The sequence below is a fragment of the Vitis vinifera genome, chromosome 17 (assembly GCF_030704535.1).
Source record: "Vitis vinifera cultivar Pinot Noir 40024 chromosome 17, ASM3070453v1".
NCBI lineage: Eukaryota > Viridiplantae > Streptophyta > Magnoliopsida > Vitales > Vitaceae > Vitis > Vitis vinifera.
In genome coordinates this window covers 9704323-9765270 of record NC_081821.1, presented here as the reverse complement: position 1 = coordinate 9765270, position 60948 = coordinate 9704323, and the positions used below count along the sequence as shown (strand labels likewise).

General features: G+C 33.9%; 5 protein-coding genes and 1 non-coding gene across 9 annotated transcripts in view; 2 read left to right on the top strand and 4 right to left on the bottom strand.

The window, feature by feature from the left end:
- Positions 1-2600: 2600 nt before the first annotated feature.
- Positions 2601-4675, top strand: LOC100265549 (dof zinc finger protein DOF5.6). Its single transcript, XM_002279586.4, has 2 exons — positions 2601-2951; positions 3452-4675. Exons 1-2 carry the CDS (start codon positions 2901-2903, stop codon positions 4325-4327), a joined length of 927 nt encoding a protein of 308 aa, XP_002279622.1. The 5' UTR covers positions 2601-2900; the 3' UTR covers positions 4328-4675.
- A 5003-nt stretch (positions 4676-9678) lies between these two features.
- On the top strand, positions 9679-14654 carry LOC100260332 (pentatricopeptide repeat-containing protein At4g21300). Of its 2 annotated transcripts, XM_010664881.3 has the most exons (4): positions 9679-9784; positions 9968-12393; positions 12485-12870; positions 14288-14654. In XM_010664881.3, exons 2-3 carry the CDS (start codon positions 10165-10167, stop codon positions 12527-12529), a joined length of 2274 nt encoding a protein of 757 aa, XP_010663183.1. In that variant the 5' UTR covers positions 9679-9784; positions 9968-10164; the 3' UTR covers positions 12530-12870; positions 14288-14654. The 2 variants fall into 2 exon arrangements, with proteins under 2 accessions (XP_010663183.1, XP_002279639.1); XM_002279603.4 differs by having other exon boundaries at positions 9968-12870.
- A 1761-nt stretch (positions 14655-16415) lies between these two features.
- Positions 16416-19993, bottom strand: LOC100255253 (protein KINESIN LIGHT CHAIN-RELATED 3). Of its 2 annotated transcripts, none has more exons than XM_010664882.3 (3): positions 19621-19993; positions 17078-19083; positions 16416-16897 (listed from the first exon to the last, which is right to left on the bottom strand). In XM_010664882.3, the coding sequence occupies exons 1-3, from the start codon at positions 19966-19968 to the stop codon at positions 16687-16689; spliced, it is 2565 nt and encodes an 854-aa protein (XP_010663184.2). In that variant the 5' UTR covers positions 19969-19993; the 3' UTR covers positions 16416-16686. The 2 variants fall into 2 exon arrangements, with proteins under 2 accessions (XP_010663184.2, XP_010663185.1); XM_010664883.3 differs by having other exon boundaries at positions 17078-19129; positions 19621-19922.
- A 31377-nt stretch (positions 19994-51370) lies between these two features.
- On the bottom strand, positions 51371-51450 carry TRNAL-UAG (transfer RNA leucine (anticodon UAG)). The gene has a single exon. It is a non-coding gene; the product is annotated as a tRNA-Leu (tRNA).
- A 181-nt stretch (positions 51451-51631) lies between these two features.
- LOC100244957 (serine/threonine/tyrosine-protein kinase HT1) lies at positions 51632-56752 on the bottom strand. The gene is made up of 3 exons (XM_010664884.3): positions 55644-56752; positions 53847-54302; positions 51632-52140 (listed from the first exon to the last, which is right to left on the bottom strand). Exons 1-3 carry the CDS (start codon positions 56010-56012, stop codon positions 51889-51891), a joined length of 1077 nt encoding a protein of 358 aa, XP_010663186.1. The 5' UTR covers positions 56013-56752; the 3' UTR covers positions 51632-51888.
- A 2459-nt stretch (positions 56753-59211) lies between these two features.
- The window catches only part of LOC100267260 (CASP-like protein 4A3), a 5527-nt gene continuing 3790 nt past the window's right edge, over positions 59212-60948 (bottom strand). For both annotated transcript variants that reach the window (XM_059734030.1, XM_002279677.5), the window contains one exon: positions 59212-59797. In XM_059734030.1, coding sequence (XP_059590013.1) covers positions 59572-59797 — 226 coding nt within the window. In that variant the 3' untranslated portion in view covers positions 59212-59571. The remainder of the gene's footprint in view (positions 59798-60948) is intronic.

The following is a 60948-nucleotide window of genomic DNA, read 5'->3' as shown; positions in this document are numbered from 1 at the left end:
CATTTAAGACGAATTGTGTTTGGGTCGCGGATATCTGGATTACAGTCTTATAGTCACACTTGTACACGTAAGAAAGCTGCGTGGCGGCACAACAACCTCATCTATATCGGGGGTTTCTATGATGTTTAGTTCACACTATGGTACCAGTCTCGATCTTCCCAGCCGCTAGATTTCTTGACAAGATATACCATCCGTCGGATGAGCAGATCGCGGTTCAGAACTTTCCGTGGTCCCATCCCAATATGCTGCGTGAGAGTGCATCATTACCATACATGTGAACCAGATATCGATGCATTCGTGGACCCGCAGGGGGAATCAGGTTGACCGCACGTTTAACGAGGCGGCGTTGTTTGACCAATCATGACGTGGGACCACGTCAGGATTCTTATTTTGCACCGTTCGATCTGATTTCCAAAACCCCGTTAGAAATTGAAATTTAAACCGACTCGCCCCTGGCTCCAAAATGTGGACCTTCTGCACTGGTCCTTCCTCACAGCAAGTGGCGACGTACCTGTTAATTCTTCACCACATTTATTTTTTTCCCTTGTTGTTTCACTTCGTCAATGATTCTTCTGCACATCAATAAAATTTATTGGACAATTTTTTCCCAAAAATATTTTTTTCTTTTTTTCTTTGAAATTTTGAAATCGTCCAAGGACAAGAACAACCCATTATAAATGCTATAAGAAACTATTTTTTAAAAATTGTTATCCAATACGCTTTTAAAGTTTCCTTAAAGTAAAGTTATAGTTTAAATTTTTTATGTTTATCATTTCAATTAAAAGGTAAAAAATGGCAAATCTGAATAAGAATATTCTTCTTTGGATATAGTACACTAAAAATTTTAAGTGTTTAGTAAAATTTAATGATTTAAGATAATTTTAAATTAAATTATACTTAAATCATTTATTCATATTAGATTATAAAATTGGTTTAAAAAGTAACTTTTAATTTAAAATTATTTTATTAAATATATTTAATATACTTAATAATTTAAATTCAGTTATTAAATTGATTTACAAAATTAAATAAAAAATATTAGTTATAACTTGAAAATAATTCTTTAATTTTTTTCTAAGATATTTATATTTGTTATAATATATATTTCAAATAATCTATTATAAAATAAAATGGTGCAAAAGGAATAATCACTTTTATTAATTGATAAAATAATAAAAATTATAGTAAAAAAGATAATAGGATTAATATTTTTTCCTATAAAAATAATTTTTATATTGTACTTCTATATCAAATTTCAATCGCTTAATAGTGTAGAGAAATGGTAATTAGTCAATAATTAATCCAATAAAATAAAACTAATTTAATTTTGTCACGTTTTCTTCTTCAATTACATCTCATATATTTTCAAGTCCAACCCATGACCACCTAATCATCCTGAAGATAAATTACATAAAAAAATATTTAATACTTTAATACATAAAAGCTCCTTTTTTATTTTCAAAAATAAATTTGAGAATGTGATCCTTTGAAGAAAAAGTTTAGAAGTGCAAATTAACATATCTTCAAAGCGGTAATGAGTTGCCAATTATACACCATAAAGCTTTAAAAGGTTGCAGCCAGAGTTTCGATACGTTGAAGTCAATTATCAGCTCTACTCATGAACCATGATAATCGGAGAGGGGGGGAAAAAAAAAAGGAGCTGAGGAAACGAAGATGAGATCCTTATGATTGAAGTGATGATCGTGGCAAGGACTTACAAGAGGGACCTTGTCAGGCGTACGGCCGCTATGTGGGAACACACACTTTATTCACCTTACCCCTCCACACCCCACATTACTCCGCTTCTTGTTCCCCGGCTCGTGTTCCACACACTACCCGTCCCTCCTTTCTCATCTTCTAGCAGTACCCATGGCCCCATATGCGTCATCCCCCACCATGGTCCAAATTCATGTTCAAATTAAAGGGTTGGTAGAGGAATTTCACGGTGGTGAATTCTGCGCCGAAAATTCCACATAGAAGAAGTATCATCATGAGATTTCAAATTTACGATATTATTGGTATTCTTAATTACATAGTCTTGATAACTGATGATATTATTTATACCATATTATATATTTTTATTTATAATAATATATTTTGTTTTTTTTATTAAGATTTGAACGAAGTAAAATATTGAACAATGCTATTGGTACGTAATAAAGAGCAACCTAATTTGTGCTTGGTCTTGTCACGCATTTTTGCCATTTATGGGTGTGGGATAATCCGGGTGGTATAAGGAAGGACCGAATTAGATGGCAAAGTTGATCATGATGGCCATGAAATTCATGGGAGGTTAATTGTCCAGGTGACAGCGGAGGTAAATTGGAGCAGGAAGCACGTGATGTGAGAAGTGGAAGGGGAATCGATCCTTTGCTTGTAGGAGGAGGGCTAGTGGGCCCGGATTGTGGGACCCACAAGTGGAGTGCTCTTTCGGTTTTCCTTTGATCTTTATCGTGGACCCAAATATTCTCGTTGCTGTCACCTCAGACATTACCAGTGACGACAGCGCCGTGATTTCTGACGTGTCATAACCACACCACTAGCATCCGGACATAAACAACAAAGCCACCATAATCAACGGTTGGTACACTCCTAACCCCAAACATATGGTCCACGGTGTTGACATCAGGGCCGTGGAGAATGGGGCCCAGGTGGTGAGACATTTGAGAGACAGTGTAGGGGTCCACGAAAGCTAGCCACCGACGAGTGATGACCGTAGCTGAAGGGTGCAGCCACAGCTATACTTCCACCTTTTTCTTCCTTCAAATTCACTGCCCCATCCATCACCCCCTCATCCACCCGAGTCTCTCTCTCTTTCTCTTTCTCTACGATTCACACTCGGTAGCAGCGGATCAGTGGACATGGAGTGTCTTTGAATCCTTGGGTTTCTTTATTCATTGATGGGTCTAACTTTTCTACCAGTTTGCATGGATTCATCTGAGTGGCTACAGGTATGAATGATAGGTCTCCAGGCCATTACCCTCGTATTTTTCATTCTAGCTAATTTCATTATCATTTGATGACACTGGAATGATTCAATTTCTGGGAATTTCCAAAGGTTGTTCATTGTTAGTTTTCTCATGAGCTGGTTCTTCATTTCCAAACTGGTTAATTTGAAGAGCATGGACAAAAACCCGGTTGAATTTGAGTGTAGTTTCAGTATCTTACATGCTTTGAACCTTGTAGAATTAACGGTACTACTTAGTTTGATGAAAGAGAAGAAATGCAGAGGTCCAAATTGGCCAAAGCTGCTTTTACTAAATTTGGAAGTTATCTAAAGTACTTCCAAAGAATTTCTTGGGCTTTGTGTCAGGTCTACAATTTCTGCCATTTTGGGCTTCCATACCTTCTGAGTGATACATGAAAGGACAGGGAATGTCCAGTGTTTGCAGTATTGTGATGGCAATTCTGAGACACTTTCCTAATTTAATCTTCTCCGTTTTGATGTCAGGGAACGGCTCACGAGGAGAATGGAATGGACTCTTCTTCACCTTCCGGAGACATGCTCACTTGCTCCAGACCTTTGATAGAGAGGAGGCTGAGGCCACAGCATGACCAAGCTCTCAAGTGCCCAAGGTGTGACTCGACACACACCAAGTTTTGCTATTACAACAATTACAGCCTCTCTCAGCCAAGGTACTTCTGCAAGACTTGTAGAAGGTATTGGACTAAAGGGGGCACCCTCAGGAACATCCCTGTGGGTGGTGGGTGCCGAAAGAACAAGAAGGTTGCATCCAAGAAATCAAATGATCATTCAATTAACCAGAACCCGGGACCTTCCTCACATAATCCCACTGATCTTCACCTCTCATTTCCTGAGGTGCAGTTTTCTCACCTCTCCAACTTACTTGGGAGCCATGGGGGCCTTGGAAATCATAGTTTCATGGAGAGCAAGTACAATGGTATGCTTGAAAATGCTAGACCAATTGATTTTATGGAAGGTAAGTTTGAAGCTATAGTCGGAAGTTCCAGGAACCATGATTTTATGGGGAATTGTGAGTTGGGTATGGGTGGACTTGGAGATATGAGTCATGGTGGGTTAGCACCAAATTTTCATGGCCTTTGCTCTCCTTTTGGGGTCACCCTTGATGGAAACGGTGGAAATTTCATGGACACTTGCCAGAGGTTAATGCTACCATATGAGGGAAACGTGGAACAAAATGCAATGGACGTGAAGCCAAATACCAAGCTCCTGTCCCTTGACTGGCAAGATCAAGGTTGTTCTGATGCTGGGAAGGACTCATTTGTGTATCTCAACAGCCTTGGTTCATGGAACGGCATGATGAGCAATGGTTACGGGCCATCAACCACAAACCCACTAGTCTAAACTCAGCTAATTCAAGCAGCAGTACTACTTCTCGATCTGCAATCAACTGTTCTGAATTATCGGCGATAAAACCAATTAGTCTAGGATTATCCCACTACTTCTAAGCATATATGCCTTTGATGGAAAGGCTCTTTTTTATCATGTTTCTTTCTGTTAAGGTGGTCTGGATCAATTTTAATTGACTTTAACAAGCAGGAGTGTGAATGAGGAACTTGATAGTCCACAAATGACTGCCTTATGTTCCTTTGTTGTTAAATTTGGCGTCGTTGTTAAAGATATTCAAAGTTGTAAGATTTTGTTGCCATACCGAGGAAGATATTATAGGGCTTTCTTTTTTACGTCATAAAAGAGTAGTCTTCGTACTACATAGTCTACCTGCTCTCTCTGTATGCTTTCTAGTGTGTGCTTTTGTTTGCTGAATCTTGTGAGGTTGGGAGGGAAAGAAAAGCAGAGTGAAAGAAAAATTCTCTCTCGATTAGCGTGTCATTGCATGTGCCTTTCATTTTCCTACCCAACTACATTCGTTACAAGGAAAATTGAAGAGTAATTTGTCTTTAAGCATTTTTGCCAAATTAGCATGCTTAGAAACATTTAGGCTATGTCGATTCTTGAAAAACTTGAGAAAAAAAAATACACATATGTCTATATATATATATATATAAAATGAAAGAGAAGAAAAAAAAATGAAGGAAAATACTTAAAAAAAAAATCATTTTTTTCTCAATATTTTTAAAGAACCAAACATAAAGTCAAATAATACACCAAGATACTAGTGATTTGGAAGAAAACTATTAATCTATAATTATGTTTCCCTTTAGAATATACAAATGGAAATCTGGGTTTGAACTACGATATGTAAATTTGGGTAGTGTTCTCATTGGAGTGAGACATTGCGCACAGAATATTTGTTTAGCACGAAAGCGATGACTCGAATATCAAAAGACGTCGTTTCCTAAACCAGATTCTTATCTGTTAGTTTGCAGTCAAGCTCGAGATTGCTCTATTCTAGATAAATATTCGCCCGCCAAAATTTTTGGGCTGATTATTTGAGCTTGGGCCCGCAACTTCCAAAATGAAGGAATAAATTAATGCTGGGCGGGTGGGAAAATGCGGCCCATTTTGCCAAAAAGCATGGGAACGGTTTATGAAGAGTTGTCTCACTCACCCGGTTCATCGGTTCAACCGTTGGTTCAGACGGTTCGAGATCGATCCAATGAGTAAAATGGTTCAAGAGGGGAAATCGGATCAGAAAGACCACTAGTCAATGGTTGGATCGGTTGGATTGATCGATCTAGTTCGGTTTTTAAAACATTGATTACAACATGATGGTTAGTCTTCTCCATTTGCATTGTTGATTAAATTTTGATATGGGTTATCGTGACGTGAGAGGATAGCAACCTGCTGATTAGGTTAGCTTTGGAGCCAATTTGATCTATACATCATGTTTGGTTCCGTGGAGTACCGAAAAAAGAAAAAAATAAAATGTTAAAGATAATAATTTTCTCATGTTTATTTTATGATGGAAAATATTAAAAAAAAATCAAATATAATTAAAATTAGTTAATAAATTATGTATTTTTAAATGTGTTAAAAGAAGCTTGAAACATTCTATTGGTTACACATGAGGGCACTTCTTTTGTGAAGTCATCTAAAATTCACATGCTTATTTGAAATCATTCAAATGCAAGAAGATGAGATTTTTCCAAGTTCTATGCTAATTGGAGTGATATGGTCAACTCAACCTTTAATCTTGAGAAAAAGATTATTCAATTTAAGGTAGTTAGAAAAATCCTTACAACTCTTTCTAGGCCTAAGGTAATTGTCATAGAGAAAAACAATGACATTGACTCTATAAGAGTTTATGAACTTCTGAGATTATTGGAAACTTAGGAGATGATAACTCTTCTTAGTTCTTGGAAGCCACAAAGTGCAGCCTTTAAAGCTTATATAAGAATGATATCAATGATTGAAAAATCTAATAATCAAATTTTGACATATGATGAGCTTTTATTCTTGTCAAAAAAGTTTTAAAAGACCACGATAGATCATCAAAGAGGAAAAAGGGTTGACAATAATAAAAAATGAAACAAAAAATGGTTCATTCAAAACTAATAAAGTTAGATGTTTCCATAAGTGAAAATTAAGAAATATGGTTTTGATTATCCTTGTCCAATATTAAAAAAGAAATATAGGCAACTTGAAGTGATTATGATTTAAGTGAAGATGAATCTTTAGACTCTAGAAACAACAAATATGAACAAAATGACAATTATCTTGCTTTTTGTGGCATTTGTAGATTCTCACTTTGACATTAATGATATTGAGTTTGATAATAATTTTAAGTGTGAATTTGAGAATTTGTATGATGCATATAAAGACATGTTTCAAGAAAGTCTGCAAATTAATCCTAAAAGTATAAAAATACATAGCATGCCTTAAAAGTGAATGAATTGAATGACAAACTAAAGTATGGAAATATCAATCTTCATTGAAGTGTCCACTTTGAAAACTAAAAAGGAAAATCTACTTAACAAAGTGAAATTTCTTGAGTGTGAACATGAAAATGTAAGTATAAATAATAAATCCTTCACTCTTAAAATTGAATAAATGAGAAAAGATTTGGCTTCTAAAAATGATATTTTTCATTAGGACTGAAATGTTAAATGAAATAATTAACAAGGGAAAGTCCACTAAATAATTAACGATGAAATAAACAAGGCCTAGGTTATGTGAATAAGAGTAAGACTCCTATTAGCAGAAAAACCGTCTTTGTTGAATCCTAAGAAAGTGCTCCATCTCCACTAGCTTTGCTCCCCATTGCTCTAATTGTAACAAACTTGGACATCAACAAGGTAAGCGTTATAGTAGACTCTTCATAAGTTCCAAGCTCATGTAAATAGGCTAGTGAATGAGTCTAACTTCCTTAGAATCAAGTTTTGCATATAAAGAAAAGTAAGAGGTCTTACTCTAGGTTATAAATAGGAAAAGTCATATAATAACAACTCCTAAGGTCAAGTAAGTCTTAATTAGGAAAGAAGATTTTGTCAAACTTTAGGATAAAAGTTTAGTCATCTCAAAGTCATTCCTCTAAATTCTCTTAAAACCATATTTATAGGAAATCCTTAAGATCTTTTACTTTCACTTCACACATTTTGTTCCATAACCTAATGTCTCATCTTAGTGTATTATCTTTATCCCTAATGTTATGGTGAGAATAAGAGTTTTTAGGATAATTCATGTCATGTTTTATTCTTAGGACTTTATTGTTAGTGCGTTAGAATCTAGGTCATAGGGTTAGAGGGAGTATATTTGTTTTTAGGTTTTGGTTGTGGGATCATTCACTAAGGGAATTCATATTTCTAAAAATTCTATTTCCATTTTATTCTATACTTATGGTTTGATAAATATTATTAATTATTTGATATATTATTATTTTCCTAAATATTTTGAGTAATCTTTCAATTATGTAATTTTGTAAAATGTGTTTCTTCTAATTATTATCCCTATGAACATTTTAATCATTTCTCATAACCTTAGAACAAAGTAAATAGGGAGTTTGATATGATGGGTATATAAAATCCTTTATTGCTTTTAGTTGAAAACAAATCTTCTTAAGTTTGATTTATGTGTGAAATTTCATATTAAGTGAATTATTGAGAAATTTAAATTAGTTTAGAATATCATGTTTGATATAGTCCCTAAATTAAAATTTTTCCAATGTGAAAAAGGTTATCTTGGTCAAATCTATGTTTCATATCCCTAAACCAAGAGTGAAAGCCATCACTTTCAAAAATGGGAAAACACTTTTATGGAAAGGCTCCTATGCATGAAATGTAATTTTCCATGTTTATGTAGTTAATGGAAAATGACTCCAATATTACAAATAATTCAAGAAAAATCTAGCAAATGTTTTAGGGGGAGTTTTTATGATGTGCTTTAAAAGATCAATATGTATTGGTTGTATTAAACAAAAATCCAACAAGACTATCATCAAATTGAATGAATGAATAATAAATTGATTCAGAAAGAGGTAAGATCTATAAAATCAACTAGGCTTGTAAACGGAATTGCTTAAATTAAATGATAAGTTGGCATTCTTAAAATTAGTCACTTTAAATGGTTTTATTCTTGTTATATCCTATTCGCCATTGAAAAGTTTTAGAATCTAATTTGTGATTAATTTGATTCTTTGGATGATTTTTTACGAGTTGAATCTGTTTTTGTTTAGTTTACTCATCTTATTTATGATTTTAATAATGTATTGAGTTTCAATGTATTAAAAAAGCTACTAGCTTGTGAATTTGTTTGGACGAGGTTCTTTAGATTTATTGAAAATTTTTTGTGAGATATACTTCACATAGAATATTTAAGGCGTTTAAAGAAGCATTAGAATGCTTTGGTATATGGAAAAACGCTTGAAAGTGGATCCAAACAACAATTTGACTGTTCACACACTTGAAGTTGTATTCGACATCCTATTGAGCACTCCTAGCACTCGAGTGTGTGGCACATCAATTGCTACATCCAATGCTACCATCAACACCATCACTATAAATCTCTTTTTATGCACCATTTTGTCATTATCATTTTCATGTTTTTTTGGATGTATACATCAAATCCTTTTTTGGATGTCTTTGATTACTTCTTTTGCGAATTAAAAAGGATTTGAGAATATTTAAATTCAAAGGTATAATGTTTAAGAACACTTTAGAGTAATTTCTTAAAAAAATTAGGCATTTTTTGTTGCACCTAATATCGCATACTCCCTAAAGCGGTGTTTGTTTTTTTACTTAATTCTAAATAGAACCTTAATGCTTAATAGTATTAAATATCAGGTTGTTTGTTTTTGTAATATTTTATTTCTATTAAGTATTAAAAAATAAAGAAAAACCAATATGTTATTTTTCTATATAGAAAAAACTACATATTTTGACTTTTTCTATTTAGCAAAAAGTTTATAATAAATTATGAAAAAGTAGAAAAACAAATAACCTAAATTTTAAAAATAAATTGTTTTCAATAAAAAACTAAAAAAACAAACACCACCTAAGTCTAAATTTATGGATTATTTCTCCTAATAGTTGTAAAATTAGCTCATGCTAACACGGGTAAATATGAGTGAGTTGATTGGAAATATTGATATAAAAGAAATAAAGTGGACTCGTATGAAAATTGGACATAGAATTAATATAAAAATGAATTTTACTTGAGTATTATATAAGAAGGAAAAAAGGAAATTGGATGTGAAAAAAAATTGCAAATAGAAATTCACATAAAAGCTAGCGCTCAAGCAACCTTAAAGGTCTCTCGAGGGCATAAAACTATATTGACTTAGAATCACCAATTTCTAAGTCTTTCTAACTTTTCTATATATATTCTTCATGCTTAATTGGACACTCTTAAAAGGAATTCATTATTGTTTGTAAATTTGAGGTAGCAAGTTCAGTACACCATGAGGTAACACTATGTAACTATTTTTTTTTTTCATATTTAATGCATTTAGCTTTTCTTCCTCTAATCCTAAGATTTTTACACACACATATATATATAAATCATGTATGTCTCTCCAATTCAATTAAAATTAAAATTTTTAGGTTAATATCGCAGGAGAAAATTAAAATTTTTAGGTTAATATCGCAGGAGACATATTCGGCCTAGGCGTAAGATCGAAGTCTCACTACCCATTGTTTCGATCATGTGCCACAGAGAACCACCATCGTTTCCCCCTCTCTCCTGACAACTACTAGTAAGTGCCAAGTGGTAGCTGCGTCTGCCAGAGTCTTGCAGTTTTATAGGAGTGGCAGAAGGACACGATGGACGCACTGTGAACTCTAAAAATGGTACTTGTCAGACCCCTGAACTCGCCTTTACTCCCACTGTATCCCGACCAATTCAACCTCCAGACACCATCTAAGACACCTCACCACATCTCCAACCTTGTCATAGTAACATCCCCAGTTTCATGCAGCTTGAGGTTTCAAAAGTTCAATTATAACCCAATTCAGAAATGGAGTTCTAAACCTCTTTCGACAAAAATTCAGACTTTTGTCAGCGTTTCGTTCGCTAATAACGTCATTAGGGAGTATACTGAGGATGGGTTCTTTGATGATGCAATTGGGGTTTATCTTAAAATGCTTGATGATGGTGTCAAGGTCGAGGAGTTTCGGTATTTTCCGTGTTTGATTAAGGCGTTTGGTGGACTTTGTGATGTATACAAGGGCAGGCAGATTCATGGGCATGTGTTGAAATTAGGGGTTTTAGACGATGTTTCGGTTGTGAATTCGCTTTTGACCATGTACTGGAAATGTGGGGTGGTTGAGGACGCAGTTCAAATGTTTGAGAAAATGCCTGAGGTGGATTTAGTTTCATGGAATACAATGATATCTGGGTTTCAGAAATCAATGGACTACACTCGTTCACTGATGTTTTTTAGGTCGATGGTGTGGGAATTTGGCATATATCCAAATCGAGTAGCCTGTGTTTCGTCTATATTATCGTGTTCCTCTCTTCAGTCGTTAACTCATGGGCGAGAGATTCATGGTGTTGTGGTAAAGAGCGGGTTGGATGTTGAAGAATATTTGGTTAGTTCACTGATTGAAATGTACATGAAATGTGGAAGTATTAAGAATGCAGAAAACATTTTTAATAGCATTCTTGATAAAGATTCAGTGAGACGGAATGCAGTGATATGGAACGTGATGATTTCTGGTTATGTTTCTAATGGTTGTTTTTCCCAGGCACTGTTGTTGTTTATAAAGATGATGGTGTGGGGAATAAAACCAGATTATTCAACAATGGTTTCTCTATTTTCTCTCTGCTCTGAGTCACTGGATATAGCATTTGGAAAGCAAATCCATGGCTTGATTTTCAAATTTGGACTCAAGAATAATATAAGAGTTGAAACAGCCCTTTTGGACATGTACTTAAAATGTGGTGATATGGGAACGGGTTTAAAAATATTCAGAAGGTCTCAAAATCATAACCTCATTATGTGGAGTGCTGTCATTTCTAATTGTGCTCAGAGTGGTTGTCCAACCAAGGCATTGGAATTGTTCTATGAATTTAAAATGGAAGATGGCCTTGCAGATTCTGGCATACTTGTGGCAGTACTACGGGCATGTTCCTCCTTGACTCTTAAGCCTGAAGGTATGCAAATTCATGGATTGGCAACAAAAATGGGGTTTGTTTCTGATGTTTTTGTTGGCAGTGCATTAGTTGATCTGTATGCAAAGTGCAGAGATATGGGGTATTCTAAAAAAGTTTTTCTTAGATTATCCCAAAAGGATCTGGTTTCGTGGAATGCTCTTATAAGTGGGTATGCTCAAGATGAGTGTGCGGATGAAGCTTTAAAGGCGTTCCGTGATATGCAATTAGAAGAAATTAGACCCAATACTGTAACAATTGCATGCATTCTTTCAGTTTGTGCTCACCTGTCTGTCATGACCCTTTGTAAAGAGGTTCATGGTTACCTTATACGACAAGGGCTTGGGAGCACTGTTCTTGTAAGCAATTCCCTAATAGCTACCTATGCCAAATGTGGGGACATAAATAGTTCTTTGTATACATTTGAGAAAATGCCTGAAAGAAATGATGTTTCATGGAATTCAATTATATTGGGGATGGGGATGCATAGCCGCACGGATGAAATGATTGTTTTATTTGATAAAATGGTAGCATCAGGCATCAAGCCTGACCATGTGACATTTACAGCTATTCTTTCTGCATGCAGCCATGCAGGGAGGGTAGATGAGGGCTGTAAATATTTTAAAAGCATGGTTGAAGACTTCAATCTCAAACCTCAACTTGAACAGTATACTTGCATGGTTGATCTTCTTGGCCGAGCTGGCCATCTAAACCAAGCATATGACCTGATAATGGCCATGCCTTGTACACCAGATGATCGGATATGGGGATCTTTGCTTGGATCTTGCAAAAATCATGGTGATGAAATTTTGGCTGAAATTGTAGCGAATCACATATTCAAACTTGTTCCTTCTAGTGTTGGTTATCGTGTCCTCCTTGCAAATTTATATGAAAATCTTGGGAAGGGAAGGGAAGGTTCTAAGGTTAGATCAGAAATAAAAGATATGGGACTTAAAAAGAAGCCAGGATGTAGTTGGATTGAAGTTGACAACAATTTTCACATATTTATTGCAGGTGATCGGTCACATTCTCAGTCAGATGAGATTTATGCTGCTGTAGAAAGTTTGACAACAGAGATCAAGAGAGCAGGATATATTCCTCAGATATATAGTTATTGATGAGCTTAATAATTCTGTTGATGAGGGTCACTTTTCAAGCAATGACACTGGGCTATTTTTGGGTGATGGTGAAAAGTGTAACCAAACTTTTATTTTCAATAATAATGACGTCTTGGTGCTCAGTCAATAGCATGGGTGGTAACTACTGTTTGCATGGTTGGAAATTGTGATGAGAATCAACAATATGGATGGCAGTTTGGAAAGTATCCCTGATGCTCATGTCAGTGCTGTTCACGTATGTTACTGACTGCTTGGCTTTTCCTTGTTCCTCCAATTTCTAGGGTGAGTTTTTCAACACCAGTTTTGGAACTTCCTTGTAGTTGAATAATAGGTATAATCCATTTCCACATTTTCCTTAGCATAAAATATTCTACATCTTTTTCTTATTGAAACAGAAAAGAGCATGGCCTTTTTTTTTGCAACTTATGCTTCCAAAGCTATAATACTAGGTTTTTTAGCAGTGACACTGATCTGTATAGATTTCTTTGCTCATCCTTCCTTTTTAGTGTTAATTCTTCATATTCCAATCTAGTTGATGTTAAGTTTTGTGGAGCCTAATTTTTATTTAAAGGGTATTTTAGATATTCCACACATTTATTAGTTTGTCCTAATTTTCTCATTATATAAGGGATTATTAGGGTGATCGTTTTTAGGGTGAGTGTGTGAGAAAATAGAGGAGTGGTATTAAGCTTGAGGTGACTCTGTATGTTTCTTTCAGATCATAGTGGAAATTTTGCAGTGGCAAAGTGGACGTAGCTCTCACATTGAAAGTGAACCACTATAAATCTTGTGTGTGCTCTATCTATTTTCTGTTTCTTGTGTGTTATTGCTCTCTTAAATAGAGATTTTCTCCCAATAGTTGAAAGATTATTACACAACTTTGCTATGGCCCTCATCGTTTGCATCAAGCATCTAGATATGAGACCACATATATGCATTGTCTCATCATATATAAAGGACCAAACTGGATATTTGGCTAGGAATTTCAAAGATGATCACAAAGTCTTTGATTTTCTTTTCCATGTGTTTATTAATATTAATGAATATATTTTGCTATTCTATTTAATTTTATTTACTTGCCTGTCCTGATGTAGTAGCACTAGGAGGGCATGTAATGGCTTCTGGAGGGAAGCATCAAATCCCTAATTTGGTTGTAGGTCCTTCTTAATGAGCATTATCACCTCTCATTATAATTAGATATTCCATACCAACCAGAATCCGGCTGCAGTTCAATCTGCAATCAGCAGTTACAGTAAGTAGCTCTGATATACAACACATTATTGGGCTGGTTTCATGGTCAAAGAAGTAGTCCATGTTGTTTTGATTGAATCAACTTGAGCATCTTTTTATGATTGGATGTGGATGTGTACCAGTATTGCTTGAGCAGTGTCTTAGTGCACCCCTTCATCATTGAGCAGTTCTTATAATTCTCATTGTGCAATCTATAGATTTAAAAAATTGTGGGCTATATATAGCTCGCACTTTTCACTTCTCATTTCTCCTTATAGCATATCTTCTAATTTATATTTTTGCAATGGGCTTTTTCCCTCACATAAAAATCCACAGGACATTTTCATAACCCATGATATAGTTCATGTACCACCCCCTGTTGCAATTCATCCACTCTCTGCAATCTAGCCTTTGCTCATTTGTGTATGGCACCCACTAATGAATTGATGTGATGTGCCCTTTTTCTCAGACCGCAAGGCAGCTCAGCTTTGCAAGCAAATATCTGTATGTGCTCCTTTTTGCTGCCAAAACACCAAGTGGGTGTTGGTGCTACTATTGGAACATAATGCAAGTGCTGCTACAATTTCAACCTGCTGTCCATGTGCATCTGACTGAGCTGATAAGCATATGCTCTTGCATAATTGGGCAATACGGCTGTGTTTAAATGACAGCTTGGACAAGTTTGAGAAGATACTATACACAAGCTCTGACTTTGCACTGATTGCAGTGAGTTCATAAATGAATTCCACTTGTTTTGCTGCTTTCTTATTTTGTTCTGAATTGGATTTTGTTGAACACTTATGGCTTCAAGAGATTCTACTGCCCTAATGTCCCTACATGTGCTGATTCTTCCGCTATTCCTGTCCTTTTAAGCGGAGTTTGGTGAATTTTGTGCTGTCAACTGTAGGATGTTCCTAAAATCACAAAGGCTTTCATTAACAGAAGAAAATAAGGTATTGAAAGTTGAAACTTACCATACACTTGCTTCAATTGAAGTATCATCCATATAATTTAATTTGATTTAAATTGGGACTGAATTCAGTGTGATTCTTTGACAGAACTTTGCATGTTGGCTGGTGTGGATGGTGAGTTAAGATGCTCAGATTTTCCATACTGAAGTTAATCCCAAAAGGACTCTTCATGAGATCATGCTTACATCATCTCCTTGAATATGGTTCCCTTGTGTTCTGAATTTTTCTGTTCTACACAGGTCACTCTTTCCAGAGTTTTTATAATTCCCTAATTTTTCAGAGAACTTAGTTACGATTAGACATACAATTCTTTGTTTTCCTCCACTTGGTTTTATTTTGTAACAGTGCTTGCTGCTTTGATTTCTGTATCTGATTTGTGCTGTTCACCTGAACAAACCCCATAGGTGTTTCCCTCCCCTTAACGCCCTCCATGTCTAATGTGCTTAGTTGAATGTGTTGCTGCTTTCATGGCCTTGCTCTAGCCTGATTGGCCATATACTTTCATGCCACTAATTCACACATCCTGCAACACCTTCTTTGTTTCCATTTTTTCTCCTTTACTACATTCCTTCTTTCCTTGTAATGATAATCTGCTAACTGTCTATAATATATTGAAATGTCCCTAGAATGGGCAGTGGGAAGTAGCTATATAAGGTGTAACCCAGCACCAACATCCACAACAATTCATACAAAAATGTGCCCATCAACATTTAGGTGACACTTTGAATGAAACCAACCCCTGACCACAATGTACCACCAGCATAGGGTCTACCATACTGAAAACCCACCCAAGCTACATTAATAGGAAGCGACTCGCCATCCATTTTGAAGTAGAAGATAAGTATTAGGACCATACCTATATCTGGGACACTGCACAGGCGCATTTTAGTTCAATTCTGGTTGTTGTCAATGCTTTCTTATTCAATAATTAATTTCTTGTCAATTCATTTCATTGTTGGTGGTCTTTGCTTCATTTACAGCTTTTTCTAGATCATCAATTTTTAACTTCTATACCACCTTTAAATCTTATTTATTTATTTATTTTTTATTTTTTTATAATAATAAAATTATTATTTTTAATATTCTTCTTCCTTTTCTTAATAATTTCCTACAACCAGACATAACATAGTTGTTTAGAATTTTTCCATATCCAATTCATCTTAACAAAAGCTTAAATTCAAAATCTAGTTAGGTTCTCTTAAACATGCACAATTTGATTCCTTCCCTATTAAATGAAAAATAAAAACTAAGAAGTAAAAGTCCAAACAAATTAAAGAAGATGCTTAAATCATAAAGTGGTGGCAATACAATATCAGGAAGCTTGCTTTAAAGTACAATTATTTCTGAAAACATTTTAGAAAGGCATAAAGTACATGAGGCAGCTGTCTACTGGACCAACCACCATTAAATGATTGGTATGTAACTAGGACCACCAGATTTAATTAAATCATACTTTCTTCATCTCATGGAGTCTCATATTATCCCATCCCTGAATAAATGCTCCCAATCTCCACATCCACAGTGAGTACTAAAACCTTAATATTTGAACTCGAATGTTTGTATAATTTGAGAATGATGTGTTTTAACTTTCCTCTCATCATCATAGAAGAAAGAAGCCAATCAAAATGTTGAAAAAGGTGGAAAATTGTCTAATTAATCAAAACAAATACGACATACAATAAGCTTTGACCAATATGGTGGAAGTAGATCGATATTACAACCCAAAATCCCCCATCCTCCACTTATTTCATTCAACCCCACATCAAGAATCTAATCAACCCACTCACCCACCCACCACCTATGCCCATTTTTCTCTTTCTTTCTTCTTTCCTGCTATTAAATATTGTCCTATATTACATCATTGCTTAATATAATATAACCATCACAACCATCCTTATCATACCTTGATGTCATCGTTGTTTACAGTTTGAGAGTTGACATCAAGGAGGGTCTCTAGTGATCTGGCTTTTCTGTTGCGGACCTTGCCTGCTTCTTTTAACAACTCAGCCAACCTCCTCTTCTCGTCATCCACATCTGGATTTGCTGTCCCAAGCTTTTCCTCCCTCATCCCCACTACATGTTCCAAGATTTCAATTGCATCATCCAATCTGTGTAAAGAATCAGAAACCGGACATTAGAAAAACAAGACTATGAATAAGCCAATTTGTACGGTTTTCATACCATCATGCTAATTTAGTTTTCCTTGGTGAAGTTGTAGTTCTTGAATTTTGCTCAATCTTAGCCATTGCATGAGTTTGACAATAGATGAAGAAAATAGGATGCCATACCTTCCAACCGCGTCATAAGTTCCAGCTAGGTTGCTATATACGCCCAGTGTGTCAGGGTGATATGGTCCATACTCTTGTTCCAAGATATCCCTGGCCTCTTCAAACAATTCTGCAGCCTCATTTATGGCATAACGCTGCACACAAGCCAGCCCCATTTGATTCAGAGCAATCCCAAAGAAGGCAGATTTCTTCTCTCCACTTGCACGGAGCTTTGAAATGGCATTCTTGAAGGAGTTGTAAGAATCAGAGTAGTTCCCCAACATATAATACATCACCCCCATCTGGGCTTCAATTCCTGCTGTTGTGCTTTGCTGACCAGGGGCATCGTTATATATCTTTAATGCTTTCTGGAGCAAGCTGAGTGCCTGCTCAAGCTCATCCATGGACTCATAAATAGCAGAAACATCAGTTAGACCACTAGCGATCTCCTCTGGGGGAATGCCAGGAATCGGCTTTCCATAAATTCGAAGGGCATTCTCACAATAAGATTTTGATTCCCTTAACTTTCCTGTCTTGTTATACAAATCCGCCAGACGCACAAACACTGAAGCAACTGACGGATGATTCTCTCCTTTGGTGGTCTTAAAAACAGTGAGTGCTTTTTGATAAGCAAAAATAGCCTCATCATACCGAGACAGAGATAAGTAGGTGTCCCCAATACTACAATCAACAGAAGCCACCTCTATTTCCTGCCCATTGGCCACCATAGCCATGCTAGCCAATATAAGATGCTCAAGAGCAGCCTCATGATCGCCCTTCATTTCACATATAAGCCCCATGAGCCTCCTATCTGCTGCCTCTTCAAGGGAAGCAGGTGAACCATTCTCTCTATGGATGTCAAGGGCCATTTGACAAAGCTTCTCAGCCTCATCAAATTGCAGTGCTTGAACATGAGCTTCAGCCAAGTACCTGCAAGTCTCCCCAACTCTTGGGTCCGTGTCTCCCAAAACTTGTTTCTGGACTCCCAAACCCGTTGTGTAACAGAGTATTGAATTCTCAAGTTGGCCCACCATTGCATAAGTATCACCCAACTGCATATGCCCAGCAAATTTAGCAAGTGCATGATCTTGGCCTTCTTCAATCACTGGAATCTCAATTGAGTGCTCAAGAACTGGGATTGCCTCATTATATTGGCCTAAATTGCAGTATATTGCTGCTGTAACATGCAAGCACATGACTTGTTCTAAACTGGGTTTTCCGTTTGCGCATTTCTCATATGATTTTGTGGCTCGAAGAGCTAATTCAAGAGCCTTCTGTGGATTATCTCCAGAAGAAATCAAATCCCTTGCTTGCTTAAGTAGAAATCGCCCAAGATTCGGGTTATCCAATCCTGCTTCAGATGAATCATCAGTTCCATTCTGTAACTTCACCCCTCCTAGAGGTGAATTCCGCTGTTTCTTCAAGGGGGTGACTCCTGCGTTTGGGTTTCTCAAATTCTTTTCACTCCGCTTATCACTGGGAGGTTTCCCCTGAGGACTTCTACTCTTAGGATTTGACTTTGAAGAAACTTCGGACTCCAACTGAGAATTTTTCTTTGAATGTACCGGAGAAACAGATTTCGAACTTAATTCAGACTTATCCATCTTCCCAAACTGCTTACCTGCAGACAGGCTTTCCTTCTTAGAACCAGAATCACTACGACTGTTGTCCCCTGGCTTTTCCACCTCTTCCTCCATTATCTCCACCTCCCTCATCTCTCCACCCACAAGATGACGCAACTCTGAATCAATCCTTGATTCTTCCCCTTCAGATCCAAAGCTAACCCTTGATGGTGATTGATCAGAACTCTGCATCTCACATACGTTATCATAAAGCTGTTCGATGGAGGTGTCAATCACCCCATTCATAGGGAATTCAACACCAGCACTCCGAGGAGGACTTTGCAGACCCAAATTGCTTTTTGGCGACTTGTTTGAAGCTGAATTTTCCTTAAAAGCTGTGGAACTTCCATTTAATTCATTGGCTACCCCATCTTCGTTGACACCCTCCATGACAACTCCAGGCATCTTACAGTATCCAAATCAACAACAACACCAAAATCAAATAAATTATCTGCAGTAACCATTTTAAAAAACAAGGCACAACCCATCAAAATATTTCCCTATTAGATCCAAACAAGAAAAGCATATACTTGTAAATTCTTCAACTTAACAGAGGCAACATAAGTCCATTAGAAGCAGTACAACAATGTAATAACAATATCACAGAGCCTAAAACTTCCTCTGTTTGCCTATAAAGAACACAACTAGATATCATTGAACATCAAAATCCAACGTTTCTTCAACAGATCTTCACAAATCAGTAGAAAGAAGTAACTAAATATCAATTCATCATCACCAATATGAAATCCATACTAAGCAAGACAAAAACACAAACCCATAAGAAAAATCTTTGAAACGAAAAGCAGCAAGCAAGAAAAACGAAAAACAACCAATATTTGACCTTAAAAATGATCGAACAATAACAGAGGAAAGGGCCAAAAAGAAACAAAAATAATGAACTGAACAGGCAGAAAACATGAAGAGAGAAAAGTAAATTCACACCTCAAAAATCAACCATGGAAGAGAAAGATGCCAAGGCTGTGCTGCCTCAGTAATATATAGAGATATATATAGAGGGAGAAAAAATTCTTTGTTTTTGGGGGAGTATATATAAAGGTCGAGAAGAGGAAGAAGACAGGAGAAGGAATTTTTGGAAGGGAGTAGGGACAGAATGGGAAGCGGGCAGTGAATATTTTGGCTGGAAAAAGTAATAAAAAAATAAATATAAATAAAATAAGGTTGCAGAGATGGAATGTCAGATAAGAGGTAGAAGCCCAGAAGGCGACTTCTCCACCACCGTGCCTGCAACAGCCGATTTGTTTTTTCTGTTGGTTTTTTATTTCCATTCATTTAGAACTTGGCACGCGGCAATCTTAGTCTAAATAAAAAGACAAAAATTCCTTTTATTTATTTTCTTTACTCCAAAGAGAATTGAAAATCTTGAGTATGTTACATGCATGTAATGTTCACAATGCCGAGGGTCCTGTTAAGTTTTCCTCTTGAGCTCAATGTAGATGATGAGAGACCTAAGGGTCATACTCATAAAAGTACCTTATCTTCATACTTGGCTTGAAAAATTCCATGCGAAAATTACGGATGGGTGCTTTAGCTGATGTGTATGATAAAGTGTGGAGTACCTTGTATAAATTTTCTTTTATTCATTAATATAAGATTTTTTTAGGGTATTAGGTAAAAAGATGGTGATTAATAATTTTTTTGTATTTAAATATTATTTTCTTATATCTTTATTCTATAATTCATATTTAATTACACATGAAATGTTAAGATTGAAATATTTATATATTATTGAATTACTAATTTACTATCTTATTTTTTTTTAAAATTTAATTATGATATAAAAAAATAACTTTTGTATATCACATGTCTCCTTTTTAACCCATTGGTATTTTAAAGTTTTTTTTTTTCATAGATGATCAATTCAAAGATGGAGATTTCTTTGACTCATTTAATGACCAGCGGTTTGATATAAAATGCATGAAATTATGGTCACAAAAATTTAGTCATAAACTTTAATATTTTTATATTAAATTTTCATTTATTGAAAAAAGTCTAATGAATTATTGCTTATAGCGACTAAAAAAGGCAAGCATCATTTGAATTGGAAAGGAAATAGAAAGGGTGAATTTTATGGTCAATATTAAAATCAAGCAATCAATCAAATCAATTATGATATTTTGAAATGGAAGATCCTCATTTCAAGCAAATGAAAGAGTGATGTTGTGAACGTGGTTACAGGCTTACGGCTATCCCATATGATGCTCTTTTTTCATAAAAGTTTGCAGAATGTTCCTCTGAGTTGATGGGAAAGCATATAATAAAGAATTTTGAACTATTAATCATTTTTCGTATTCAAAGGGCTTATGCTATGTGAAATAAATTTTTGATTTTGTATACATTATTGATGGTTTTTCAATTAGCAATGAGTGGAAGAAAAATGAAAAAAAAATGAAAAAATTAATATCATTATTATTCAATTGATCATGTATTTGGAAACTATATTTAAAAAAATAATTTTATATATATATATATATATATATATATATATATATATATATATATATATATATATATATATATATTTTAAATTATTTAAATAAATAAAAATCCACTTTTCATGTTTAATGAAAAATATGGTGCGCCTATTTTTTGGCAATGTAAGAATTGATGAAAAGCATTTTTTGTTGGTGAAAAGTAGGCATGCTCACAACGATAACTATAAAAGCAACTCACCATATATAAATGGAGTTGAGTTATGGCAAATTATTAGTACACACAGCTTTCTCCTGCTCCTTATAGGTATTGGCTCCACACTATCACACTTATTGTGAAGTTGGGGCAAATTATGGATTCACGGATCTCTGTCACATCGCTGTTTGGCAATGCTACCTGCATTCTACTTCTGTGTTGCTTCAACACCAATTAAGAAAAGTGCACTTATTGAAACACAGCATTGGCACATGAAGCAATAAGTAGGGTGATCTGCATTTCCCCATCCCCCATTTATATACCAATCCATCTATCTTTAATACAAAGCTAGTCATGGCTCATAGAAGTAGGGATATGTGTCTCCATTTTCCAGAAGCCTAATCTATAGGCAAGGCTCCTACCACACCCACACTGTGGGTGGGGCATCTCCTGCAAGCTGGAGGGCAGTCCATGCCTTCGTGTTTCAAGACCGCATAGCAACTGGGGTTACTACTTTTCTGCTTGTACATGCGCCTGCAGCCATGTTATGCTCCCATAATGCAGAAAAAAGGCCTGCCATGATTGCCATCCCACTAATGAATATATATATATATATATTTCTTTTCAAGCAAAGCTTAAAATTGGGTACACTTTGTAAACTAAGAGGACATTATTCATGGGGGATTTAGGAATTGAAGATGCTGAGTGACCAATTCAACATATAATATAATGTGAGGGCCTGCCCCAAGGGCCATTTTTTGGGAATCAGAGGTGCAATGCAAAGCTTTTTGAATTATCATTGGGGTTAGTGACTTTGGAATACTCTAGGCTAGATCCACTTGGCATCCAATGATATTGTTACCTAAAATATATCATCTAAAAATTATATATTAATCATCCTCCCAACTCACAAGTGGGTCTAAAAGATTATACCCTGCTTACTTTAGCTCCTACAAGAGGCAAGGCTACTCATGGGTAAGAACTGGTCAATCATTTGGGACCACCTAAACTAATCCTCTCCACTATGAAATACTTTTTTGGCATCTACTTCAAGGGTAGCTCATCAAAATTCCTTTACATCATTATTTTATAATGAATTAGAATTCATTATATGATAAGTTTATTACTAAAAATAATCATATATTATAATTAATACAAATAATAAACAAATAGTAGCATATTTTTGGGGTTCTGTTGTCTTATTTGATGCTTACATTTCATGTCTTATGATTTTCTATTACCAATAAAACACCATACAATCTTATGATTTTGGAATACCTAATTCCTAGACTCTAAGGCTATGTTTGGTTTTCGGAAAGTATTAAAGAAAAAAAATGTTAAGAAAAATGGTTTTCTTATATTTGGTTTCACCATAAATTTTTTTAAAGAAATTTGAATATAATTCAAATTAGTTAGAAATTTATATATTTTAAAATTATTTAATCTTTATATAAAAGAGGAAACTAAGTGAAATGAATTTGAAGAAACATATAAAAATAATTTATTGATTTTGAATCTAATTTTTTTTCTTTTATTTTTTCTTTTCTTCCACTTTTCCTCTCTATATTTTTTCCCTCACATTTTCCCTTGAATTTTCTGGGAACCAAACATAGCCTAAATAAAAATTAAAATGATTCTAACAGTAATAAATTGAAGGATAAACATTTGAGTGAACAAAAATATCCTAAAATCACTTAGATCATTTAAGGAAACAAAAATAAATCAAGTATACAATAAACAAAAAATCAAGCAATAAACATGAAATTGATCTTGAGATCCTAAATAATATAACCCCCCTAAATCAATAATCCTAGGTTCATTCAAGGGAAGTCAATCAATGGAGTAGATACCTATAGATTTCCTAAGGGAATCTAAAGGCTTAGTCATGATGTTAGCAAGTTGAATTTCAATAAGAGTATATCCTAAAGATATGATTTTTTTCTATAAGATCCCTGATGAAGTCATGTCTTATATCAATATATTTTCTTTTGGAGTGAACGATTGGATTTTTAATGATGCTAATTACTCTCAATTATCACACATAATGCTCATAGTATCCCAATAAATCTTGTAATCATACAACATATGTTTTATTTGGAGAAGTTGCGTATAACGACTTCCTATAGTAATGTATGTAACCTTTACAGTAGACAAGGATATAGAGTTTTGTTTTTTATTCATCCAAGTAATGAGATAGTTTCTAATAAAAAAACATGCGCTTGAGGTACTTTTCCTATTATCCAAATTTCTAGCACATGCTCCCACATTAAATGCAATATTAGTACAACTCACAGTAAGGTATAGAGACTTCCTATCATGCTCCTAAAAAGTTTTTGCTCAATGTCCTTACCAAATGGAACATTGCAAAAAGCTTTGTCCTAATGCAATGAGTGTTCTAAAGTGCTTAGTTGACTTAAGCCTAAACTTAATCAATTCCCCAGCATATTTATATTATGACAACGATCTAATTACTTAATTTATGGTATTATGAAAAAAATTAATTCACTTACCATTCTTATTTCAAATTCTTTTTTCATTTCCTCAATAAATCTTAGGGTAAATTCTTCCAAGGTAGATCCAAAGACAATGTCATCTACATGAATTTGAGCAACTAAGAATCTTGGATCTATTCTAAGAATAAATAAAGTCCTATTTACCCTTTCTCTTGCTTTTTTCTCTCTCTCACACACAAATTATTATTTCAAGAGGTTAGTAATTCTAAAATATTATGAATGCTGAAATGACAAGAGTATGAGGCTAAATAATATGCATGACTAATTACAAAATAAGGAAGTTAAAAAATAGGTGACTACCTTAAATTAGACTCCAATAAATTAGGAATATAAAAGCTAACTAAATCTCCTAAATATACATATAAAAAAATACAATTGTACACAATTTCCTTATCAAGAATAAGGACATTTTTCAACACTCCCCTCAAGCTAGTGAATGGATGTTTTCCGTTCCCAACTTGCCAATTATCATCTAAAATGCTTTAGCAGATAGTCCTTTTGTTAGAACACCAACAATTGTCTTTATAAACATTAATGGGGTGCAAATTAGTCCACTATCTAACTTTTCTTTTGTGAAATGTCTATCAACCTTTATGTGTTTGGTGTGATCATGTTATATGCGGTTATGTGCTATATTGATAGCGGACTTGTTATGGTAATAAAGCCTCATAGGTGTCTCCCACGTGGTTTTCCAGTCTTCTAGCATTATCTCTAGCCACAATAACTCACAAATTCCAAGTGTCATGGACCTAAACTTAACTTCTACACTTGATCTAGCCACAATATTTTGTTTTTTACTTCTCTATGTCACTAGATTACCACCTAAGTACATGCAATAACCTAATGTTGATATCTGGTCTACCACAAACCTGGCATAGTCTACATCAATATAAGTTTCAAGGGAAAACCTCATTCTCTTCTTAAATAAAATTCCCTTTCTTGGAGTTCCTTTCAAGTACTATAGAATCTTGTATACAACTTGAAGATGAATTTCCTTTGGATCATGCATAAATTAGCTCACCACACTAGCTACAAAGGCTATGTCAGGTTTGGTATGGGACAAGTAAACAAGCCTTCTTACAAGCCTCTGATAAGTACCTTTGTCTACTACCGTATCTTCCAATGCCTCTTCAAGTTTATGATTCTACACTATGGGTGTTTCAATTGTTTCAAAATATATAGTCTTCTTCAATTTACACTCTTTTTTATTTCCCAACTATGAGCTCAAACCGAGATGAATTTACATATATATATATATATCATAGTGCAAGAAGACATTTTTAACATCAAATTGTTGTAAACTCCAATCAAGATTAGCTACCAACAACAACAACAACCAAATTGTATCCATTTTTGCAATAAGAGCAAATGTCTCAAGGTAGTCAATCCTATAAGTCTAAGTATAGCCCTTTACTACTAATCTTGCCTTGTAGCTTTTGAGTGATCCATCTCCTTGTATTTGAGTGTGAAGACCCATCTATAACCCACTAGAGTCTTCTTTCTTGGCAATTCCACCAAATCCCATGTTGCATTCTTCTCAAGGGCATCCATTTCAATTTTGATAGCTTCCCTTCATTTTTCATGACCAAGTGCTTTAGATAATGTTTTGGGCATTTAGGTGAGTGGGGAAGGCTTTATGAGTAGTAGACAATTTATTATAGGACATAAATAGGTATATAGAGACATGTCCTAATTCATTTTCATAGAGCTATGAGTAAATCATGGTCATATATGTCAAGTATGACTTTCTGTGGTAATTGAAAGTTAGAAACAACAAAGAGAGAAACAGTTACTTCATTACCATAAATCGATTGAGATTCTTAAATGCAAATAGGTTGAATAATGGGAGCTTTTCTTCTTGAGCAAACCTGCAATGGATGAGTAGAACTTTGAACTTGTTTTTCCTTTGCTATTACTCTTACATTAGGAGGTGTACACAGTTTAGACTCATTTAAAATAGGGGCAGGAGGTTCAAAAATAGGTTTGTTAATCGGAATGGACTCAAAAGGAGTGATCGACACTTGACTTAGAAGTAGATTTGTTAACCAGTACTTGACTCAAGAGCAGATTTGTCATGATACTTGACTCACAAACAGGTGAAAAATGATTTTTAGAAAACATAAGTAGATAAAGTAAGAATGAATCCCTGTCCTTGTCTTCTACAAATGATTTCTCCCCTTGAAGATAAATATTAGTGAAATAGTTATCTTTCTTAGCAAAAGTGACATTTGTAGAAATATAGAATTTTATTATGGAAGAATGATAACTCATGTACCCCTTTTGAGTAGAAAAATATCCCATAAAGACACACTAAAAAACTCTTAGGTCTAATTTACCCTTGTTTTAAGAATGAATATAGACAAAGGCAACACAACTAAAGATTCTAGGCCAAGATTGTTTGAAGTGTTGAAATTTGGAAAGAATGTAGACAAGACTTGCATGGAACTTTTAAAGTCGAGTACTTGGGAAGGCAATCTGTTTATAGTATGTGCAAGGGTTAAAACCATATCTCCTTAGTAATTTTTAGGAACATTTCTGTTTTGAAAAAGAAAGACTTTTGTGGCTATTAAAAAATGGTCATTTTTCTTCTTTGTAACCTCATTTTGTTGGGATGTACTAACTTAAGATATTCATGGATTATGCCTTTCTTTTGGAAGAATGGAGACAAAATTATTAAAGTAATCCCTTACATTATTTGACCAAAACCTTTTGATTTCAACCTCAAATTGATTTAACCTTATTGAAAAGGATAGGAAAGACCGAACTCACATCTCATGTGTTTTGTAAAAAATAAATCCATGTCATATGAGTATAATTATTAATAAAGAAAACAAACCAATGAGCCCTAGAAATATTTGAAATTGTTGAAGGACCCTAAATGTCACCATAAATTAAAGAGAAATGAACAATGATTCTTTTATTACTTATTTGAAAAGAAGCACGTGTATGTTTTGCCAATTCACAAAAGTACAATCAAAATATTTGACACTTATTTCTTTAAACAATAAAGGAAACATGACTTTAAGAACACTAAATGAAGGATGACCAAGACAATGGTGATGAAACCAGATCTTGTCTTTATTTCACATAAAAGACTCAAAAAGTAATGACAAAAATAAATTGTTCTCATTTCTAGATTGTCCACTCAACTCTTCAAGATTATAAAGTTCATATTTCTCTCTATCATGTCCAATCTTCTTCCCTGTATCCTAGTCCTAAAATATATAATATGAAGGGTAAAATACCCCAAAGCAATTCAAATCCTTTGTAAGTTTCTATATTTTCACAAGATTTGTATATAGCTTAGACAACTAAAGGACATTTTTAGGGTAAGATATTGATTAATGCGGATATCACCTTGGCTAGCTATGGTTGTTGAAATTCCATTGGCTACAACATTTTTTAGTTACTAGGACTTGAGGTGTAGGAGATAAAGTTTTAGGAGTTATAGATCATGTAGTCAGTAGCCTTTAAATCAATGACTTCGGAACTAAGGTGAATTTTGTCTAAAATATTTAGTGCATAAGATAGAGTCTTACCTAAAAGTTCTAGAGAAGAAGTACCTGTAGCTTTAGGTTTTTCCAATATCCCCAAGAAGTTCCTCAGGTTTCTTACTTCCACCTTGTTCAACCCAAGTTGTTCTTGAGGACTACATTCACCACTAGGTTGTGTTTGAGACACATGAGCCTATTCATTTGATGATCATTATAAGAAAATCATAGATTCTATCATTCTCGACAAATCTCTTAAGGAGAGACACATCATCACCATACTTCATTTGTATGTTTTGATATAGATCAATCTATCTTCTGTCATAGTCCCTTCAAATAATTTGAGTACTTTGTGAGAAAACATGTATCATATTTTAGGCCCTACATCTTCGTTTTGTTCTCATAAATTTATGTGACATCATTTACCTTCAAATATGTCTCATAAGAAAAATCTTAGACCTCTGTGGTCGTGTCATGAAACATGCAGGCATCATTGATCTCTAATGCCATGTTGTTTCATAACTAGGACATCACCATTGAATCTTCTTCATTTTATGCCTTGAATTTAAGATCTTTTACTAGTATTATTCAAATGACTCAACTTGTTTCTTCCTTTTAAGAACATATGAACTAGTTGAGACCACTTTAGATAATTCTTAACATTCAATTGATAGACAACCTGGATGTTTGGTAGATCTCCTGAAGAATGGATGGATGTTTGTTATGTTTAGTGGCTTCCTATTGTATTGATCAACTAACACACTCTAATTTTCTTAAAACATATGTAAAATTCCACTAAAGGAATTACTGTGACCATAATTTTCATGGTTACATGTCCTTAGGATCACCCAAGAGGACACATGGTCTCAAACCTATGAGATATCATGGTGCTTATACTAAGAATATTTGTTGCCACTTGTCTTAACGAATAATGACCTAATCCATAAGAAATACATGATCGCCTTAGGGTCTCACTTGTAGGTCAAAGCTACTAAAAACCTTAATACTGGCTCAATATTCTCTCAAGATTAAGAGTTCATTCAACATAGTAGCTTAATGAAGTCATGACTACCCAATAGTTAATGTCGTAACTCATCGTAGGTCTTGTCTAATGTATAACCATCACACTAGTACACTCACCATGGGAAAACTATCCCGATGACTAAAACAAGTCATCCCTCTAATTAGGAGGTAGTGCGCTACAGAACTCTCTACTAAATTGCCTAAATCCATGAACCAATTATGAACCACTTATAACCTTGCAAGGAATCTATGACTTAGATCTTTCGTGTAACTTCTAATACACCAAAATCATGCACAATGCAAATGAGTATGGATGCTTACATAACCAACTAATGCAAATGAAATAATATAAGAGAGCCAAAATAGTAAATAAATATATTTATTAATGAATATAAATCTATTGCATCATGCCATACTTTCTAGGGTTCTATTCTAAAATATATGACCACCTTACGGTCTCAGATGTAGGTCAAAGCCACTAAAAACCTCAACACTTGCTTAATTTTCTCTTAAGGTTGAGAATTCATGTAGTATAGTAACTTGGTAAAGTTATAACTATCTAATAGTCAATGTCATAACTCACCATAGCTCTTATTCAATGTGTAACCATATATACTGGTTCACTTACCATGAGAATTCTATCTCGATGACCAAGATAAACTATCATTTCAATTAAAAGGTAGTACACTATAATCTCAAACACATTGTCTAAGTCCATGAATCAACTAGGAATAATTTGTAAAGAACCCAAGACTTAGATTTTCTATGCAATTTCTAATGCACTCAAGTCACATACAATACGAGTGATGTGAGCTTGAATGTTCAACATAGATAATGCATAGTGACTGGAAAACTAGAATCATAATATAAGTATTAATGAAATCCATTTATTGTTACATCATGTTATGCTTTTAAAGACTTCATCCTAACAAGTGACACCTCTAACTAAGTTCCTATTAACTATTTTGACTAAATCTTTATAGTTAATGTGCCTTAACTTCTTGTTCCATAACTCTACTGTGTCTAATTTTACACAACTACACACCAATGAAGATCTAAGACTAGGATTAATCGCATAGCAATTATCCACAATCTTATATCTAGTATAAATGACAATATAGCTCTGAGACATATGTCTCAAATTAACAAAATAAAGTGTATTTATATTATGTCAGGTTAAGATTGTGAAATACTAATAAATAAATAAATAAAGATGTGCAAAAATTAGTATGAACAGTAGCACTCTTAAGAGGCACTTTAGCACTCCTACAAGGTGCTACAACACTCCTTAAATTTGTTTAGGTTAGCTAACAAAAATCACATTACATAATAAAACTCAAAATATAGTTTTGTATTATCCACCAAAGAAACACAATTGTACTTATTTGAATAATCCTACATATGATACATGGACTAAATGTCCGAACCAAGCCAATTGACTTACTCTGAAGAGTCCTGACAAATGATGATTGAGACAAGATTTGACATTTTTGAACCATGACATGCTTGGTTTCCATTTCTGTTGTAGGTGTAACCAACCCGCTATTAAAGATTTAGTAGAAAGAAATAATAGAAAAAGAGTTCTAATATAAAGATCTTCATTAGTGCATAAACCGATTGTATACCACCATAGATAAACACCAAAATAGGCGATATTCACTTGTCCAAGAACGTCTCCTCGAGTAAAAACTTCCATAGTCAGTTGACCAAAATGAGGATCCCAAATTGCATGAGCAATAGATCTTACATGTAAAGGGTTTTGTACCCATGATTCAAAATTTCTTTGCCAAGCTACATGAAACAGATTTTTGGAAGTCCACAAAAATGATTCTAATTAAGTTCTTGTATATCTTGATTTTTTTTATTGACTCATTTCAATCTCAAAATAGATAATAACCGGTGAATCGAAAACAAATAATTAAAAATAAAAGGGTTTTATTTTTTATGGAACATACATATCAATATGCATGGGTCATACCTTTCCTTACACTTCCAATTCCTATGTTACTAGGAGTGAGATTTCTTTTTTTTCCAACAACAACAAAAAATCTTTAGTGTATGTGGCTTTTTACTAGTGTTTTATTGTTAAGTATAGTTATGATTTTTTCGGTAAATCCGTCTATTCATCAAATAAATTAGGACAATTCCTTCTGTCGTGTATCCTCGATTGATGTAGCCTCAGATGCTTCAATTGTCGATTCTAGTATTGAGTGAAAGGTTATACCTATAGGTTCTGTATTCGAGGTCAATCCTAATCCACTAGTACCAATAGGCAGCATAGGAGAAGAAACACTACACCTAGGAATTGGATCTAGCGGTAAAAAGAATGCTTTGTATAAATAACTCACTTTTTGGTCTTCAACCCCCTCAGTCACTACAAACGCCCTTGATCAATGCAATGAGATGTGTCTATTTATCTATTTTTTGACTCAAAATGGGAGCAGGTTTGAAAAAGGATCTTAGAGTGGTATCATCAAATGATACAAGTCTTGGATAAGAATTTACAATGCACTAGAACGCCTTTGTTGATGATTTTTTACTCCGACAACATCTAAAGTTCCTTGAACAATGTGATACTCACACTAGGTAAATCCTTAACCCTTCTCACTCTTACTAAGACTACAGAATGTTCTTGTGAATTATGGTTAATACCAGGTGTTAGCCCAATGATTCTTCTAATCACATTTTGATGATAACAAATCGTGGTTAAGTTGCTAATTGGTTTGAATTATAAAGAATTTCATATGTTAATTTGGAAATTCATCAAATGACCCACTAGATGCAAGATCAAGACATATGGAAGACATTTTATCATAGAAAACATATGTAAGATGAATGCATGAGTGCACTTAGGATTTTCATATCTTTTCATGCATCTTTAAAAACTCAGTTCTTGCATTAAAGTCATATTTCCATCAAAACCCAAGTTTTATCAAATGAACTTTAGGCAAACTATTTCAAAATTGGTATACTCATTAAGCTAAAGACCTTGCCTAAGTGTTAGAAGTGAAAAGAACATAAAAAAATAGGTTTTTGGGCCAAAAAGGGTGAACTGGTCGAGACATTGGTCAATCGGCTCAACCGACTAGGATATTAATCAACCGGTTATACTTTCCTGATCGAGGTCCATTCGAGAGATGTAAAGATATTTTCTCTTTTCTAGTAGCCTTGGATTTCTGGTCGATGGTTATGCCTTCCTGGTCAATGTCCGATTGAGGATCGGTCGAAGCTACTTTTTGGCATTTTGGCTCCCGGGGCTAGAATTCTATAAGTTGAGATCCCCACTTCATTTATGACAATAAGAACATCTACATTTATTTTTTAACCTACTTGTTTTTGCCTCAAAATCTCTCATTCTTTCTTTGGTGCATTAAACCTCCACTTGTATATTCCTTAGTGCACCCTTGTTATTCATCATAGAATTTGAGTTGTATTTGAGCCCTTGTTAAGTTAGGTTGAGAGATTTAAACCTTTTATTTTAGTGTTAAAAGTTTCAAGTGAGCAAAGACTTGAAGGGATTGTGTAAGAGCCTATTGGAGCCAGAATCCAAGTGTAAAAGTGTTGGAAGCTTGGTTGAAGCTTTAAGTATAGTGGTACTTTCACTCGGTTAGGAGCTTGAGAAAAGTGGATGTAAGCAAGGGGTGTAGAACCATTATAAAATATGAGTTTGCTTCTTCTAACCTTATCTCTTTATTTTTGTACTTCATTTGCTTGAATTTGTTGTGTTTGAAAAGGAATTTTAAAACCCAATTCACCTTCTCTTTTGGGTGTTTTCCCTATTAAGATTAGCCTTTATTTTCTTACTAGGTATATAAGCAGTAATTTCAAATCCCAAGGTTAATTGTACTTTGGCAACTTTATGTAAGGTAGAGTTTGGTTTTTTGGGGGTAATAGTGGAAAAGTTGATAGATAAGTCACCCTTACTGCCACTCTACAAAACCGTACATGAGATTTTCACCTCATACAACTCATCGTTCAATTCTTTTGAAGTCATTGGATCATTTTCCTCGTTCGAGAATATTTGGAATAAAATTATGAACCAAAAGTAGCTAATCTAACTCACTAACATGTGTTAGAAATTTTTATAATTTTGAGGATGCTTATATCATATGAATGTTTCAGCAAAATAATTTTGAGAAACAATTTAATACGTACATTTTACTCTTAATAAATCTCAAGAATGGTGTTAGGATTTGAAGAAGCAAAAATTACTTGGTTTTTGTATTTCTCCATTTGTATCTTTATAATAGAAATTGGATGTCAAAGACTAGAAAGATGGCTTGAGTCTTTAGATTGTTAGAGGTTTTAATTTTTCTGTTAATGCCTTGTTTGTACATTTTAATTAGAGGGAAGTTTGGGTTGAACAATTTTAGACTAGCCTAAGTTTGCATCAGTATATATTAATTTGAAACCCAATCGATCACATAAATATACTGTTTTTCTTCATATTTTATGTATTACAACTATATTTTTAGATAACATGTATGTTGGTTGAATGTGATAAACATGCTTAGATATGACATGTTGATTCGTGCCCACTTGGTGTATCAGCTGATTCATGTCCAGCTAGTGCTCCTTGATTGAGGAAGTAATCAACAAAATTTATAACCTATTACACCATGAACTAGGGTAGCAAAGACAAAGCTACTATAGCATAGTGGCTCTAGGATCGTTCACTGGGATGGTTTTCACTTCACAAATGATATTAATTCAAAGTTGAATTGGTGCCTTTTCATTTCAAGGTTAGCTTTAAAAGAAAACATAAAGATGTTTGAATGAAAAAGGTTTGGTTTTAAACTAACCAAAAATAGTAACTGATTTCACTTACAAAGAAAAGTGTTTCTTGGAGTTTCAGATCACTAGGCTCAGATTCCTCATACAAAAAGGGAGTTCCGGTCACTTGTTTCTTTTCCTCTCATTAGAGAATTAACATATAGTTAATTCTCTAACCGGTGTTGTACAGATGCTTGCCATTAATGGTTTCAACGCTAAATCCCTCTCACTGATACACCTTGCAATGGCTCGTACCTCTCACCTAGCATTTGCCATTCAAGGTGATCCTTAACCTTGGATTACCCGTCAAAAGCTCGCAAGAGATAACTAATGGATGTCTCCTTGGAGTCCAAAAGCTTACCAAGTGTTGGCTATTCTAGAAAATCCTACCTTCAAACCACCTACCAAAAGCTCGCAAGAGATAAACTAGTGCATCTCTATGGACGGAGATCACTTGCCTTACTAAGTGTTGGTTAGGTGAATTAAAGGCGTTTTAAGTTAACTAAAAAGATAAAAACCATTAACGGGTCACACTTTCTCTTCATTAAAAACTAAAACAACAAAACTTCCAATTTATGCATGTGGAAACTTACCCGGTTACCTTAGCTCCAAGAGACGAAGAGCCTATCCTCTCATCATCTGAGGAAAAATCCTCAGAGAATGTTTGGCTAGCAAGAAAATGAAAATGAAAAAGAAGGAAAAACAGAGCAAGGCTCTGTATATTCTATATATTTATATATCTATCTATCTATATGGATTACATGATGCCCTGAGAACAAGCTCCCGAGAGCTATATATAAAGAAAATTACAAAACAAAATATCTGAGGTTATTCACCCCTTTTCCAAACTTAATAACTAAGGAATCCTATAATTGGTGGATTACAAGGAGAAGAATGGAAATTTATACAAAAATATCTGAAGAAAAGATCTAAAAGAGTCGGTCACAACTATTGGGAAGCTTCAGGAGAACACCTGTGCACTGTGCAAAATGGCTGCGAAATTCTCGCAGCAAAAGGCTGATTTTGCAGCTGTGCAAAAATCTTCCTTCAGCTTGGAGTGATCTGGTTGCAATGGCTGTAACTCTTTTGTTTCAACTCTGAATCACGCACCGTTTGAAGCATTGGATTTTTGACTTCCTGAGCTTCGAAACGACATATAGCATGCATAAATTAGACTTCAGGAAGTGCTCCAAAAGTGGCTGACATGACTGTCATCAAGAATGCTTCATGGCATATTTCTCTTTGTTTCCCCTCCTTACATTCCGTATTTGCTTATGGAAAAGGACTTCAAAGCTTTGGTTCTTCATGTTTCTGAGCTTTCCATTGCTTTGCCATAGATTCCAAATAACTCTCCTCAATCTCAGATTGCTTTGGTGATCAAAAAGCTATCAAAACATCAAAACTTAACACAATTTGATTAGAATTGATTGTAAAGGCCCTTAATATGTTAATTGGGTTAAAAGGCAATAACTACTACTCAAAAGTGTTTAAAAGAGTTAATTACAAGCTCTCAAATAGCACTTTTTGAGTAGTAATCACATGTTATACTACCTTCATATTATAATTATGATAATTTCATATTGGCTCCAAGTTTTTATTTAGTGAATGTAAACTAATAATTTTTTTAAAGTTAATTAATTATTTAATTTTTGTATATTATGCTTGAAATTGAACAAATTGATATCAAGTTAAAAATCTCCATAAAGTGAGATTATATTGAATGCTACTTATAAAAGGTTGGAGTTGAATGTCTAACAAAAGAAGGAAATCATCAATGTTGAGATGATGTATTGTGAATAGGAAAATACTAAGATATCCAATTGGGTATCCATCACTCCTCATCTCAACCATTGAATGTATGCGATGAAATTTTCTCCTTAAATAGGAATAAATTTAGAGTGCATTTGATAGTGATTTTAGAAAACGTTTCTAGCCTTTCATACACTTGAATGATACAAATTTTTAAATGTTAAAAATGTTAGAAACACTTCCTAAAATCATTACCAAACGGACTCTTAGTAATTTTTATTTTTGTGTTTGGATGCATAAAGGAATATAAAGTTAGAATGATTGGATGTTTTCATTCCAATATTAGGTAACAATGGGAATGAGAATAAAAGAAAAAAAAAGTTAACAATAATAATACTTGTACATATAGTTTAAAATATATATTTTTTCATTTAAAAAAATCTTTGAGAGTTTTTTTCCTCACTAAATAATAAAACCTATTTTCACATATGATTTAAAAATAGGATTGTTTTTAAAAATTTATACAATTGTTTGATTATTATTCTTTTAAAAAAAATTTCTAAAAACATAACAAAATAGGGAACCATTTTTCCCATTTTTTTTCACTAGAGAAATGAATTTAAAATCAAACAAGACTTTGTACTGAATTTATTAATAAGATTAATATTTTTAAAAATAGTTTTAAAATCAAAGAATATATATATTGACATAAAAAGTAATAGATATAATTAATGCTTTAATTTCTTTAATGATTTTTTTTAATTTTTAAAAATAATTAAAAATTAAAAATCTAATTAATTAATTAATTATAGGTTAAATAAAATATTTCATAATACCATGTTTATGATTGAGTACAAAATGTATGCTTGTTATGAAAATTTATGCTCATTTATACCTTAAAAAATTAAACATTATTTGTTTTTAAATTCATTTAACGTAAAATACTATTAGCAATTATTAATTTTGAATTATTATTATTATTTATTTTTAACAAAAATAAATCAATTATGCTTTTATAAGATGTCAATTTCCATATTTTTATAATATTTATAAAAACATATAATTTATGATTTTATTATAATGTGAAAATTATTTTTAAAAACAATTTATCTAAAAAAAGTTTTGGTTTTTTAATTTTTAAATTGCATTTTTAAAAATAACTTGTATAAGGGAATCAAAATGCCTCCCACTAGGAATAAATTGAAATGCCTCCTACAAGTGGAATTTCATTTTCTTTGAAATCATTTTTTATTACATTCTTCTAACTATTTGAGTTATCCAAACATGGGAATAAATGAGAAAATGAATGAGATGTTCATTCTTACTCCTCATTCTTGATATCAAACATGGCCTAATTGTCTATGCTTGAAAGAGCAAGACATGGAAGATGAGTGTATTTGATAGAATGCCACCTTATCTAATCTTTCTCCTAGTTGGAAACAAAATGTCAAACTTAGACCAATTGTCACCATGCGCTTAAGTGAACCATGCACACTAACCATTTTAGGGAAACAAATGAAAACCTAAACTAAAATTGACCCTTAAAATATCAAATTTATGCCAATATAAGCACTTTTTGAGTAGAATATAAATGTCAATACTAGGTAAAAGACATGAGTTATAACTTCCTCACCCAACGATAGGGATATACTTCTTTTAACTAATGAGTAACCACTAGTAAGATAAAGAGTTTGCTTCCCAACATATCAATTCTCTTCCCTTTACTTCCCTATCTAATAGTCTACTTAAAAATCAATCTAACTACCTCCCAACATATCAATTATCTCCCCTTTGCTTCACTATCTAATGGCCATACACCACTCTAAATAGGGTGTATGAATTCATTTTTTGCTTAAAAAAATAAATTAAAAAATAAAATTGATAGTTGTGGAATTTGAACCCACGCCATTTCGGACCAGAGCCTAAATCTGGCACCTTAGACCACTCGACCAAACTATCTGATGCATGACAAGTTAGTATTTTTTTAATAAATTTAAGAAAAACTAGTGACATAAATGAGTACCTTATTTTGTAACTAACATCTTCATTTTGATCTCATAAATTTATGCAACATCATTTATCTCCGAATGTGTCTCACAAACACAATCCTAGACTTCATTAGTCATGCCAAGAAACATACAAGCGTTGCTAATCTTCAACACCATGTTGTTTTATAACTAGGACATTACCATTGGATCTTCTTCATCCCATGCCTCGAATTTAAGATCTTTTTGACTTAGTCCGGTACCATTCAGATGACTCAACTTGCCTATTCCTTTAAAAAACATATGAACTAGTTGAGACCACTTTACATAATTCCTACTATTCAATTGATAGGCAGCCTGGATGTTTGGTAGATCTCCTATTGAATGGTTGAATTTGGCAAGTGGTAATAGGTATTCTTAAGATTGATACCATGATATCTCATAGATTTGAGACAATGTGTTTCCTTGGGTGATCTTAAGGATATGTGATCATGAAAACTGTTGTCGTAGTAATTTTTTTAGTGGAATTTTACATATACTCTTAGAAAGGTAGAATATGTTAGTTGATCATATAATAAGAGGCTACCAAACATAACAAATATTAATGCTTCCATAAAAGAAACATCCTCATTAACCTTCACAAAGATTATTTTCTCACTAGTGAGAGTCTCAACCTTGCTAATGTCTATGCTTTGTTTGTCATTGGTAGATTTTCTTTTAATAATTATTTCATTTTGGATTTTGAACCTTGGATGAAATATTTCATTAGTATTAGTCATATCTTTTCTCATCTTTTCAATCCCATGTGTTAAGACTTTATTTTTATCACTTAATGCAAAGTCATGTTTAGCTTAAAGGAATTTCATCTTATTAATAAGATTTTATTTTATTTTATTTTTATTTTAAGGTGACAAGTTTATTTAATAGATTGGAATTTTCAACTTTCAAATTATAATAATTTTTTAATGTCTTTCTATTTACTTATACATTTTTTTTGCTTTCCTCATATAATGCATCATTGGCTACATGAATATTTTCAAAATCGAATTCTCTTTCATCATTAGAATTAGTTACCAATGCAACAAATGCAACAAATGCAACAAAATTAACATTAGTATAAACTTTAATTTCATATGAGTCCTGATACCCACAATCATCGGACTTAGAATCACTCAATGTACTTGCATAGCCTTTTTTATATTCCTAAGGCTAGGACAGTCAATAATCATGTCTTACTCTACCATAATTAAAACATTCAATTTTTGTATTTTTAAATGAACTTTTTTCTTTTTCCTTTTGTTTAGTTTGAGATCATTTTCTTTTTTTAGTTTTTTTTTTGACAAAAAATATTTTGTGAGCTTTCATAATATTTTTAAACTTTTGGAAAACAAAGATAACTCAACAAAATTTGGGCATTGATTAGAAGATTCTACAAACTCATTCATTTCATTCATAAAAGTTTTTAAAGCTACACCCTTAGGCTTCCTAAAACTGGGGTGGCACATTTAATGAGTTTGAAAGACCCTATAAGTTCATCAACTCATATAAAATCAATTTGTTTTAATTCTTATATGGTAGTTACTTTCGGTTGAACCTCTCAAGAAGATATTTAAGAATTGTTTTTTTACCACCTTAGATTTAGGAATCTTCTTCTTTAGATTGAAACTAGAGTTGACAATATCATTCAATTCAATATAGAATTCACAAAAGGATTCATTTTCCTATATTTGAATACCCTCAAACTTTGTAATTAGCATTTGTATCTTAGATAACTTCATAACAGTAATGTTCTCATGAGTAACAAAAAGAATATCTTAGGCTTTTTAGCACGTTTTCATGTCACAAGGCTATGAAAGTTATCAAGACTAACACATTATTAAATAAGTTATAAAAAGCTTTGACGTTTGATTTACTACCTTCATTACCAAGTTTATCATATTCTTGTTTAAGCTTTATTTCCCCAGTGGATTCACAAATTCCATCCAACTTCAATGAACGTCCCTAATTGGGTTCAACTAAATTGCAAATATGCTATTCTCGCGTCTTTAAAAAGAATTCCATATAGGCTTCTTGATAGGGGACAATTATTTTTATCAAATATGGTGGATTGTTATATATATATATATATATATATATATATATATATATATAATGTACGTGGAAAGTGCCTATAGGGTCTGTTAGAAACTTTGTATATGTAAAAACCAAAAGTTAATCAATCATAGAGCAATTCATTAACTATGAGAAAATGAGTATACCATTTTACCCAAGCTAGACACTACTTTTTCTCAAGGGTTTCACATTGGTTAGCACCAACAATCCTCTTTATGTCCATGACATAGGACTCATGTACTTCTTAGTGAACTCTCTAATAATTTGAGGGATGTAGTCAACTACCACAGTACCCATGTGCTCTTTAATGAACTTCTTAACAACTTGAAGGGATACAATTAACCATTACAAGCAAACTTGATCAAAATTGGTATGCTAAGAGTGTTGGAAATATATAGAAAATAATGGCAATATAGCTCTAGGACACATATCTTAAATCAACAACATAAGGTGTATTTATATTAGGGTTGGGACAAGATTGTGAAATGCTAAAATAAAAATAAATAAATAATTAAAGATGTGCAAAAACTGGTCTGAACACTAGCACTCCTAAAGGGTGTTTTAGTGCTCCTAAAGAGTGCTTTAGTGCTCCTTAAATTTGTTTATCTTGGCCAAAAAAAATTAGATTACATGATAAAACTCAAAATATAGGTTTGTATTATCCACCAAACAAACACGATTGTACTTACTTGAATAATCCTGCCTATAACATGGGAAGTAAAATCTTAGAAAGCATATGAAGTTGGATCCAAGAATATTTGGAACAAAAATTTGAACCAAGTAGCTAATCTAACTCACTAACATGTGTTATAAATTTTTATAATTTTAAGGGTGCTTATATCATATGACAGTTTCGACAAAATAATTTCGAGCAATTTAATATGTACATTTTTACTCTTAATAAATCTAAAGCATTATGTTAGGATTTGAAGAAGCAAAAATTACTCAATTTTGCATTTCTTCATTTCTATATTTATAATAGAAATTGGATAGCAAAGAATAGAAAAATGACTTAAGTCTTTAGATTATTAGAGGTTTTAATTTTTCAGCTAATGCCTTATTTGTATATTTTAATTAGAGCAAAGGGAAGTTTGGGTTGAATAATTTTAGACTAGCCTAAGTTTGCATCAATATATATGAATTTGAAACTCAATTTATCACAAATTGCTTTTCTTCATATTTTATGTTTTACAACTATATTTTTAGATAGCATTTATGTCAGTTGAATGTGATAAAAATGAGATGATAAATTATTGAAAGTATTTGACATGCTTAGAAATGACACATTATACTACTTTCAAATTATAATTATGATAATTTCATATTGGTTCCAAGTTTTTATTTTGTGAATGTAAGATAATAATTTTTTTAGAAGTTAATTAATTATTTAATTCTAAATATTCATATATTATTCTTGAATTTGAACAAATTAATGTCAAGTTAAAAACCTCCACAAAGTGAGATTAGATTAATGGTTAGTTATAAAGGGTTGGAGTTGAATTTCTAACAAAAGAAGGGCCTATCAACGTTGAGATGATGTATTGTGAATATGGAAATACTAAGATATCCAATCAAGTACTTATTACTTCTCATCTCAACCTTTGAATGTATGTGATGAAATTTAGATCATTAGATGATAGTATGAACAAATAGATGATACTTGAATGTAAAGTTATGAAACTTGAAAATATGCATATGATATCACTTGATTGGTACTACTTTTTTATACTCGTAGAGAAAGCAACTTTGGTAGTATAGGAGGATCTCATGAATATAAAGTCTTATTTGGTATGTGGGAATAAAGAATGTGAATGAATATTTTATTTTCATCATTTCTTCTCTTTGAATATGAATGAATTTAGTGATTTCAATTATTATGTTTAGATGCACATGGGAATATAAGGTTAGAATGATTAATTATTTTCATTATATTGTTAAGCAACAAAATGAATGATAATGAAAAAAGAAATAAATTAATAATAATAATAATAATAATAATATTTGTACATATAGTTTAAAATATTTTTTTTTTCATTTTTTAAAAAAACTCTCAAATTAACCATAGTTTAAAATAATTTTAATTTTTTATTTTATTAAAAAAAACAACTTTAAGAGTTTTTTTTTTTTTTTGCTAAATAATAAAAATCTATTTGGATATATAATTTTTTTTTAATTAAACTTATACCACTATTTGCTTGTTATTCTTAAGAAACAAAACAAAATAGAGAACCATTTTTTTGTTATTAGAGAAATGAATTCCAAATCAAGAGAGATTTTGTATTGAATTTATTAATAAGGTTAATAATTTTTAAAATAATTTGAAACTCAAAAAAAATATATGTAATGACTATAAAAAATAATAGACATAATTAATGTTTTAAATTCTTTAATGAATATTCAAATTTTAAGATAATTTGAAATTAAAAAAAAAACTGATTAATTAATTATAGGTTAAATAAAATATTTCATAATACCATATCCGTAATTGAGTACTAAATATATGCATGAGATGAAAATTTTAGCTCATTTATACCTTAAAAAAATGAAATTTTATTTGTTTTTAAATTTATTTAATGTAAAATAGTGTTAGCTATTATTAATTTTGAATTATTATTATTTATTTTTAACAAAATAAATTAATTATGTCTTTATAAGATGTTAATTTCCATATTTTTATAATATTTATAAAAATATATTGTAAACATAAAAATTTTAGTGGATTAAATTACCACTAATTTGGTCTTCAAAATGAACAAAAAAAATGGATAAGTTTCCTACAAAAAAAGGAAACTAATCTCCAACTATAAAAAGGATAATAATAATAATAATAATAAGAAAATTATTATTATTATTATTATTATTATTATCTGTTGGTAGAGAGAAGAAAATTTGCTAAAATCAATGAACTAAATCCCTTGAATTAAGTCACTAAACTTTGGGAATTCAAAATTCAAATTCCTTATCTTCACCTATAAATAAAGGTGTCTTCTTTCAAAAATAGATGATTAAAAGATGGGGAAAGAGGGGGAGAAATTCAGAAATCAGAAATTGAGAAATCGAAAAAAGAAAATCCTAAGGAGAAAATCCAAAAGCGACTTTGTACGGGAAAAAAAGTTTCACGAGAAAAGAAAAAACGACATCAAATCTCCCTACAAGTTCGATAAACAGCAAAAAAACTGCTACATGCATTTTTCGCCATTCAACGAGTTCATTCGGGAATAAGCCACTTGTGACCCTTGATTGATATTTGAAAACAAGAAAACGTCATCGTCGTTCTTCAAGTTATGGTCAAAGTGAAAGAATCAGAGGGAAAATATTCTTTTATAAAGAATATTGTTTTTGAGATTGAACCCCAACATTTTTAATTTTGATAAATATTTTGTTTGCATTATTTTTGCTATTGTTTTGCTTACATCGCAGGACCATTTACGAAATTTGTGCACACAAATTTCTGGCACTCCCAATGGGACATCTCTACCTCTCATCTCTTTTGTTAAAAGATTGATCACTACTATGTCGATGATAATCAAAAGAACTCAAGTTGCGCATGTCAACAAGGGCAATGGCAATATCGTCATTGTGCAATTGACACACAACCGCCACATGCCCCATGACTCGTAGCAAAGCAAAATCAACATTTTCACTCTCAACAAAACAAACAAGTGAGTTTGCTTGTTCACTAAACTAATAAGAATGCTTGATGAGCACTAACCGTTCATCACTTTGGCCTCTCTAGGGGCAAAGAGTCATAGTCCTTATAGCAGGGGAACACTCCCTTCAATATTAAAGGACTTTAGGGATAAATCTCCTTAATTTGTTACCAATGGCAACTCCAGTATTGGCTCACACTTCGGATCGCTGACTAGAATGTCAAAGGAGGAAAAATACTTCAATCTTTCCAACTTTTTTACTTCTCCCTTTTCAATGACTATGCCAGTAATGACAACTAGCACTACATCCGTAGAAGAACAATTAGTGGAGATGGCTCGCGCCATCACCAAACTCACCAAGATGATCGAGGAGAAGAATATGTAAATAGTCTTCCTCATAAACAAGGTTGAAGCACAAGTACAAAATACGTGTGAGTCAAGTCAAAGACTCAATCACCTTTCGAATGTTGCATCTCTTCTTGATGATGCACCGAATATGTCTAGGATAGTGCAAACTGAGAGACAAATGACAGAATCTACCTTAGTGGCATCATTATTTGTCTAGCTACTTTAGGACATTATAACTAAGACCAATAGAGCGTAGTATGGTGGACCCTCACAGAGTGTGCTCATGTACTCTAAACCTTACACTAAGAGGATTGATCACCTACGTATGCCTATAGGTGATTATCAGTCTCCAAAGTTTCAATCATTCGATGAGAAGGGAAATCCAAAACAATATGTTGCCCATTTCATTAAAACTTGTAACAATGCAAGTACAGATTGTGACTTGTTAGTCAAACAATTCGCTCGTTCTCTCTGAGGGAATGCTTTTGATTGGTACATATACCTTGCATCTAAGTGTATCGATAGTTGGGACTAAATGGAACATAAATTCCTCAACCGTTTCTGTAGCATTCGACGAACTGTAAGCATGATGGAACTCACTAATACTAAGCAATAGAAAGACGAGCTGGTCGTAGACTAAATCAATCGTTGGTGTTCCTTAAGCTTGGACTGCAAAGATAGATTATCTGAGGTGTCAACTGTAGAGATGTGCATACAAGGAATGCATTGGGGTTTTTTGTACATCTTCCAAGGGATACGACCTCGCACTTTTGAAGAGTTAGCTACTTGAGCACATGACATAGAACTTAGCATAGCCAACCACGATGCTAAAAAGGACCTTATCATTGATTGGCAAAGAGAGTGACGTGATGGGAAAACAAGTGATAAGACTTCAATAAAACCATCTAGGAATCAATGACGGTAAATATGACACCTATCAAAATCTCAACACAAGATAAAAAATAAAAAAAATAAAAAAAAAATAGACTAACCCAGGAAAATGAGAGGTTTCGGTTCACCTTGAAGGAATTAGAAGAGAAGAAATATCATTTTCCTAACTCTTATGTGCCTAGCATGTTGGAAGACTTGATTTAGAAAAAGGTTATCGAGTTACTTGAGTGCAAATGTCCAGAAGAAATGAGTCGTGTTAATGATTTGAACTATTGTCATTACCATCGAATCATCAGTCACCCGGTAGAGAAATGTTTCATTTTAAAAGATCTCATAATGAAACTTGTAAAGCAAGACAAAATTCATATGGATCTAGATGAAACAGTAAAGTCAAATCATACTACAATCACATTTGGGGTCCTTCGATCCCGTTCTGTTACATGTTCCACCTAAGACACTTGGGACATGCGTCAATATTGTCCAATGTGAGTCACCAAAACCAAATCAAATACAAGTATCATGTTAGGACACCATTCTTCACTTCTACTTTAATAATGAATTAATACCGTATAGCGAAGAAGGTTGGACATTGGTGACACGAAGAAGACCTCACAAGAAGCAATAATCTCATCCATACCTAAATCTTCCTAGGAATGAACAATATAAGCAAAATATTCGTTGATGTCTAAAAAAGAAAGAAGAAAAGAAACCCAAAAGGAAACAAGAGATTGTACAAGTTGATGACATATTGGTACAAAAGCTCATCACCATTGTCACCTTAAGATAATAATTTCTTCCGGAGTTCTTTGATGAAAGGATGATGACATCAACTCGTATGGTCTCTTGTCATGAGACTTCAAAAGAATATAGGCCAATTGAAGATGAAGAAAGTGCTCTTGGTGCGAAGTCAAGAAAAACCAAGGAAGAAGATGAGGTAGTAGCTAACCTATAGTGCTTACCCACGCTCTTTAGGATCCATGAAATGCTAAAGCTTCCTAAGGAAACACGAATTGCATTGATCCAAACACTTACAAATCCATCACTCTATGCTGCAAGAATAAATGGGGCAAAATGATTTGAGGACAAATGCCACAATTGTGTGACATGTTGTGCAACCATCACCTTCACCAGTAATGATGAAGAGAGCGTGACATCAAATTTTACCACAAATTTTTTCAAACCTTAGAATTTCAGTGATGTTCCTTAAAGCATGAGCCTAAACTGCATATTGCTCATATCCTACAAGAGCTTAAATTGTAGTATAAAAGAAAAATTGCCAAACTTATGCCAAAAAAAAAAATTATATTTCTTGGCAAACTTCTTAAACTGAGGAGGAACAAACTCTTTGTATTAAAGAAGTCAAATTTGGAGATTTTAAACTAAAATCTCCAAATTCTCTAAATACAAGTGTTCTTTTCTTTCAGTATGAGGCATTTTCAAAAGAAAGATGCAACCCAAAAGTTAAATCCAAAAATGAAGTTTCAAAAGTCAAAATCAAACTCCAAACATTCTTCAACAAGTTTGTGGAAGAATATCAAACACAAATAAAAGTGTCATTCATCCACTTTCAAAGCTAAAGAGACAAGGTTAGGTTTTTCAAAACACTTGAGAAAATTGTTGATAAGTTTACTTGAGATCAAGTCATCATTGACCTTCAATTAAATTTTGCTCCAAGAACACGTGTTTACCATCCTTAGATTAAAATCAAGTCCAAGCTTGACCCATTCTTCAACAATCTCATGGATGAATATCAAACACAATACAAAAGTGTCATTCATTTTTAAGGCTGGAGAAAATCAAGACGAATTTAAAAGATTTCTTTTGTTATCCAAAATGCTTAAGAAATGTTTTCATAAGTTTTGTTGAGAATAAGTCATCTTTGACTCTCGATTAAACTTTGTTCCAAGGACATGATTTTATCATCCTTTAATCAAACTCAAGACAAGTGATGCTCCTAGCTTACATGAGCTTAAACTGCATATGGCGCACAAAAAAAAAAAAAAGTTTGCTAAGTTGAAAACCTAAAAAGACAACTTAGACAAAAGTTAAGACATATGCTTGTAAGATTAAATATTTGTTTTAGTCTTGGAAAAAGTTAAAACATAAGAAAAAAAAAATGAAACTACATTTTACTTGATCCACTCTCTTTGAAAGGTGCGTAGGCAACTTGGGGAAACTACCCGAGTTCATTCACTACCAAAAAAAAAAAAAAGGTCTCATTTTTATTAATAAATCTGGCTAACAAATGCTAGACTTTATTACATCTTAATAAAAAAAATTAATAAAGGAAAAAAATGAAAGCTAAAACTAAGTAAGAAGATACAATTGTTACATCCACACCAAGCATGCAAGCTCGTCACGTTGAGTCCTTAAGGCTTCTTAAAGTGTCTCTAAGGTCTCGACATCAACATCAATAAGCACAAGGGTTTGGGCGATAGTGACGTGTTCTCTCCTCAAACAAGAAATATCATTCTATTTATTGGCTATATTCTCATAGATCTCCAAGATTAAGTTATGAAGGTGCTCTTTTTGTATACCTAGTTACTTCAATTCCTTCTTAAGTACTTCATATTTAGCGTCGAGAGTAGCTAAGTCAACCTTTAATGATTGATGACGGTTCGCTTGTACACCCTCAGAGTTTAGAACATCCACAATTTGAGACACGACAATAACTAAACATTCGCTTTGTACTTATGAAGATATCTTCATAAAATGGGTGTGTTGTACTCTATCAAGGCAATCTACACTTACCATGTACTTCTCAATCTGAGACTTTAATAGTGAAGGGTCCACTTCAGTATTTACGATAGCATTGAAAAGCTCATCAATTTTTCTTCTCAATAATGGGAGACACTCATTGGAAGTTTTGATAATCATCTCTTTAATGTTTTCTCTTATTATAAGTGTTGTTTGGCATTAGGCATTAAAGATGATTTGTTTGACGTCAAATGTATGAATGAAAGTAGAAGGAGCCTCAACAGTAGGGCATGAAGATTGTTGTTCGGCAATTAAACCTGAAACTGCTAAAAATGTTAATTCATCTTATATTGTATTTCTAATTATGGTCTCTTGACCTTGAGATTCAATCAAAATATCACTTAAGATGTTAGTAATACCTTTATCACCCAAATGAGAATGAAACAAAGGTAATGGGATGATAGGGTGATCCTCTCGTTGTATTGTCGGGGTAAAGGGCATTGACTCCTAGTAGCAACAACACTTTCGAATCGATCCTTAGGAGAAGACTCATCCCCTTCATCAACAAATTGGTCATCACCCTTCACCTAAGGCAAATATATATTTTTTTTTAGTATCAATGCAAAATTAATAATAATAATAATAATAATACCTCTTCACCATCAAGTACCATCGGTTGAGTAAAAGTTGGAATGTCAGCAAAGAAGACATCTGAATCAAGAGGTTAACAGTTAGCCACATCATAGTACACAGGGTTGGGTCTAATCTTTTGATGTTTGAAGTGACATTCACTTGTATCGTTAGAGTCGTTGTTTGATACATGAAGACCTTGTGCATTGTTATGTTGCTTAAAAATCTTGTGACAATGACCACTACCATCATTGAAAATAGTTTTCTTATGCTTCAAGTCTGTGGATGTATTAGTTTGATGACCACCCATTGAGCTCTTAGAAGAAGCTCTTGAATCATCAGGTAAATCATCAAAATCTTTCTCAACATTGTCCTTAGTGTTCCCATTAGTAGAAACACTTGAGTTGACCTTGCACGTTCTACTCTCTAAAGACTTTGAGGGTATTTACTGAGAAGAATCAGGAGGGGACTCTATACAAGCAACAGTAAGAATTTCCTTATCAGGATTGCGCACTCTGATCTACCAATTTGCATAAGCCTTGGTGACTGAAAACTCTTCAAGACTATGATAATATGGTATAGTAACTTCAGAGTAGGTACCAAGCCTAGTGCATGACTCCCAATGTTGATACATCGTCTTTAAAGTTCCAGTGCAAAAAATCTCTGGCAAACCCCTTGAAAGGTCTTGACGATACCCAAACTGCCCAAAAAACCGATGAGAATAATACAGTTGGATCACTCAATGGTTACCTTGGCTCAAAGATAAATAGCTAGAGTGAAAACTTATGAGATAAGAAAATTTGGTAGCACTAATGGATTCATTATCAATTCAGCACACACACTCTTTGTGTCGCAATGCCAAGTGGTCTAGTTTTACACCTTTACAAGACATTATCAAAGCCTAAGCTTGTGAATCTTTGAAACACTTAGCAGAAAACTCATCAACGTAATAAGTCATTCATGGGGGATGGTTCCAAGAAGGATAAATGAAATGGGTATCGAAATATTCACCTAACCATCCATATAAATAATGAATATGGAAAATGGATGCATTAGTCCCAGGCTTCGAAGAACAAACAATTTCATTTAAGCCATTGTAAATGCTTGCCAACACCGGAACAACAAGGCTAAATGTCTCACCTTGAGCCATTTTGCTAGCTATCTTGAAGACTCCAGGAAGAATCAAATTGACACATCCCCAAGGAAAAATGAACTTGCATAACCAACATGCCAAGAAAGCAGCCAAGTAAGTTTCCTTAACATCTGCCTCAACCACGCCAAGGTCGTAAAAAACTTCCATCTCCGATTGAGTTCAAGATTTAATAGGATCAATATCCTCGAAGGGGTTATGAGTCTCCTTAGGCCTCTACACTTTATTCCTTGTACTCTTATTATGGGAGTTTTGCATACTTCATGGAGCCTTTGTACCAAAATGACACCTAAGAGGCTAACTTGACTGAAAGAGCTTTCCCATTTGGCCTTTACGCCATGAACATGAGAACCCAACAATCTAAATTCATCATGAACTACAGTAGTAGTTGGGTGAGAAGAATTCAACAGTATAACATCATAAACAAGTTTCACCTTATTGAGTTTTAAATTGCTGATATTTGTAAGCTTGCAGTAGTTGTTGGGCCATAACTTGTTTGCACAGATACCAAGTATTATTTTGGTTTTAGTTAAATGTTAAAACTTGAACACGACTATGCATTCAGGTCAAGCCAATTTGAATAGGTGAAGACTTTAACACATAAGTGTAGAAAATACAACACTGCTTTGCATTAGGGCTACGACTTGATTACATGAGGGTCAAACTTTAAATATTCAATTTTCTTTTTATGGATATTTAAATTTATTAAAAATTCTCCCTCAAGTATCAAGGTAGCTTAAAAAAAAAATTCTTGAAATCAAATTTGTCTTCGCGAATGATGAAGGTTGACAAACGTTTGAGAAAGGTAAGTCTTTTCCTTTCCTAAAAATAAATAAATAAATAAATAATTAGGGAAGCCACGTGTCAAAATACATATATATATGAGGCCATCATCCACTATTAGCCATTCATATATATTTATATGTATGTTGGTTGTTGTGGCTTCACAACCCCACGCATGCCACAAACAAGCTCCTATATTCGGCCACTATTGACATCTTTCCACACCATGATCTTCACGGCATGGTCACTACACAACATGATCTCTATGTCCCCATGGTGAGTTATATATAAAAAATAATAATAATAATAAAAAAACAGAGGTTTGAAAATGTGAAGACTTCTTGTGGTGAATTCAAGCCAAGTTTCATAAAATTGGGTTAGAGATCACCTAAAATTTGAAAGAATTTTATGAAAGAATTCAAGTTAGTTTCCTTAAGTTGGTCAAAGAACGTCCAAAGATTGAAAGAATTCTTTGAAAAAGTTCAAATTGAGTTTCTCAACTATTGTCCCCTTTATAAAAAAACAAAAAACAAAAATGTATATAAGGATGACAAATTGGAAGAGAATTCAAAGTGTAAAGTAAAAAGGTAAACGAAGTGGAGTTTTGAAAAAAGTGGGAAAAAGATATTTTAAAAATAAAACTTCCTATTAAAATATTTCAAAAAAAAAAAAAAAAAAAAAAACTTCAAGACTCACCATTCCACATGAAAATGCATGTACGTGATGCGTCTTAAATAAGTTTCCTAAAAAAAAAGAAACTAATCTCCAACTATGAAAATGATAATAATAATAATAATAATAATAAAAATAAAAATAAATAAAATTATTATTATTCTTATTATTATAATCTTATTGGTAAAACCTTCAAGAAGAAGAAAATTTGTTAAAAACAAAGAACTAAATCCCTTGAATTAAGTAATTAAACTCAAATTCCCTATGTTTACCTATAAATAGAGGTGTCTTCTTTCAAGAACATGAGATTAGAAGAGGGGAGCAATTCAAAATCAGAAATTGAGAAATCGGAGAAAATCTAGAAACGACTCACTTCATAACAAAAGAAAAAGTTTCGTCAAATCCCCCTGCAAGTTAAATAAACGGCAAAAAAACTATTACACGAGTTCTTCGTCATTCAAATAGTTCATTCAGGAATAAGCTACTTGTGGCCCTCGATTGATCTTTGAAATTAAGAAAACGTCATCGTCATTCTTCAAGTTGTGGTCAAAACAAAAGAATCAGAGGGAAAATATTTTTTTGTAAAGAATATTATTTTTGAGATTGAACCCTAATATTTTTAATTTTGATAAGTATTTTGTTCGCATTATTTTTGTTATTATTTTGCTTACATCGCAAGACCATTTACAAAATTTGTGCATACATATATAATTTATGACTTTATTATAATATTAATATTCATATTTTATAAACAACTATTTATTTTTTAATTTATTTGTAATTGCAAAATTATTTTTGTAATAAAACTTGAATTAAGTGGAGTTTATATTATTTAATAAAAGTTGAATTAAATTGAATTTATATTATATAAATTGAATTACAACTATTTTTATAAAATCAAAATACAAAAAAAAAAAAAAAAAAACTTGTTTAACTTTTTTTTTGTTTTAAAAATGTTGAACTGTGATTTCAAAAATAACTTGTATAAGAGAATCAAAATACTTCCAATTAAAGATGAATTGAAACCTCACTTATATGTAAAATCTCATTTTATTTGTAATCATTCTTGATTATATTTCCATAATCACTTTGGTTTTTCAAACATGAGAATTGATGAAAAAATATAATGAGATGCTTATTCACTCCTGATTCATGCATATCAGACATGGCGTAATTGTCATATACCCACCTAATTGTTTATGCTTGGAAGATCAAGAGAAGGGGATTGTATTTGATAGAAGGCCACCTTATCTAACCTTTCACCCGTTTGGGAACAAAATGTCAAACTCAGACCAACTGTCACCATGTGCCAAAGTGAAACCCTAAACTAAAATTGACCCTCATACTATCAAATTTGTGAAAGACACGAGTCATAACTTCCCCACCCCAACCATAAGCATGTACTTCTTTTAGCCAATGAATCACCAGTAAGACGAAGAGTCATGCCTCCATCGTCTACTTAAAGGTCAATCTAAGGCCACCTCCCAACATATTCTCTCCCCCTTACACACCCCTCTGAATAGGATGTATCATGTATGACTTCTTTTTTTGCCAAAATTTGTTTTGTTTTTTTAAATTGTGACAGCTGTGGGATTTGAACCCACGCCCTTTCGGACCAGAGCCTAAATCTGGCGCCTTAGACCACTCGGCCAAACTGTCTCACGCATTATAAACTAGCATTTTTTAATAAACCTAAGAAAAACTAGTGACATAACTGACCATCGCCAGAGGTCTAGGTTTCCTGTGAATTTGAAATAAGGGGAGAAAAAACTAAAAGCAAAGCAAGACCCATGAAATTGTATCAGCACAACAAGGGGATGGAACATGATTGATAGATTAATTCAGATAATAGAAGTCTTTTCATAAATTCCAACCTTCATGCTACCATACTGCAGAAGGAAAACAAAGTACAGGAGAGGCTAGTATGTCATCATTAGCATACCAACCAAGAATTGTTTCTGTTTCAAAATTTCTGAAAAAAGAAGCATGAGAGAGTCCATAATCATAATTCAACATATAAACCTACACTCCAAAAGGAAAAAAGAAAAAAAAAAGAATATGGTACACTTGGCATCACACATAATTTCAGAATGGTACTTAGGCTTCCAAAGAAGCAGAAGATCTTCGGGCAGCAATACACTTTGGTAAGCATCTCAAAAAAGCATGATCATCGGATGGTTTGTAGGATGAGAAAAAATCCGGATCTTGCTTAAAAGACTCTGAATAACTTTCAAGAATCGAAACAATCTCATCAAAATGGGGACGCTTGTCTGCGCTGCTTGACCAGCATCTGCTGATGAGGTGACGAAATGCCATAGGGCATGCAGGGTCTAATGGTGGCCTTGCATTCTGCACAGCACTCAGAAGGATACACAACATAAGAAATTAATGAATTTTGCATTTTTATATGGAAAATTAGTTGGAGATGCTGAGAAATGTATCCTCGTCTCAGAACTAACTATTCACTTAAGACCAAAAAAAAAATTCAAAATTAACTCATACTGATAGTTAATGGAAGGCTAACATGTATATTCTTGGAAGTAAAGACATTAACAATCACAATCCAAAAAACGGGCAATAACAGATGTGGAATAACTCTTGCAGCTTTCTAATAGCAAGTAAAGATCTTATTGGAAGTCTAACATGGATATTTGAGAACACATCTTATGTGTTCATCAATGCTTAAAATTTGATCTATCAAGTGCACATGAGGCAACAAAGGTTATATGTGCTTAACAGCTTTTCCATGAATGAGTGAGAAAGAAAGAAAGAAGAAGAAAATGAAAACAGAACAGAACATGCTGAAAGTTTCTATTTAAATAAGTAAACATCAGATAACCATTATATGCGGAAAGAGAAATTTAGGCATTAGCATGAATGCATCAAATTTTCAATACTAGAAGCACAATGATAATGCTATCTATATTTTGGAATGTGAAAACAACACAAGTTTGTTTCTATACACTCTTCCTTTTTTGTGACAATTTATCTTGCACAGATAAAAATGGCCCCCAAAAGGAGGTCCCAACCATAAAGGCTATGGCTCAAGGAACAAGTATATCAACAACTGTCACTCATATTCTTCATGTATATTTGCAAGATTCAGACCTTAGATGCATCTCTGAGAATAATTCTTAAAAAGGATACCATGATTATTGGATCCAACAGACTATATTTTAATAAAGGAAAATTTAGAAACCATAGCACATGGTGTACATAGCAAGCCTATTTTTGCAAGAAATTAGGAAAGAAGCTTCACTTAAAAATATTTTTCTTGGATTAGAAACTGGTAAACATGAGATGCCTCTGAACTAAGTGATCTAACAAACAAGGGTACAGAGGAAAATTTTGGATACAAAATCTAGCATTCTTAGTTCCCATGTTTTTGCAAAACTAGATCAAAATTGCTTCTGCATGCAATTTGTAGTATTTTCATACTCCACTTCTAGGCCCAGCCTGAACACAACATTCTGTACTAACCTAAGCATGAACAGCTTCAGGACATCAATGCCTGAGGCCTACCATTTGCTAAAAAGAAAAGATATCTCTGCCTAAGGTGCCATACCCTCAAGAAGACTCAATGCTCATATTTCTAGTTATGATGCTAAAGAACCATGATTTGGGTTGGATGTTAAGATGCAGAGGGCTCTCACTTCACATATTGTTCACCTTTTCTCTTTTGCCTAATCAAGGGTAGTAGAAGTCAATTTCCTTTCATGTTAAGTATTTGGTATGCTAGTTTGCATATTTAAAGGTATTAAAAGTCATTTCCTCACCAAATATTGGGAGGACATTCATACATCCTAGATTTACTGTCAACAGCCTTCACAAACAACTTGATCAGTCCTTGGAAAACTAGCTTTATATTATAAGGCACCTTAATTGTTAAATGCAACTTTTTCAATTTATTTAGCAGCCCCAGACATATGAGAGAAATTACATGTCCGATATAAATACATACTGAATGCATTGATCATAAGAGACTCTCACATGAGAAAGTGGGATTTCTATTCAATAAAAACTAAAGTGCATATCAAATATTACCAGGTGAATACCTTTTGGGAGACTGCAAAAGCAGCCTGTTCTGGAGTCATATTGTCAAATGGTATCAATGCAGTTAAAAGCTCCCATAGGACTATGCCAAAACTGTAAACATCAACTTTCTTTGTATGGTGTTTTTCTTTGATCATTTCCGGAGCCATCCAACGGTAAGTTCCTGTAAATCCCTTTGCACTGCCACATTGAGTCTCCAAGCATGAGATACCAAAATCTGCCACCTTCACACACATATCTTCCCCAAGTAGTAGATTTTCTGATTTGAGATCCCTATGGAGTATCCCCTGAGAATGAAGATACTGCATCCCACATGCAATGTCTAGGGAAAATTTCAGTACCAGGTCGTATGGAACTGAATATGGCTCCTGCTGATGGAGGAATTTTCTCAGGGAGCCCCCAGCCAAGTACTCGGTGATTATACAGAACACAGGAGGTTTCTTACATGCTGCAACAAACTGCATGAAGAAAGTAGAAAGATATACGGTGGTCAGAGAAATGACCAAATCATAGTAGAGATTAGCTGTTAAAAGTTTGTGACTGATTGGAGCTTTGTTCTGGACAAAAAGACTCCAATAATGGGCAGTGAATTAATTAATTCACAACCTCCATAAGTCTGACAATAATTACCAGGAATTAATTAATTCAAAACCTCCATAAGTCTGACAATAATTACCAAGTCAATTGCTTTGGGCATAATCACCATACAAAAAATTCTGTTCAGCATGACAGAAGCTTATTGCTTATTAGACATGCACATTCAGATTAGAAATAAATTCATAATACAAACAAAGTCAAAGAAACAAACAGCAACACCTCCAACAGCAAAAGTACTGGCAAAAACATAAGGATCCATTACAACATTCCAAAGAACATAAACAACTCTCACCCATGGAATCCAAATCCTCTATCATTGCCTACAGTACCCGCATTCTTCCACAGTGAGCCATAAAATTGGCCAATAGTAAAGATGACAAAAGCGATGCAGATTCAAGTTAATTTTAGGTGTACCATTTGATCAAACACCAGATAAAGAAATCAGCAGACCCTAATATTACAATATGAAAAATTACATTGATAATTTTCTTGCCACATAAACCTAACATATGATATAGTGCATCTCTTTTACTTTTATTATTCAAGTGACAGGATTTTTTAATTCTTGGAAAGATTAGATTAAAAACAAAGCAAAAATGACCAAAAAACAAAAAATAAAACAAAAGGAGAAAAGATAAGCACATGGGCAATTAGATGAAAAATGCTTTATAAGGTTAAAGCAAGAAGAGAAAAGTACAATATTTATTATGTTATAATTGGGTTTAATTAATGTGTGATGGAGAGGCTCAACAACACATATAAATGCTAATTGCTACAAAGGAAATTAAGGGCATACTTATGATACAAAGTAAAATCAGTGTGGGTCACTACTCAACCATTTCTACAGAAGAGGATCCCCACCAATGTGCAATGGATTTCTGATCCATAGGAGAGAATCCTTATCCATTTTCAACCATCCTAAGAGGTGTATTCACCGGGATTTCATCACCTAACAGCAGCAATATAGAAAAATTCACGCAGATATTCACAATACATTGACTAAAATTTCATCAATAGGATCATAAGTAGACTGAAATTCCGAATTCTGGCTGCAATTTTGTTGGGTATTTTAATTTATAGTACAGTTATTTCAAATGATAAACGTGACAAAACCAATTAAAAAAGACTGTAGTGCATGTAATATAAAGGTATGTAAGTACTGGGCCACAATGAAATCAAGCATTACAGGACATAGAGCTTACAGTGATGATATTAGGATGCCGCAGGCGAAACAGCAAAGCAACCTCCGAAGTAAACTGCTTCTCAAGCAAATTAGCCAGGCTCTCGTCTTCCTCGGGCTGGCTTATGAGCTTAATCGCCACATCCCTCTGCTTGTATATCCCTCTATAAATCCTACTGTGCCGGCCTGAAGCGAATTTACACCCTATGAACAGCTGAGACATATCCGCGCTCCAATCTCCCTCCCCCTCTTCTTTTATCTCAGCACCAGATGACACCAAATACTTGGACCATGAAACTGCTCGCCTATATTCACCCAGGGAAAGCCTTCCCTCGGATTTTCCAATAATCCCATTATTGGAAATTTTTTTAAACCACTGGAAATTCTTCATGAATCAAAACCAATAAATAGCAATATCATCAAATCTCAACTTCTTGAACCTATGCTGATTCCAAAAGCGCTAAAATTCAGTACGAGTATGTAATTTAGATGCAGCCTAACTCTAATGTCGATTCTATAAACCCCAAATTCCATGCAAAGATTCGGATTCCAGAAAAAGGCCGACTAGACTTTTTCCCAACCCACCTACATTTTCTCAACATTTCTCAATCTTCACACCCCCATAGCAAGAATCCAAACAATCCCATTCCATACCGACTCAAGGATCATATCAGAATCTCAGAAAACACAGCTTCCTCCATCAAACCCTCCGCCTCAAATTCGTCTGTTTCTCCATTCACGACCAAAAATCACCTCGTTCCTCGTCAAAACTGCAATCCTTCTACCGCAAAACAAAACAGCAGTAGCGTTAGGTCCACCAAATCCGCATTCCCACCAAAACCCACTAACACTGTCCTTCAAATCTCATCTTCAGAACTCACTGGGGACAAAAACAAAAATGGAAAAACACTATCGTTTTAGAGCCAGAAGTCGCAACTCAAAAGAGCAGAGATCGTGGTAGTTGGAACATAAAAGAATCCACCATGGCTGTTGCAGAGAGAAATGAGAAAGAGGGGGTTGGAGCTGAGAAGATGGGTATTTTTCTGGTGAGGAGTGAAGGCATATGGATTGGCAGGAGCTGGCGCTTCCTTCTCCCACTAGTCTCTCTCTCTCTCTCTACTAAAACATTCATAACGTGCGAGCATCTACATGTGAGGAGACAAACTGGGTCTCAGTGACCATGACTTCCTCCCATTTCCATTCCCATTTTGCCCTTGCACTCGCTTGTTATTTCTGGAATGCCATCCCATTCCGTTTTCCTCGTCTCCCTTGGCCATGCTTGAATTGACTGGAATGCCCCTCTCTGTTGGTGTACCTTGCCTACTGGTACGCTAAAGGTACAATACTAGATTAGCAACGTCCCAAATTTGTAAACAATATTTAATTTTATAAAACATTAAAAAATAATATTCAACATCTGTTATAAAAAAAAACATTGTTCTTGAAAATATTTCTCAAACAAAATCTGAAAATTTTAAGTACACTAACTACTTAAGAGCCCTCAAAGCTGACACGGAGGGTGTAAACCCAAAGGATTTTAAGCAGTCCTTATAATTCTAGTTTTATTTTACTTTCTTTTCAATGCTTGATCAACGTGGATTGCTTTTGATTAAGCTTATATATGACTAAGGTTGAGGGGTAACATGGTCAAATGACAAGGAGGCTAGTTTAGTACAATGAGTGGGGAAGGGACGTGTTTCAACAGAAAAAGGAGGCTAGAGGGGGGAATGGGAAAGTGGGAAAGTAGGAGTTGGGGAAACGGGAGAAGAGGAGGAGGTGGGACCCAGGGCACAGTGAAGTATCCGTGGGCGTGTCGGACAGCCGTATGGTCCTTCCGTATACGGTCCCTTACTCACTTCCTCTATTCACTACCCTCCAAGCTCACTTTCCCCCCTTTATCCTCTTCACCCCCGCCTCCTCACGCGCTCCGCGCCTTCCTCCCGGCCTTTCTGCGACCCCATGTGCTCTGTTTCCGTTCTTCTACCACCCATTAATTGGACTTTATAATTTCCTAATTTAGAATAAAAGAGTTACAATGCTAAAACTTCGAATAAATAGTTAATCTTTTAAATACCAGCAAATTTACGCGAAATCAAAATAACAAATGATGGCAGGCATACGAAAGAGGAGGGGCGGCCACGCATCTAAAGGGGCGTGGGCTGAGCCAGGAAGCACTGTTGGGCACGCGTTTTGTTGGAGCGTAGCATGATTAGACTTGGCGTTTCTTAATATGACCCGTGCCCCACTGCCCACTGTCCACTGTCCACTGTAGCAACTAGGATCTTAGTCCCTCTACTCACTCCCAATTAATCACTATAAATTACACTAAAAGATTACCTCAAAACTCCCCCCCGCATCATCCGCTTTAGTAAAAGTGAAAAATTAAACCCATTTATTTCATCCGTCAACCCACTTTTTAAAAAGATTATATCACTTCTAGCTTTATATTTTGGGATAAGCCAGAGCTTATCTTGATATAAGTAGATAGACGAGAATATATTCTTGAAATATATAGCTGTACATTATCCTTTTTTTTTTTTAAATAAGGATAATGGTGACCAGATGGGGGGTGTAGGTGAGAGGTAAGTGTTTAAACCTAATAGTTTGGTGATGATATAATGATGAAAGTAAGGTGGAGCTTATAATGATGATTATCATGTACAATAGTTGTGTGATGGTAGTGGCACTGTGGCAATGCCTTCTGCAACCAACATTTGTGAAGCACAAAAAATATATATATACATATAAAGAATGGGATAATAAATGGGAGGTGGTTGGCTACAGGGGAGGTGGTTTGTTAGAGAATATTTGTCATTTACTTCAAATTTGAACATCACCCTAACATGGCTGATGGGGAAAGCACGTGCATGCCTTTGTGAGTTCATGGGAGGAGGAAGATGAAACTTTTGGGTCTTATCATTGCTTCACACATCACCCATGTGAGTGGGTCCAATTAGATCAATTTAATATTTTTTTTTAAATATTAGGTCTGCCTATCATTAATGAAATGGTAAACAAGTTAATAAAGTGACTATTAAGATAGAAAATATAGTCCAAAAAATGAAAAATCAGGGCATTTTACTCTTAAAAATTTTATGTAGTTCTATGATCTCTATTGGAGAAAAACGATGGGGCATGTGGGTTAGAACTTGGAAGTTAGAAGGAAAGGTAAAGGATTTTATTTTTCTTTTTTTCCTTTTTGGAGGAAATGAAAGAATTTGACAGAAATAAAAAATGGGGAAGAGTTCATATATTATTTAGGGGTGGACCAAGTTTTGCATGTCCCAATGACAAACAATCCCAACAAAGTCTAAAAGCTGGCAAAAAGTTGTCAGTACGGGTGCACATGGATCCTCCAGCACCATGATTCACTACCTATAAAATAAATAATCTCATTTAAAAAAAAAAAAAAAAGACTCGTTAGTTTGGGACTGCACTCGTTGAACAGAGTCAATGGAGGCGATAACTAAAAGACCAATAGTCAGTTCCGTATAGTATACAATTTAAAAAAATAAAAACCTTGAACTGGGCAGCCTGATTGTTAAATTCAGTCATAGTAAGAGAATTACAAAAAAAAAAAAAAAAATTCCTTTCATTTGAAGTCTGAATGACACTTTCATAATAATATTTATTTAGATTTCACATAAATTCAGACCGAACGCCACCCTTGGCTTGGGGTATATGGCTAGAAAATCAATTATTTTTCATGCTTTACATAGGAAGGGAACGTAAAATGGCATAGGGTCCAACTCACCAAGGCATCCTTTTAGGGCAATGAGATGGGAAACAAGGTGCATCGTTGCTGGGTATTATAATCTAATTTTTGTGAAACTCACGTTTTCTTCTATCTAAAAACTTTTGTAAGAAAAAAGCTTGCTATTGAATCTATCATCTTGTCTTTGTACAGTGTACGCAACATAAGAATTGATTTGCATGAACACCCGTTTACTTCACTTCACCATTTTATCACCTGGTTCAAGATCAAGCAGGGTTGCGATTACAGAGGTTGTAACCGGAGATGAGGGAGCTGAAGGCAAAGGCAACAAAGGCCAGGAAGGACATCCCAATTGATGCACTAGCCATCTCTGTGAACTCATCTTTTCCCCAGTTTGATTGCCAGTCATCAACCCGGGTGGCTGCCGATGATGATGCTGACATAAGCAGATACGCCAGAACCTGCCAGTTGAATCAACAATGCACAGGGACTTCCAGTTAGTAAACAAGTTTTAGAATTTCATACAAAACACTACCAGATATTGAGCCTTAAAGGCCAGGCCCACAACATTTATTCGATCAAGTCTGATGCTAACTGGATGTTCTTTAAAAAAGGATTTACTGGAACTTTTGCACTGCCCCCGAACCAATAGCAATTTAAAATGTGTACTAAAAGCTTTTCTAGCATGCTTAGCGTTAATAACTTAATTACAAAACAAAGGGGCAAACTCTTGATGTTAAAGAAAAGCCTGAGAATGGTGTCCAGTCCAGTTCACATTTTATTATCAGGCCTGGTGATAGTTGGTCAGCAAGTGGTCTTCAGGGCCATTCAATTAGAAAGGTCACGGCCCTAGGGTTCACCTTATTGGGCCAGGCCTTGGGAATGCGCATACATAAAACATCCAAACTTGGCAAAAAGGCTACTCTCAGTTTGGCACCTCTAGTAGAACAATGCTTATTAAATGCAAAGGATGTGGAATTGTACAGCCTCTAATCTGTTACTTCTCAGTATGCATGTCTAAAAGTCTAACCGCGTGGACCCATGTAGGAAAGCTCTATGTTGGCAAACTTGGCAAGATAGATGCTGACACCATATTGGGCCAGGCCTGGGAAATGTGCAAATATGATTTGTCCAAACTTGGCAAAAAGGCCATACTTGGTCCGTGCTAATCTTAGCACCTCCGGTAGAACACAAGCTTATTAAATGCAAAGGGTGTGGAATTGTACATATAATCTGTTACTTTATCATTATGCATTTCTAGAAGTCTAACCGCGTGGACCCATGTAGGAAAGCTCTATCTTGGTTCATCAGCTAAACCAACCAAGACTTGAGCCACTAACATGATAATTATCATTGGACCATGCATTTTCCTAGACCCCAAACAGACAAATTGACGCATCAGACAATGCAAACTTGCAGTCATGAGCAACAGTTGTCAACAACTCGAATGGTGTGATTCAATCAGATGTCCTGGGTTAAAAAAAAAAAATCATAAGATTAACTTCCATTCGGTGGACATGATGTAACAACTGGGTAAAGTGGAGCACAAGCATGAAACCCAATCTTTTCACCAAATAACCGTCAGGTGATTCATGTTCTTTTGGTGAACCTT

Bases quoted from the DNA above. Each gene is read 5' to 3' on its own strand.
- LOC100265549 (XM_002279586.4), top strand. From the start codon at position 2,901: ATGGGTCTAACTTTTCTACCAGTTTGCATGGATTCATCTGAGTGGCTA. The intron at 2,952-3,451 runs GTATGAATGATA...TTTTGATGTCAG, and splicing joins ATTCATCTGAGTGGCTACAG to GGAACGGCTCACGAGGAGAA.
- LOC100260332 (XM_002279603.4), top strand. From the start codon at position 10,165: ATGGTACTTGTCAGACCCCTGAACTCGCCTTTACTCCCACTGTATCCC.
- LOC100255253 (XM_010664882.3), bottom strand. From the start codon at position 19,968: ATGAATGGAAATAAAAAACCAACAGAAAAAACAAATCGGCTGTTGCAG. The intron at 19,084-19,620 runs GTGTGAATTTAC...GGATACTGTAAG, and splicing joins TTCCATGGTTGATTTTTGAG to ATGCCTGGAGTTGTCATGGA. The intron at 16,898-17,077 runs GTATGGCATCCT...TTCTTTACACAG, and splicing joins ACTTATGACGCGGTTGGAAG to ATTGGATGATGCAATTGAAA.
- LOC100244957 (XM_010664884.3), bottom strand. From the start codon at position 56,012: ATGAAGAATTTCCAGTGGTTTAAAAAAATTTCCAATAATGGGATTATT. The intron at 54,303-55,643 runs GTAAGCTCTATG...TTCTTCATGCAG, and splicing joins GGCATCCTAATATCATCACT to TTTGTTGCAGCATGTAAGAA. The intron at 52,141-53,846 runs GTATTCACCTGG...AGTGCTGTGCAG, and splicing joins CTTTTGCAGTCTCCCAAAAG to AATGCAAGGCCACCATTAGA.